At 38.8% G+C, this 60,948-nt stretch overlaps 4 protein-coding genes across 10 annotated transcripts; 2 read left to right on the top strand and 2 right to left on the bottom strand.

The window, feature by feature from the left end:
• The first annotated feature begins 409 nt into the window (after positions 1-409).
• On the top strand, positions 410-5,382 carry C3H6orf120 (chromosome 3 C6orf120 homolog). 2 transcript variants are annotated; one of them, XM_056486597.1, is made up of 3 exons: positions 410-658; positions 1,774-1,897; positions 2,312-5,382. In XM_056486597.1, exon 3 carries the CDS (start codon positions 2,356-2,358, stop codon positions 2,911-2,913), a length of 558 nt encoding a protein of 185 aa, XP_056342572.1. In that variant the 5' UTR covers positions 410-658; positions 1,774-1,897; positions 2,312-2,355; the 3' UTR covers positions 2,914-5,382. The 2 variants fall into 2 exon arrangements, with proteins under 2 accessions (XP_056342572.1, XP_056342571.1); XM_056486596.1 differs by lacking the exon at positions 1,774-1,897.
• On the bottom strand, positions 4,074-22,317 carry PHF10 (PHD finger protein 10). Of its 4 annotated transcripts, none has more exons than XM_056486595.1 (12): positions 21,796-22,317; positions 19,099-19,205; positions 18,417-18,547; positions 17,538-17,615; positions 16,381-16,514; positions 16,120-16,269; positions 14,916-15,025; positions 13,370-13,523; positions 10,772-10,927; positions 5,996-6,104; positions 5,539-5,727; positions 4,074-4,303 (listed from the first exon to the last, which is right to left on the bottom strand). In XM_056486595.1, the coding sequence occupies exons 1-12, from the start codon at positions 22,261-22,263 to the stop codon at positions 4,218-4,220; spliced, it is 1,872 nt and encodes a 623-aa protein (XP_056342570.1). In that variant the 5' UTR covers positions 22,264-22,317; the 3' UTR covers positions 4,074-4,217. The 4 variants fall into 4 exon arrangements, with proteins under 4 accessions (XP_056342570.1, XP_056342569.1, XP_056342567.1 ...); XM_056486594.1 differs by having other exon boundaries at positions 17,538-17,621; positions 21,796-22,303; XM_056486592.1 differs by lacking the exon at positions 10,772-10,927 and having other exon boundaries at positions 17,538-17,621; positions 21,796-22,278.
• Positions 21,433-45,124, top strand: ERMARD (ER membrane associated RNA degradation). The gene is made up of 18 exons (XM_056486591.1): positions 21,433-21,676; positions 30,035-30,203; positions 31,231-31,370; positions 31,861-31,962; positions 33,105-33,194; positions 33,619-33,716; positions 34,259-34,395; positions 35,721-35,835; positions 36,386-36,488; positions 36,918-36,947; positions 37,460-37,530; positions 38,105-38,273; positions 39,159-39,242; positions 40,014-40,084; positions 40,571-40,699; positions 42,175-42,384; positions 43,269-43,382; positions 43,930-45,124. Exons 2-18 carry the CDS (start codon positions 30,035-30,037, stop codon positions 44,087-44,089), a joined length of 1,992 nt encoding a protein of 663 aa, XP_056342566.1. The 5' UTR covers positions 21,433-21,676; the 3' UTR covers positions 44,090-45,124.
• DYNLT2 (dynein light chain Tctex-type 2) lies at positions 23,641-28,890 on the bottom strand. Of its 3 annotated transcripts, none has more exons than XM_056486598.1 (4): positions 28,752-28,890; positions 26,176-26,331; positions 25,192-25,350; positions 23,641-23,834 (listed from the first exon to the last, which is right to left on the bottom strand). In XM_056486598.1, exons 1-4 carry the CDS (start codon positions 28,785-28,787, stop codon positions 23,724-23,726), a joined length of 462 nt encoding a protein of 153 aa, XP_056342573.1. In that variant the 5' UTR covers positions 28,788-28,890; the 3' UTR covers positions 23,641-23,723. The 3 variants fall into 3 exon arrangements, with proteins under 3 accessions (XP_056342573.1, XP_056342574.1, XP_056342575.1); XM_056486599.1 differs by lacking the exon at positions 25,192-25,350 and adding an exon at positions 24,975-25,121 and having other exon boundaries at positions 28,752-28,834; XM_056486600.1 differs by lacking the exon at positions 23,641-23,834 and adding an exon at positions 25,036-25,121 and having other exon boundaries at positions 25,241-25,350; positions 28,752-28,834.
• Positions 45,125-60,948: the final 15,824 nt, after the last annotated feature.

Genomic DNA, 60,948 nt, shown 5'->3' with positions numbered 1-60,948 from the left:
ATTTTGTTTTTCTACTTTCAGCCTTTCACTCTTGCTTACGATTGTAAGCAGCTCAGCCCCCAGGTCAAGGTAATTGTTGAAATCAATAAGTATACAAAAACAGTGTTGGGTCTTTTTGGTCATACTGTTTTTCTGTTCGGTGATCTTGGGGCAGGTTTATGCCGACAGCGGAATAAACAGCGGGGCTGTGGCTGAGGGAACCCATCCTCCAGCGAGCACCTTACACCCAATCTCAGTGCCGCCGCAGCACGGCTGTCCCGGTGCAGCCTTTCCCGCTGAGAAACCTTCCCGGGCGCACCGGCGCGGCCGCTCCGCCCCCGGGCGGCCCCTCAGCCCGCCCGCCGCGCGCTCTCGCGATACCGGGGCGGGGCGGGGCGGGGCGCTACCGGCGGCGCTGGGGGCGGCGCGGCGGCTCCTCCCGCCCCCAGCGACTGCCCGTGCGCCGCGGGCCGGGCCCGGCCGGGCGCACCGAGCGGCTCCCGGGGTGCGTCCCGCCCTGCGCGCCGGCTGCTCGGCGCCGGCCTCCTCCCGGGCCCGCCCCGGGGAGGGGCTTTCCCGCGGCGCCCCGGCCGCGCTGCGCTGCCGCACGTCCGCGGAGTCCCCGCTGCTCTTCCGCGCCGCGGCCTCGCCGGAGCCGGAGCGCCGCGGCAGGTCGGAGGTGAGCCGTGCCCCAGCCCCGGCCCGCGGGGTGACGCCGGGCCCGGCGGGAGCGGCGCGGAGCCGCCCGCGGCCCCCGGAGCCGCCGCAGCCCCGGCGGGGGCGAGCCCCGTGGGCTGAGCTGCTCCTTCCCGGCTCTGTCCAAGGTCTCTTGGAATCGCCTCTCCTCCCGAGCGCTGCGCCGGCGCCAGGACGCTTTCCTTCTTTCCTGTATAACTTTAATTATTTTCTGGTCAGATGTGGAGCTCCTCCTGTGGCTCCGCTCGGCTCTTTCCTCATTACTTGGATGCACAAGTGACAGAGAGTCGGTTCCCTCATACGGGCGAGACAAAAGAGTGTTTTTTCCTGTGGCTGTTGAGGGAGTTCTGTCAGTCTGGCAGGTTCAGCGAATGCTGCTCCTCGTTCTTTTATGCTGTCTTTGCAAAACTGTGGCCTCGCAGTAGAGAGGCCTCTGGGACAGGAAACGTCCAACTACAGAAATATTTGGGCATTATTTTTTTTTCTCCCCTGGATCTGTTCATTTGTAGAACGTAAAACGTTTTAAGTGACATCTCAGTGGAAGTAATGCAGTTTGTATTGGTGCTAGCAGGGTACAAAATGAATTATAGGCAGCTTTCTAGTTTCAGATAATTTAGTGTCCTTATGGAAGGAATGAGGCGATGAGAATCTTCTTTCTTAAACATGAAGGTGTTCAGGCTTGTGGCTCCCATGATTTGCATGTCAAATTCAGTCAGCTGTATACTTTGGAAGCCTTCAGCAAGGTTTGGAAGTTGCTGCTTTGCACGCAAAGAGTGCAGCTGTTCAGAGTGTGGCAGACAGGCTCAGGCTGCCCGACTGGGAGTGTGCAGCAAGGAGGGAATAGGCTGTAAGAGCCTTGGTCTTGCAGCAGTCCTTTCCATCTTCCCCTTGTCCCAGGATTTCAGCCTTACCTTTCGTATGCGAGTTCTGGAAAGAGCTGAGTGTTTATACTGTAACAAAACCTTCTTGAAAATAAATGCATTTTTTTTTCAGGGAAAATGTGCCAAATTTGGTCCTAGAAGCAAGCCACACATCAGGATCATAAATTAATGTATTACCTCATTAGATAATTTGTTTTTATTTCTAACTCCATCCCAGTGCAAGTTGGAATGCCTACTGCTTCAAGTCCACATCCAGATTTACACCTTTACTGTCTTTTGAAGTTGAGATGAAAGGATGAGGATGGGAGAACAAATAGGATGCCCTAAGTACCTCATATAAAGTTAAGAATCTTCAAGCATGAAAATGCCTTCCTTTCCTTAACTGTTTTTTGGGTTTTTTTTTTAAGTGAAGCTGAAGTCATTATTGGGTTTTATCCCTTCTGGGTATCTGTCAAGTTTGGCATGCATGCAGGTAGAATGAGACTAAAGTCTCTATATCAGTTCTGTTGAAAGAACACTGGCTTCATTAATTTCTGTTTATTTTTTGGAAATTTAAGCCATTTTATTCTGACAAAGTTCTGAATCTTAGCACTGATTTCTGTGACTACTAAAAAATACAAGTTAATGAACACAATTGGAGGTAACTTTGTATGGACTAGAGAGGATCCATAATAATTTCCAAATTAAAATAAAACAATAGATTACTTCCAAGAAGGGAATATACTAAAATCTGAATTGTGTTTTGTATTCATAAGGTTGCACACGGGCCACAGGAAGAATCCAAATACAACTGAAGACCATGGCAACACACTGGAGACGAATCCTGACAGTATTTGTGACAGCTCAAGTACTGTTTGTGGTAAATGCCTTTGAGGAAGAGGACATACCGGAGGAATGGATTCTTCTTCACGTTGTCCAAGGTCAGATTGGAGCAGGGAACTACAGCTATTTGAGACTAAACCACGAGGGAAAGATCGTTCTTCAGATGCGGAGTTTGAAAGGTGACGCAGACTTGTACGTGTCCGACGTGACACTGCACCCCAGCTTCGACGAGTACGAGTTACAGTCGGTGACCTGCGGCCAGGACGTGGTCCACGTGCCTGCACACTTCCGCCGCCCCGTGGGAATAGGGATTTATGGCCATCCCTCTCACCTGGAGAGCGAGTTTGAAATGAAGGTGTACTACGATCGAACAGTTGTGCAGTACCCCTTTGGTGAGGCTTCTTATAACCCTGAGGAGATGGAGGCACACCAGAAATATTCACAGTCTACAGAAGATGAATCTCAGGATGAGGAGTCGGTTTTCTGGACAATACTTATTGGAATCTTGAAATTAATACTTGAAATCCTTTTTTAAATTGATACACACTGGACTTAAGTCACACTTCATCCTGTGAAATTGGTATGAATGACTCGCTGTAATATTTAATACTCACTATGTTTCCTGAAGAGATATTCAGGTTACATTTCCTAAACCAGAAAGGAAGTGGGGAGAAAAAGCCATATTTAATTTTATACTGTAAATCCTCCCCAATACATAAAATGAGCAGCCAGCACAGTATTTGCAGTGCTCTTCAGAGATCAGGGCTTAAAAATGAATGTATGGTTGGGATCTTGTTAAATTCACTTAAAATAGGTGCTTAGAAAAATCAATTCCAATTCAGTATTTTCTATTGTTTTTTTATAAAGAAAAATGAATAAACTACTGCACTTCAGCCCCCCTCTCAATTTAGAGTATATTTAAAAATAAAACCTGCTTCTTTTCTGGGCAAACATCTCCAGTAAAACTGATCAGCAACGTGTTTGAGAGTATTAATGAAGCTGAGGAGCTTAGAGTGAAGGAAGGAGAAAACAATCAATCACCTAAGGGAATAGATGGTCTGTATTTTGACTGCGTGTGCCCTACATCACATCAGCCACCTGTCAAATAGAGGGTGGTCCAGTCACTCATCACCACTACAAATCCACGACCTGAACAAGCGCATGTTGCTTCTTTGCTGTTACTGCAGGGAGAGGGAACCTTCAGCTGTTGTTACTTGTCAATATCACCTTTTCATCTCTCATTAAAAACAACACAGCATATAGGTATCTCAGACTTGAGAGGTGCTTTCTTACACTTCCCTTGATAGCTTTTTGAGATTGATATTTTTTTCAAGCACATATTTATGAATGTCATTAGCTTGCAAGGAAAATTTCTGCTGAAAGGGATTTTGTAAGAAGGTCATCTCATGTCCACTTTTCCTTAGAAGTTACTTTTACCAGGAATACTTTTTGCTTTGGTTGGGTTTCAGAATAACAGTTGCTATGCAAATAAAGTACATTTAAATTGCTCTGTAATTTTCTTTTTCAGAGCTTACTGATGAGTGTACTGAAATAAACAAGTATGTTACTATAATTTTATACAATTGCATGTATAATTTAAATTTCATTACTGAAAGACTTCTCTTTATTGATTGGGAATTTGGCTTGCCTCTCTAAACACCTGACAGGACATTAGTGACTTGTATCACAAAAAAATCAATATATAGACAAATTTTATTTAGTAAAAAGGAAAAAAAAAAAGTGGTATTGCTCCTCTTATAAAGTGGTTGATTAAATAGCACCAGAATATCACTTTGATTTGTGCAGTTAAGTTTTGGACAGCGAGTTTTTAGGGCTTTTTTAGCCCTCCTTGCTGTTTTTCCCCCTTCTTCCTCCTCTTCTGGGTACAGGAGGCTCTTTCTGACAACAATCACAAATCCAGGGACCTAAGAAAAGAAAGTTATCAATTATTAGGAAACTAAGTTTGGTACTGTCTCATCTATTTAAGCAGCCCTTCACCATTTTGTTAGGTGCTTATCTATTTGCAGTACTTCCTTTAATGTAAACAACGAATACTTTTAAAATTGAGCATCTTTTCTATAAAGCAGTATACACAATTCCCTTGCAGACTCATTATGTGTACCCACTGGCTACACCAATCTTCATGGACCTCAGGAAGTGCCAGCACTCCAAGGAGGTGGTTATTAGGTAATGGCTTTACAAACAGTGCTTGACTTTGCCAGTTATATTTTCAGGTGAATGACTACAGTTCAAGGTTGTGAAGTTACCCAGAACAGAAATGAATTGCAGTTGGGGAAGCATTTAACTGTTTATATTACAACAGCTGGAATCAAAGGCTGCTTTGGTAATTTTGTAGTTTTGTAGACACATAATATATTTTGATTATATTCTTAGGTCAGCCTCAAAGTGAAATCAGCCACAGAGCCTGTATGAAAGTGACAGCTGGCTCCTGTGCTTCCCAGAATGGGGCATTGTGTTTTAAGTACTGTCCAGGGAATACTGCCACTGAATAGGTATTCATGAACTTACCACGACTCAGAATTACATGTAAAGCAACAGTAGCACCTGTTACTTTCTTTCTACTGCCCTGAGTTGGCCACATGATGTGAGTGACTGGGCAATTTAAAGCTACTGGCTTGCGTACCTACCATGGAGGTATTTCTGTTGCAGTTTTGATGTTTAAGAATAAAAAAGGGAATGAAAGGGTTTAAAGAGGTATTTAAAAATATTAAATTGGGACAATAATTTCATTTAGAAGCTAAAATGGCACAATTAATATGAAAGCTATACTCTAGTAATATGCAGCAATACAGTTTGTTTTACAGGTTTCTTCAATGAAAAGAGGTAATTATTCTCAGTATTCTGTGGATTTGGAAAAAGATAGTTCTGAGTGAGCCTGTTTGGATTATGCTGTAAAAGCCAATTATATTTCCTACACAGGAATTGCCAGGTTTAACTGTGCACAACCAAATATACAGAAATAAAGCTCAGTAAAAAAATTGGATCCTATGGTGTGAATGCTTTCCTACAATGTTTCTTACTCTTACCCTTCACACTTGCTTTGAGCTATTCTTTCAAAAGCAATGCATGTATTAATTCTGAGAGTGAGCCCAGGACTCAGAGGAAGTGGGAAGGGAACAAGTAACTCTTACTTTATTACCTGAAGGGATAGCATCAAGCCCCACACAAAAAGTGTGATAGCCACGGTCACATACATCACAGAACATCATTTCTTCTTCGTGGTGAGGCTGCCCACACATAATGCAGGTTTTACACTCCATACATTGCCAAGGGTAGGTCTTAATCATAGCAACAAGCTCCGGGGTCATATCAAGGCAAGAAGGGTGGCCTAGGTGAAAACCAGTATTATTACTTTTATGCCTGAAATGAAATTTTAAATTAGACTGTTTGCTTTTACCAAATGAAGCTTAGCTCACCTCCTGGCGAGATCCCACAGTGCACTGAGTGTGAGAGCACAGAGAACATGAGAGATGGGGTCATAACAAAGGACAGAAAAGGCAACTGAACTCTTGCTACACATGGAGTGCACCAAATATATCCACAAACAGATCTGTCAAATTCCCTTAGGAATCCACTTAGTGTATGTAGATACTCACCACTGTTGTCACACTGGGAGCAATGTATAAGAGCTTCAGGTTTTCCTTTCTTGTTGGACTCCTTACCCTTCAGACAAATTCCACATATAGCATTTGGAATGACCTTTGGCTGGAAGGGTAGAAGAGGGCTATAAATTCATTCCAGAAGAATTTACAGATTCAACAGGAAATGTAATCTCTCCTTAACCATTAAAATTAATAAACTATCTGTCAGGATGTGTAACCCCTGAAACACGTGACAAGCACTGACAAGCAGCAGCACTGAAAAAAATCATAGATTTAACTACATAAAATTTGCATTTGTCATACATAGTGAGTTATATGTAAATCTAGTTGGGTCAAAAACATGTACTTGCCTATTCCCATTAATTCACCAGCTAACATTCTTCTCATGGTAAACTAAATGTGACATAGGGTGAAAAATTTCAGGAAGATTCTTCCAATATAGAATACTACTTTATGAACTTCTGTGTGGATGTCCTGTTTATGAAGGAAATTATATATATAAACTTGATTTTATCTATCTTCAGTTTCAAATTATCTGGTTAGCTGTGCTGTACAGGGCTGTATTTCTTTTACCATTCCTTCTTGTATCCAGTCATAATCATAAAAGAAACAAGAACCTTGCATTTGACTAGAAATTTACATTTATAATTTCTCTAGGTGCTCATCTGGAATATGTCTGGGTCTGTGAGATCCATTTAAAGGATAAGAGAAATAGCAGGCTACAATGTACAATTGTTACAATGTAGAACATCTGCCTTTGCATTCTGTGTGCCAACTCCATAGATACACCAACAGTTTCAACCTGATGAGGCATGAGGAAGAAGTAAGGCTTTCTGAACTTCAGAAACATGGCAGTAGTTACATTGTTGAGCTTTGACTGCTGCATAATAAAATTAGTGAGAAATGTAGTCTACATTAATGTAGTCATTGATGTTAAACTGACTAGTGCGAGTTTTAAAAAACAATGTTGCTGCAAAGACCCAGTTATCAGAGGAAGCTGAAGGCTTCTAAACAGCTTGTCAGTAAGCAAGAATCTCAGCCAACTACCAACCACACACGGGGAGAAGAATGAGGTTTAATTTTAAAACAAATTTTAAAAGTGAAAACACAAATAAATAAATAAATATAATTACAGAGATCTTTTGCAATACAACTTAAGTGTGTTTATTTCCCAGCCAGTTTTTGATAACACCTAGCAAAGTAATTAGTATTTTGACTCATTTTTAAAGTATCAGGATGCATTGCTTTAAGTTCTTTGACATTTTCAGTGTGCTTTTTATGTCAAAACATGGCTACAGCCTGCTTCAAATTGTTTGGTCTAAGGAGTTTTATTCAAAAAAGCAAAACACCACACCATATGTTTATAGGTAACTTCCTTCAAAAGATGACAGAGGCATTCACAGACACTTTTTTTTGCTTATTTATTTTAAAAAAGCAAAGTCAACCTGTTTTATACATAAATATAATAAAACAGTAAAAGAAGTCTAACACACAAACATCTCTACAAAATAATAAATATAATGGAAGCAAAACCACGCATAAACTCTTTTACTGTTAACTATACTACGTGTCCTACATGTATACCTTTATACCCTGCTCCTCCCAACAAAAGTGGCACATGCTTAAACCCTTGTCAGTGTGGCAGCATTTACCCTTCCATTGTTTAGGCTATTTTTTAAAAAACTGTATTGCAATCTAAGAGACTGAGCCTTTCTAGAATAGCAAGCACACTTTTCTAATCAGACTTTCTGGCTTGCTACAGATTTGTATTTTACTGCCTTTAACATAGAACAGCACACTCCCCAGCACTCCAGACAAAGTGAGATGCTTTTTGGACACATCTAAGTGTTACAGGTGTGTGCAGTTCACATTCTGATACACATAACTCTCAAGGTAGACATTGCTACAGATCCATTTCTTAACAATGCTTCCATCTAGCCTTAGTTCACTAACCTGTATTCATTAGAAACCGTGCATATTATAAAGGGGGGGGGGTAAGAATCACAGCCTTTTAATAACGAAGTTTCAACAGTATGGAAGTATTTTTACAAAAACAAAATTTTTAAAAATCAAGCCTATTCACATTTTAATCCAGTTCCATTCTACCACTATAAATGGCTTTGAGAAATGCTATAAAAATGTCTGTCAATTCCAAATGGGAAATCACAATATCCCATCTCATTAGGAGTAAATTTTGCTTTCTATATCCCCATCTCATTGGGATAAGATAGGAGACAAAATGAATGCAGGGTCAAAATGATGACTCTGTTGTGTAGGTTTTCACTTCCATGCTGCTGTGCTGCAGCTCTCAAAGTAAGCTTTCCAACTACACCATTTTTATAACATCCTATTCTGAATGCAGAGCGTTACATTTTCATATACAGTGACCTGAAACAGAAGTGTTGCAAAATAAAGATACTCAATACATTTCAGTTTTATGTGCAAAAAAACCTCCTGTACTTTTAACAGTACCCTGTGTGTGCAATTGTAGCAGTCAGTCCTGCAGCAAGAGACTCACTACTTGTAACATGACAAAATGTAAAACGCACGCTAATTGTTCTTTGTTAAAGAACTGATAATAAAAAAGACTCCATATAAAATACAATATTTCTTTTACTTGAAAATAACTCAGTGGAAATGTATGGAATCCTGTAATACTCATAACGTTGGTATAACTATACATATATATGCTGATGCCATAGCAATTATCCCTCAATTTTAACTACATGTAACCAAAAGATTAGTGTTCTACAAAAATAGTCCAATATTAGATAACAATATAGAACAAAAGTATTATAAACATTTCACAGGGAAAACATTTTGAATCAGTTAAGCCTTCAGCTAAAAGTGCCTTAACATGTAGGCACATATGGTAGGTATATTGTTATCTGGTGTTTTTATAGACTCACAAACAAGAATCATTCTGTCTTGCCTGTTAAAACAGTTCATGTAATTTGGTTTATTGCAAGATTTCAAATATTCCCACAAAAAAGAAAACCAATCCTCTCACCCTCCTAATATATCATCCCCACCCCTGACTGAACAACAGCTGGATAGCTGATGCAGGTAGGGTATGCTGACATTGCAAAGATGTGGCACTATATAATATATATATAATTTATAAGACGACCTTGTTACTGAGAGAATCAGTGATTTTGAACCAATAAGTAATTGCTACGGGAATCCATTTTCAACATGCAGTGCTCTATACTACTAATGTTTTCCTACAATTTTAAGTTCAAATCTTTGCTGAAAGTTCTGGTCAACCAGTTCTCTCTCAATGCATTCATAAGATCATTAAATAGATTGAACTAATCACACACTTGGGCATCTCACAGCTAAGTGAAGCTTCTGTAAAACCAGTGGCACACAATTTCTAATGTCAAGTTAAACAGAGCTAAAGCAGAATTTCAGCCTTCATATTTGGATTTCATGTTCATGGGAATACTGAAATGCATTCTATGTCTACAACTTCTTGAAAAATTACATATAAAAAAATAGATATATGTGGTAACCACAGTCTAAATCTACACAGTTTATGCTTTTCTTAATAAGTTCCTGAAAACAGAAAATGCAAATGGAGCTTGCTGTCTGTTATGAACTTATACAGACACTGCATGTAGAGGAAATGCATCAAAGCTATCCAATTCTTGCTGGAAATTAGCTTCTTATTGTAAGTTATAGTTTACTTACTATTAACTTGGTAAACACAGACAGTAAATATTTATAAACATAAAATGCAAGCCATCAACAGCTCACTTTTGCTGAGACAGATTCTCAGTATGTACAAACTTGTCACTGACAAGTGTTCCTTGTCCCATAACTGTCAATAAGCACTCCTGACTGGCAAACACTCAACCCTATCTTAACATAGTGTATTCCCTCTTTATGGGTCTATTCCTGCTCCCATTTAAGTCAATGAAAACTCCTAATTCCTCTCAGTAGAACAGGACTGGACAATTATGTGCTTTAAATGTGTTACAGTTTATTTAGATCCTCCCTCAGTATGCAGAATAGTAACACCTAAACGATGCATGTCTATACCTATTTCTTCTCAAAAGTATTTTTCTCATAATTCTCAAAATTATTATACAGGAATACTGAAGATGAGGGTCCTAGGTTTGGCCATCACTGCTTATAGCTGAAATGTCTTAACATCCTCACCAAGTTTCTAGTTCAGATAAAAGAATATTGCCCACAAATGTTACTACATAGTATGAACTACATAAAAAGCTCTTTTCCAAATACTGTTACAAGGGTTACATAGTTGCCTATACAGCTGAAGTAAGCTTTTTGCCTTCCATCCTATACATCATGACATTGCAGGATAAAAGGCTGCATTTAAAATGGATGTCATAACAATATATTCAGCCATACAGCTGCACGTTACAGGACTGATCTCTTGGTATGCTGCCATACGAAATAGAAAAAAGTAACAGATAGTGAATGCTAGGCACATACTTCTGGCTACTATGTTAAAGCAGACAGAAAGATGTTGAGTTCCAGTGATAAATCCACAATGGATTTTTCTACTATTACTGCCTATGAATCTAAGAAGTTAACCCAATAGAAGGCCATTGTACAGCCAGGGTAAAGAAAAGCCCCACACAAAATATAAGCAAAAGGAAATAAGGAAGCAAACAGATGGAGCACACAACAGGAGAACAGCTAGTGAAGTACAGCAAGCAGAAGTTCCACATTATTGAAAAAAACGAATACTTCAGGAAGAAGCTGGTGAGTAAAATTCAGTCAGGGGCTTTTTTCTTCTACCTTGTACCCAGGAACTGATTTGGGTAATACAGAACGTTTGGAACCATCTTTTCTTGGAGTAGCACTTTTGTCTCTTGTTTTTTGTCTTCCCTGAAAAGAATCCTCCTGGTTGTCTGTGGCGCAATCACCTTCAGATACATTGCCAGACGAATTGTCCTATAATAAAAATACCATAGCTATATTTTTTTATTTTTTTGGATAGACAAACAAGTCTTTCCTATGCCCCTTAGAGTCAACTAAGATAAGAGAAGGATATGTCATTCCTTCTGCAAATGCATGGGGTTTATCACAATCTAGAACACCTGTGTTCACAACATTCATTATCTGTTTTTTTCTAGTTTAAGAGACTGGCATCAGCAACAGCAGTCATGTTTTTGCAGTCGGTCTTGGTACCAGTACAGGGAGCACAACAGTGTAATTCTCTGAAGCATTTTCATTAGAAGGCAGCAAGAAATCAACTAAATGCAAGATGCTGTTTACAGCATAAAGGGCCACTAAAAAGTTTAAAGTGCCCTTGCCATTCATTTAAAGTGTACAAGGACTGCCTTGAATTAAACATGTGAAGGTTTTTTCTGCCACCCTCACCTACTGTTTTCACCAGGAGCAATCTAAATATTTAATTTGGACTGCAGCAGAAGAATGCCATCAATGGCAAAACACACTTCCACACTTTATAATACAGAACCAAACAACAGAATTTATTTTGCAGTTATAGCTTTTTTTTTTTTTTTTTTTTTTTTTTTTGAGGAATGAGGAAGCAAGAAAGCGGGGAAGAGGTTCAAAGAGGATGAGAGAATTATGTGGCATAATTAAGAGCAGCAGCACAAGACTTTTCTGAGAAAAATGTTAATAAAGGCTTTCAAAAAGCTCCAGGAGGAAACAGTATGATTACCCACATTTATTACAATAAAACCCAAGAGGCTAAATAACAATGATGCCCTAGAGTAAAACACACTCTGTAAATAGTAATCAGCCTGTGCCCCAGGTCCTGAAATCAAAACAGACAAAACAGACACAGAGCAAATGGCAGAATGTAACACAAAAGCAGATGGAACTATGTGGCAACAAGAAATTGTATGTTTCACCATTATTGTAGGGGAAGGGTTATTTAGGTCAGACCCACTAAAACACTACAGAAAAGAAAACTGCTATCAACTCCAACAATGGAGCAGGGGAGAGGTGTGAAAAAGGAAAAGTTATAAAGCATATTGTGGGGCTCATCAGGGAGATCTGACAAATGGTAGGTAGCCCAAATCTGACAATGTCCCACTTCTGTGTTTTTTCTGAACTATATGCCCCCCTCAATGACTAACTAGCTAAGAACCCCTGCTCTCATAGCCAAAACTACTTCCCAGGAATCTGATTATCAATCTTCCACACTTCTCTACACTTTTTAAATTCAGGGACATTTTTCCTTCTGCATTCTGTCACAAAAAAAAATAAATAATTTTGAGCCTCTGTGAAAAATCAAGAGTAGTCTGCTTGGTTCAGTTACTTTTCTTTACCATTAATGAGAATGGAAGTCAATGGAAAAGAAAACTGGGAAAAAAGGGTTAAAGACCAACTGACCAACTGTAAAAAGCTGGAGTGTGATTAAAGCAAAAATATGAGTTGACATTTAGCATGCTATATTTATATTATTTACTCTCAAAAAAATTCAAGCAGAAACAGTGTATTAAACACCTAGCTCTCCTTTTGTTAACCTACAAGCTGACCTATTCCTTTCTTCAATTATAAGTATCTTACAAATTCAAAGAAGATAATATTTACATGACAAAATTTAGAATTGTACATACCCACCATCAAACATGTTCATCAATCATGCTAGAAATTGCTAAATGCACTGTGACATTCCACTGCTGTTAAAATTAGGGTTAAACTTCTGGAGATTGTCACCAACATAAAAACTGAAGCAACACACCAGTGGTTCAGTTGTACTTAGCTAATTTGAATCTCAGTTGGCTCTTGAGCATTTAAAGCACTATTAAGATATGTCTGTGAAAGTTTAACGGTTAGCTGAAAATTAAGGGTATTTTACATTTGCATTCAGTGGAGAGAAGATAAATATCTTTTAGAAGATGCATTGTAATGCAAAAAAACCACAGTGCTTTTCACCTTTTTTAATTGGAATAAAGTAACTATTTCTATACTGAGTACTTACTGCTTCTACATCACAAAGAAAAACTTAGGAGGTTATTAACATCTTTGCTTTAGGGACAGATTCTGTGGGACTTCAAACAGCAAAATATACTGTATTCATTCTCCTCAGAAATGCCAGCAACTTCCCCTTGGGAAAAAGGGCATAATGAAGAGCTGCACTGGTAAATTTCTTCAAAGTTTCTTTAAACAAAACAAAACAAACAAAAGAAAATTGTAAAAAGGAAGAAAAGGCCTGAAATGTCAAATATTTGTCCCATTTACTCCAAAAATGGACCAAAACAGAAAGCAATAGAGAGCAATGTTATGAAATAAACAGAAGTACTAAAACAGGTGTTTCCTTCATTTTGTGAATGTTGAAAGATTCTAAGAAATTAATTACACTAATGAAAGTGAAGGGAAAGTATTTCTTTGTTGAAGAATACTTTCAATTTGTCTCACCGAATTGCCTTTGGTTTTCCTTTTTTCATCACCCCGCCCTTCCTCTGCATCATCTGAATCTCCATCACTGTCCAATGTAAGCAGTTCTGGATCCAAAGGAGGTTCATAAAGAGCTGTGTTTAATGGCAAGTAACGAAGTTCATCTGGAGAGTATCTGAAGTTAAATAAAATTCATTGAGTCACAGGGTACACAGGGTCTTTAATAAGAAAGAGTCTCTCTTTTTTCAGGAAGGCACATAAAATATGCAGTTCTGAAAACAAAGGAAAAATTAATTTCTCCTCCCAAATGTGATACCATGTATAGTACTTGTCTTCTTTGTAGAGCAGATATTCATGGAAGACAAGTGTAATTGCAAAGTTTTAACCAATCCATGTTACTACGCCCAACACATCATACACTTTGTTTATGAACGTGCAGTGCCCTATAACACATACAATTCTAACCCAGGGCACAAAAACATATCACACTGCAGCTGTATAGCTGATTATTGAGAACAAAAAAATGCATATGAAAATGTTTTTCAGAAGAATATAAAGGTGTAATTACACTGCTTATAGCCAGACACAGTTCAACATGCATAATCTACCCTTTTTCTTTTTAACCTTAAAGACTAAGAAAAAAGTGAAAGTCCTCTTACTGCTGAGGAAAGCATTGCAAGGAACAGGATATATTTTGCTGCATATAATGAAAGATCATGTCCTTCACTGAGATGGAAAAGCCGTTTCACTAGCAGCTTACAAAGTGCAAAATAAACATAATATGAAGTAATTTTAATTCAATTGATTTAATAAAATTGAAGTCCTTCAGGAATATCCTGTAACATGCAAATTTGGGGTGGGCTGTATGAACCCACACTGGAAGGAGTAAGGCACATGCAGACAAAGAGCTTGTTTACAAAAAACCAAGCACATATACCATGAATACCATGTCTATTGTACAACAGTAAGACTTCAGTAAAATCTTCAAATCTGTACGGATCTGTTCAATGGTAGAATGCTGCTAGTAAAATCTTAAATTTATGTCAACCGTCAAGAAACACTTTTTCATGAAATTTAAAGGTCCAGCTTGCAATGTCTTTCTCTCTTACTTACAAGCACAACACCAAATTTAACCAGACCAATTTTTTTAAGAGAGTTTCTAAAAATTCAAAATAGAACAGCAAGACTGTCACACAGAAGACATGAGATCACAAGCCAGCATCACAACACTTCAATACAAAAACATTAATTTTAGCACACATGCAGAGGCAGATGATAAGTAAACAGGAAGGTGGCAGGAGTGAAATTAATATCCCTTTTTACCATGGTAAATAACTGAGCAGGCCAGATCTCAGGCACTGCAATACATCAGCAGAGACAGTGCTCTTGCAGTCAGTACTGTTTTGTTGACACAAGCTGTCACACTAAGCATCTTTGAAGACTATCAATTGTCTCAAACTAAAATTAATTTGAAACCTTACAGCAAAGATACTGAAATATTTTCCACCTGCTAGATGTAGACAAAAGAGATCAGTGCAACAGAACAGTTGGAATGCTTTTACAATACCTTTTGTAGTACTCCTGGAACTGGCCGGGTATGAGAGCCACTGGATAAGGACTAACCTTTGTTCTCTCTGTAGGCAAGATTTTGTATTTTCCTTGAGGCACCTGGATAATCTGCATTGTTTAATATAAAAGAATGACATTTTATTTCATATACAAACAGCAGAGCCTTCCTCACCAAACACTCCTCCAAGCATTTTTTAACTTGCCAGTTTTACTGAATTGGAACAGTTACCTGAGTTCTCCCATGAGAAATTCAATTCATTAAAATGCTAAGAGATCCCACTCACAAAACAATATAATGGATTAAACCCAATTCCTAAGTATCTCATGAACTGAACAAAGATTAGGTAAGAGCCCTTTTAACAGTGTATTACGAAAAAAAATTTTGAAATTAAAATCTAGCAATTGAAACAGTAAATATTAACATTTGTGGCTGGCATCTTTAGCATAATTATCACTATTGGTCCCTAATGCTTTAGAAAGAACACGTCCATCGAATTCCGCAACCAGACTGTACTATTAAAAAAATCCATTAATATAAATATATGGAAAGGAGAAGCTTACACAATAAGCCTTCCTTTTCTTAGAAGGAAATAGAAGTAATAATCCACTACTTTCTCTCTAATATGGTCAATACCAGGAAAATTCCATAATTGTCTGCCATGTAACAATTCGCAGAGAAAACTTTTGCTTCACTGTCTTCATAAAAGCAGAACAGTACTGCTGTTAATAATTTTATTTAATCGAGCATAGAGGCATCTAAAAATGCAATACCAAAAAAATACAACACCTAACAAAAAACAAGGGTATAATATTGACAGGCAGCATACTTTTAGGTATTAAATAGTTTTCCTTTTTACTTCAGGTATTGTCAGGCGAAACTTTGGAAGTATTCAAAAGAAGAATTTGCCATTTATAAGAATAATCTACGTTCTTAGTTTTATGCTACTACTATCTGAATAAAGACAAGATAATAAAATAACACCGAGATTTTTAGAGCTTCCTCAGACAAGTATTTTCAAGTTAAAAAAGTCTGCAGGTTCAATATATTTGAGATTATTATTTTTAGCAGTATAACCCATTTAATGGCAAAACTGTAAGTCTCTATGTGCGGGAAAATAATCAACCCCATTGAAAACAGTTGAAATGGTACTAAAACAAGGAACTGCCTCCTCACAATTGGTAAGAAATTAAAATCTGCCTACATGTGTCTGTAAATCAAAATAGGCTCTTCTTTCTTCCATCCGCTCTCGGTTTAAATTGCTGTTGAATTCTGCAGCTTTCTTGGCAGCTTTCTTAATATATTCCGGAACTTTACTGGCTTCTACTTTCTGTGTGTTCTGCTGCTGCATTTGCTGGAATAAAAACAGTTACATTAATTCACATGTATTTCACTCTCAGTTTGAGAAGAACCTTGTGTCACACTCCCATTGCAGATTTGGTTCACGTAAGTGGTAATTACTTACAGAATACTCTTTGTAATGATCTGTTATTCGCTGCCGCTCTTTCTCTTGCAGTATAACAGAATACTCAGCATGTTTGGCAGGGTATTCTTTAATCATAAGATCAATTACTTCATCACTACGCAAAGCTGTTAGACCTAAAATAAATAAAAGCAATAATGATGCTATCTGGCAAAAGTAACTGTAGGTTATTTATATCCCACAATGACCAAGCGACAATGCAGATCTCCTCCCCTGAAGGTTCCAACACAACTGATCTCAAAACATGGACAATAATAGCACAGAATGATTTATGCCACTACCACTGATGATAACTATAATTTTAAAAACAGGGGTAGTTAACTCAGCACACATCTCTTTTGGCTATATGAGGCAGAATGTAACATTTTAACTCTATATATAAAAATTAAATATGGTTCTATTATGCATAGTTAAGTTAAAAAAAATAAGACAGCTCACAGGTAAGAAATAAAGGTGGTGTACTTATAAAGATTGTTAGTATTTAAAAAGACATTACATTTTCAAAGACCCATGATACAAAGAAAAAAAAAATCTTGGCAGCATCACTTAAACTCTTAACATGTCCAAATCACATATATCAGAAGAGTAAGAAGAAAGTCCTTTCAAAATATCAGCCTCAGAAGTTATATCAATCCATTTAAAGAAATATTCAAGTGCCTTAATATACACTCTTCTAATTTCTAACATAGAAGCTGAACCATTCAATATACACTGGGCTCCAATGCAATGCAGCAAAATAAGACTAATATATATAAAGACATCCTGTAACATACATATGCAATATATATCACGATGTACACATATATACATATATACATATATACATATAATGTATATATATGAGACCACACAACTCTGTTGGCCTCTATTCTAAGAGAAAAAGGTTCTACAGGTTTATTTAGAATATAGCAAAATCTTCTCCAAGTAATTAGAATAGTTCCAAAATATATGTTAATAATAAATCTGGAACACTGATACATGATGGCCAATTTACTAAGCTAATAATAATCCAGCTTTAATTTCAGAATTTATGCTTCCAGTTGAGAAGGATACAATTCTTCTCTACCAAACTGATTCCTTTTTCAGAGTGCTGTACTTTTTATACTGTAATAAGGAGTCTTAACAAATTGTTTTCTTACCTAGTGTGCATTGAGTCTCTGTGATAACATTTAGTTCTCTGAGGTAGAGTTTTTCCTTGTGAGATAAATCTCGCCTTTCTAAATCTCAAAGAAAAACAAAAATGAGAAATAAAAATGTGTGCAGTAACTGAAACTCTCACATAAACACCATCAAAGTATTTCAACAGCCTTGTTTCCAGGCTGCTAGAGCCTGTAGAATACTGCTATTCCAAGAAACTCATGATAACTTAATTTATTAATTTTAAATTTAACAAACAACATAGGGACATGGTAAATTTTCTTGACTTATAGTAGGTCAAGACCCTGCCTATAGCTATGATTTACAGAAAAACTAAAGAAACCTGATGTGTAACTTCAGATGCAGAAAATTTTTCCAAGCACTGATAGTACAGTCTTTTTAATTTTACCATGACTTTTAAAAATAAATTCCCCAACGAAAGACCCAGACTGGACAATTCTGAATAACAGAGCGCAAATACGAGAACTTCCACAAACATGTTCCTTAATACTCTTACACAGTGTAGGAATGTTGCCACAATTCAGGAAACAGAATACAGAGATATAATAAGCAATCATCAACAAATCACTAAAAATAAAACTAACATCAGTTTTCAAACAGTACTTGCTGATCTAACCCTCAAATCAGACTTGTTTGCAAATTTTCAGTGGCAATAACAAAAAGTCTTATACTACTTTGAAAACCAGTGGATACATTATATTTTCAGTAATGAAAATATAAAGTACAAGTATAATCCAAGTCTGCTTTTCCTGGGCCTTTTTTTTAAACAGCTAGCTTATCCCATAACCAAAGAAGCACAGACTACATCCAAACTGTTTAAGGACACAAGCTTTTAGAAGAAAAACTTGAAAAATAAATACCTGGATATTTTCTTTTAAAGGAAGTCACACCCAAATATTCACTGACTTGCTCCTGAAGCATATAGTATTCTCCTGTTTCATCAGGTGGCCATTTGTATTCTATCAAATTTTCAGCAGGAAAATAACTATACCTAAACATAAGAACAATGTTCAACAAATCACAACAAACCTTAAGAATACTACCTACATCTCTAGAAATTCAGTAATTCCTATTTGTATGTCAATGGAAAATAACTACAAAGTTGGACAAGCAATTTAAAGCATTGCATCCTGTTAATCTATTTCAAAAGATAGTTTGTTACACCCAACCTCACATATACTTCTCTAAAACACCATTTAAACATGCTAAGGAACAGGATCTGAAGAAACTGATATCCATCACAATGGAGAGGACACCAGTAAAAGCAACTACTACAGAGTCAAAATTCATTCAAGTATGCAATGTTTTAAAACATGTAAACTGTGCTTCTGATTGTAAATCAGATGCAGCACTTTTTGTGGCACTCTAAAATAAAATGCCTTAAAATGCGCTGGCAGTAATAGACATCTAGTTGTTTATAGGACATCACCTCAATTCAGAAAGATGTATGAAGAATATACAAAAAAGATCTCATACTTAACCATGCTGAACAATAAAGTCAGACCTGCAATAAAAAGTGGGAATTGTGAAAAACAGTACTACCCAAGGTCTTGACTGGAAGTTTCACAGCTCCGAGAACTGTCCCCCGACCCCATTCGCCGTCTTTTGGATGGCTGGCTGCCATCATTGGAATTTTCTTCTGTGTCATCCTGAAATGAAAATAAATATTAAAAAAATTAGACTACTCCAATGATACTGCAAAACACATATAAACATTGCAAGGCAATCCACAATTTAAATCTACTTCAACTGCTATGCCATTTTGTGACAGTCTTAACAAACAACTCGCAGGACAGTCTACATAACCAATTATTCTTTGTTATAAACTACCTGCATGAACGTGGTAGCCCAGGAGGAGAACTGGGTGGCTTCTCACCTGTAGTACAGGTGGAGTTCTGAATAGAGAGAGCTCTAGCTCTGACCACCAAGTCCATAATTCCTGATGTAAACTACCTCTGGCACTTGATCAGAGTAGCAATCCAAACCAAAAGCAGGTGCAAAACAAAAACCACAATTCCTTGCTGAAAGCTGATGCTTACAAAATCAGGGAAAATATTACCAAAAGCAACACAGTTTTCAGGTATACAAGTATATAGGCGTGTATAGGTATACAGTTAAAATAAAAGGAATAGTATACAATTCACAAAAAAATATCATTACAAGCAAGTAGCAAAGACTTGCGTCTTGAGATGAAAAAATATATGGAAGAAAAAAACCCAACTTGGTATTACAACAGATAGAGAACAAAGCTATTACAAGGGAACATTCAGACAGGTGTCACTATTTAGATTTTAAGTGATTAATATAACAAAAGGGAATAAAAAGAAGAGGAAAAAAATACCAAAGCAAAACAAAGATTTCTGTAAAATCTAGCAGACAGCGACTCAGTTGATGTTGCGTTTTCCACTGCTTTGTTGTCCCAGAGTGCTGTGCAACTCCTACCTGCATTATCAACAATCTCAAAGCATTTACTGACCAACACTGTCTGATCATAACTGAGACACAGAAAGCAGAAATCTTTAAGTGAATTGCCTACTGTAACCAGTAGTTGAGTCAAGAACAAAACAGTTCTTTAACTAACTGAATCTCTAAAGTGGAGCAGAGGGAAAGAATCAATTTCCTAACTTCTGTGAAGTTTAAGCAAAAGGAATTAACCTATCAGAAATAAATGGATCAAGCCCAACTATACTTACTTATTTAATAATAACAACAACGACTATTAGGCCTATCTTTGCAAATGTCTTTCATTCTAGTTTGCTTTACTTAACATATTACTTGAAATATCAATTTTAAAATATTCAAGCAAACAACTATACATTACTTTTATTATGCAATATTTCACAATGTTATAACCAAGACAGGCCATAGGCAAAAAGCATTTGTCTCACGGACTTTTTTGGCTTATTTCTTCTTTTCTGCAATTTTTAACAAATATTTTTCTTCCCTTTAAGTAGCAATAAGAATATCCTTCACACAGTAACAAAAATGGAAAAAGCAAAATTTAATGAAACTGTGTTTTCTTAGTGCAGCCATCCTTAAAAAAGCAGTATGCAGCATCTCCACTCACAATACCAATAACACCACTTCCTAGTATCGCTGAGAATACCCTGTATGAACTCAGAAGAACGAATAAGCAGTCCCCAGTCAAAACAACATTGCATTAGAGTATTTTGTGACTGTCTCATCAGTAGTTCATTTCTACTTCCCACAAGAATATTAATGCACTCCACATCTTTTTAACTGCTAGACAAATACCTGAACAGGGCCAAAGCAACCCTCTTTGGCTGTTGTTTTGGTATACCAAAACTTCCAAGAGACTTTAAAAGACAGATCGCAACCTGACAGTTTGGTGGAAGTGCCTGATATCAGTTTCTCCTTTCGCTTTGTAATTTTTCATTTATTAAACCTGGTACTGTTACAAAGAATGAGCATCCGTATCACGGAGAGAGCAGTGTTCTCCATTTCCATTTGTTTCCTTATTTGCTTAAAATTTCACGAAATGCAATCACACAGGTCCAGTACGTTGCAAATGTGAAGTGAAAACATCTGTAATCTAAAGGCAAAATGTTGCTCAACCACCTTTACTATTCAAAGAGGAAAAAAAAAAATAGATAGTTCTGTTCTGTGGCTCTCTTTACGTGGAAAGTTAAACATTGTCCCAAAAAGCCCCTTTCTCCCTGAAAACGGATGTTTCTGTAAAAAGCTTGTTAGTCCGTACGAAACATGGCGACGTTACAAACTTTGGTACGCCTATCCCTGCGAGATCGATGTAACGCTCCCTTATTAAGCGATGGAGAAGCCTGAACTACTCGAGACGTGTTTGACGGAGGACTGCCGATGTGCGCCGGAGTCTCTGGCGCCACAAGTGCCCGCGGTGCCGGGATGCGCGGGAGCAGCCGGCGGGGCCAACGCGGAACTGCCCGCGACCAGACCCAAACTTTCCCGGCTGCGGCGCTGCCGCGGCGAGCACTCAGCTGCCGCGCCGCCCCCGGGAAGACGCCGAGGGACTTTCGGGAAGGAGGACGGCCCCGGGCACGCAGCCCCACAGAGCCGCGCTCAAAGTTCGGCCCGGGGCGCGAGAGGCCGCCCGCCGCCACCCGGCTCCCCCGGCGGGCGTGAGGTGAGCGCGGGGCGGGCGGGAGGCGCGGGTCAGGGCGCCTGGGCGCGGGGGCCGCGCGAGGCCTCCCGCCGAGGCGGCTGTTGCGCCGCAGCTCCGCGGCCGCCGCCACCCGCTCTCACCTTGAGGGACTGCGCGCCGGGCGTGGCCGGGTCGCTGTCGCAGAGGCGCGGGGACAGCACGGCCGCCATGGCCGCCGCCGGCTGGGCCAACAGGAGCGCCGCCGCCGCCGCCGCGCGACCGGGCCTCGCGCCGCGCCCGCCGGCCCCGCCCCCCCGCGCCCTGCGGGGAGCGGCAGCGGCCCCTACCGGCCAGCGCGCGCACGGGCGCGGCGGCTCCTGCTCCGCCCCCCTCCGGGCAGCCCGCGGCGACCCCGGCCCGCGCCGCCGGACCGGCACCCGCACCGACCCGGTGCCGCCCCGCGGGACCGGCGCGGGGGACCCGCCGCTGCCGCCGCCGCCGCCGCCGCCGCCGCGCCCTTCTCCTCCTCCTGCCGCCGCCGCTCGGGCGGCCGCGCGGCCCGGCCGCGAGCGCGGAGCCGAGCCGCCGCGGTAGCGCTTGGGCAGCAGCGCGGGGCGCAGGGGCAGCATCCCCCCGGCGGGGTGGTCAGCGCCGAGCGCGGGAGCTGGCGCCCAGCAGGGCCGGGCTGCTGCGCTCCGCCGGCAGGCTCCCGTCTCCGGGAACGTCAGCCGGGGACGAGCTACGTTTGTGAACCATCAGCCCCCGCAGGAGGGGGGTTCGGGGGGCGGGGGGCGCACTCGGAGGAGCCGCCACGAGCGCGCTCGCCCCTGCGACGGAGGGAGGGCGCGTGCGGCCGCTCCCCGCCGCTGCGCGGTCTCTCCGAGCCGGCTGCGCGCCGCGCCGCCTCCCGGTGCCGGTGCCGCCGGTGCGGGCGGGCGGAGCAGAGGCGCAGCCCACCCTGCCCGCCGCGGGAATGACCCTCGTCCCGGGGAGCGGGGCGGCGCGCGCGCCCGCCCGCAGCCGGGCCCCGTGGGCGCGCACGGCCCCGCGCCGGTGAACAAAGCGCACGGCCGCGCCCCAGCCCCGGCGCCGCCCCCGGCCGGGGCTCCCCCGCCCCGCGTGTGCGCCCACCCGCGATACGGGCTGCTCGCCGCCCCTCGAGTTTTGCCCCGCCGCGGCTCCAAACGCGCTCCGACCCCAGCTGGCCATGGGGCGCTGGGAAGCACCGCCGCCCCGTCCGCGTTTGCTTTCAGCTCCCAACAATAAAAGGGACATGGCAAAGGCACCAGCGCTCCATTTCCACGCACGGCAGATCTAGAAGCGGATGTCTAAACGCTTCGCGAATCTGCCGGAATCTCATTTTACACAATACAATCGGTGCAGCCCTTGCCAGTTATGGACCAATTCTCAATAGCCTCACGATTGACTTCACTGTCCTGCCACTACCCCCAGAAGCCCCTAGACTAAAGTGACCTACCTCGCTTAATTCAGTATTTGTCCACCAACCAGACCCTAGGCGATACTTAGGTTAAGACCCGGGGAACCTAATAACTGAACTTTCACTTCATTCAAGGCAAACGGCTGGAAATTCGAAGTTCCACGACTGCAAAACACAGCTTCCCTCTCAGCCAAGTTTCTAGGCGGACTAGCACTTTATCATAGATGCCAACCAAGAAAATGAAAAATGAACACTGCTTTTTCTTACAAAGAATATGCTTTTAAGAAAACTGATACCTGCAACTGCATGCAAGCATTGGTTAACAGTCCTAGGCACCCAAGTGACAAGCAACATTCAAAATTTTGCAATGTTTGGCCTTACACCAGCTGCTCCCACTTCCACAGCAGAGCTTTACAACAGATGAAGCCCATATGTGCTCAACCATAAACATTTCCAACGCAGTTTTTTGGTTTCTCTTTTTTTTTTTTTTTTTTAACAGAGCAGAACCGAGCAGAATTATCTCAACTGTATGTCAGTTGGAATGTGCCAACAGCAAAAGGACAAAAAAGAATACTAAAATAATGATATTTTGAAAATTTTCAAATATACCATGTACTGTGATGCATGAATGCAGCTGTGACTTTCAGAGTTCTAGTCATAATAACAAGCCATTACCAATGCCAGTGCAATAAATGTATCAGTTTCACATTTAGCTGAAACCCAAGTGTCTCTTTGAACATCCCAGAGGCATCTGCTGGCAACCTAAAGGGATAAAAGAGAAAAACGTACAAGTGAAGCTATATACAGCAGTTTTACTATTTATTTTTAAAGAACATCCAGCATTATCTAAATGCTAATCTAATCATATTAGAAGAGTTATAGCTTTTAACAACAATGCAAAGTTGAATAAAATTAACAATTCCTATTTAATGTTAAATAGATGTTCTTCACAGTAAAGCTCCCGCCCAAATAGCTCCCTCTACCTACACCCAAATAGATCCAAAAATCTCAACACCAAACCCCCAATTCTCTCTTGTGCTCACTTGTTACAAGTTAACATACTGTAAGAACACCCCTTCGAAAGCAACAGAATGTCTGTGTGAATAGATATTAGTTTTGGGAACAACCAAGAAGTCACATCCCCCATTCCTCCACCTCCAGTTTACTCCAGCCTAACTTGTAAAGGCTCTCAGCCTTTTTGGTAAAATTTTGATAGAATTGTTTTCAAAGCTAAACTGTGAATTGATGGCTGAAATAAACATATTCCTTGGGAGAAAAAAAAGTTAACTTGGACCACTTCACTAATCTGTTTCCATCTACAGCTCCTCAGTCAAAGCACCCCTCACAGCATACTGTGAGACAGCACCAGAAAAGCAGGTAGATGCAGGCAACTCACAAACTGGATTTAGTACTGAAACTCAACCCTTCAAATGTTGTTTCATGTAACTCACTAAACACAGGTTGGTTTCAATCACGTTTTAAGAGCTGATGATGAACACTCCAAAGTAGAAGTGTTCTTTGACATTCTACTAGACAGACAGAAGCATTCTGAATGCCAGTGGGAGTTTGCAATGCTAAATTTATATACCAACACAGCAAAATCTAGAATCCTTTTATTTTAGGTGTTCCAAGTTCAGATGACTGGTGTTAACTTGAAGTCTCAGGAGCATGTCTAGTGGCAGCTGCAGTTACCATCCCTTTCTTTGCCACCCTTCTGTTCCGTGTCACCCCACACTACAACTGCACAGCATTTTGTGCTGAATGTGAGAACCAAATGGGAGATCCAGGCACACTGGACAATGAAAAACAAAATTTGCTGAACTCATGCAATTGTATTGGCACAGCATGCAGCAGAAACAAATGGGTGGCAGGGAAGTGCAGTAGGGGCTGTTTACCACTTACTGAACACATGAAGGCAACAACCTTCAGAGAGTTAGGCAGAATCACAGCAGCACCTTGAATTGTCACCTGGGATACTACTACCCATAAAGAACATAAAAGCTTCAGGATCACCACAAACAAGTTAAGCTGCTGAATGTGAAAGAACACCTAGGAGATAACACAGTTAAAAAGTGGTTTTTAATTTTCAAAAGGTGTAACAAATAATATGTTTGCTTACAATCATTGCCTGATTTGCCTTTTCCACAATTAGCACTGATACCACATACTTATAACGGTCATAGTCCAAATCCTTCACAGCCTTTAATATTTCTTCTGAGATTGAAGCACACAAGAAGGGACTAGAAGCTCCATTGTATGTGGCTCCTTGTAGTTTATTCTATCAAAAACAATTTTGAAGGATCTTAGTTTTCATCCTAGTAGTCTTTTGCAAAAAACACCCCTTACAGTCATTTTCATTACAAGAACATGAAAAGAACTAATGAGTTGAATAGTCAGTACAGACAATAGTCTCAAACAGCAAAGAATGCATTACTTTTACTCTGAAACATTTAATCTCTTTTTTTAAAGGTGACACACATGCCCAGCCAATCTCCATTTAACAATCAGGAGTGTATTCGTCTCCCTTATTTGGGCTCAGTTCACTGGAAAACAGTGCTACAAATATCTGTTCCAAATATCCAAGATATGTCTTACAGAAAGCAGAATTATAAAGATCTGGTTATAACTGTTCAAAATACCACTAACAGTTCTGGATTATCACAACAGATTGTTCTCTTTCATTTTTGCTTAATTTGTGTATGTAGCATTCTGATTGTCAAGGATACCAACTAATTTTATGCACATCCTGTGATTTTAGCAGAATGAATACAAATCCACAGATTTGATGTCATGATCTTTTGCTAACTGGATATTTTGTGGATTATGGTACTTTGAACTGTGCTGTAGCTCAATTTGATTTTAAAAAATGCAAGAGTTTATGAAGCTTCAGCTCCACCTAAACAGCACATGCTCAGCAGTGACCTTGCAGAGGCCCTTCTGCACTTTGCTAAACAGAGTACATTTACATTACACTCATGTGCCAAAACTCATGACTGCAGAGATTTATGCATGTTTAAGTTTATGCAATATTCACTGTTCCATAGACTCTTCTGCAAGACAAGCTGTTTTGCAATGAGAAAATTAATTTTAAGTACTACTATACCGTTAATATCGCTTGAGCTTTGTCTCTTATTAAACCATCCTGAACTTTAGTACGTGGCTCCAGTCTATATGTGTTATGGCTGTATTTCAGCTTTTCCTTTTCTTCTTCTGTTGGAGATGGGTCTGAAGCATCTTGATACGCTTTTTTTCCTTTTGACTGTACAAAATAATTTAAAAAATCTACATCACATGTCAATATTTTAGAATTTAAAGACTCTAAATAATACGTTATGGTGTAGAGTTAAGAGAACAAAAACCCCAGCAATTAATCTAGGAATATGTTAACAAAAACCACAGAAAGCTAGAAGCTGATTATCATCTTCTGGCTGTTTTAACACTACTGTTTTGTCTGAAAAGAGAGAAGTGGTTAACTTCTACTCAATTTTAAATTCTTTTCCAGCAAAATCTAACTGTCACCTAACTTTGCATTTAAACTCGTCAGTCAGATACACCACATTAGCACCCTGAATCCACTCCCTTTTCCAAGTAAAACTACACAGATATTAACATACCCATGCAAGACTGTTAGCCACAAGCTCAAGCATTTTATTCAAACAGCCTACACAATATCCAAAATACAGACTTGGTTCTTTTACTACTTTGGTTTACTTGTCCTTATTCCTTGTTACTGAAAGAGTAGCTTGTGTATTGATGACTAAATTTGCTCATTTAAAAAAATAAATTAAAAAAAAAGAGGAAAAAGTAAGCTCCAGTGTGCAAAGCTTTGTAATTTTGCTTGGAACTTAAAAGATCGCATTTTCTCCCCATCCAGCTGTGCACTCTATCTCTTCAACACACATAACAAAACTCCTCCCTCTATGAATGCAAGAATCAAGTCTGATGTTGCAAAAGAAAAGTCACCTCCGGTCCACCAGGGTGGCTTAAAATATAACAGTAAAATAGTAACAAAGACAGAGACAGAAAAGCACCAGGAGCCAATGAGATAGTAGCAAAAGTGCCATGGCAATAGTCTTCCAGACCCGCTACTTCCTAACAAACCATACAAAGTTTCGTTGACTCTTCAGTCTCAGCTCCACTTCCTAACTACTGCTAGAACTTAAGAGAAAATCATCAGTTCCTTTCCAGGAGAGAAGAACTCAAAGGTGAAATAACATCACAGTGCAAGTCTTATGCTAAGAAGTACAGAAAAAATGTCATTTATGGATAATGTAAAAGTCTAATGAGAATTATTTAAAAAGATGTGCTAATCAGGGGCTCATAAATCTTTCTATCTGAGGAGTTTTAAGAATCAGGGAAGAAATGCAGTTTCTTCTCTATGAAATCATTTACACATTAATTCCCTCAACAACTGTGGATGTTACCTAAAAGTGTCCTCTAGTTTCTTAAAAACACTCATGTTGGCAGCCTTAGCAGAAATTGCCAGATGATGTTTGTTGAACTCTGAATACTCTAAAAACACAAGGACCAAACACACTTGCACTTAGCCTGTGGACACTCATTATCCACTAACTGCAAACTCAGATCTCAAATGACTACAGCCCTGACATGCTCATCACACCTCACCTAACAGAAGAAAAAGCACCTCAAGTCTTGCAGCTGAGGTCTTCAAATGGGCATCCCCATCCATGTGAGTAGCAATGAACTTGTGAGGAAGGGCACAAGTCCAAACAGTGATTCTTTGCTGACCTGGTTCATCTTGAGCCACACTACCTTCAACCTCTTTCATTAATGATGGAAGAAAATTCATGTCTATAGCACACAACTTCTAACAATGGTGGTACTTAAAAGTTCACCTGCTATTATTAGTGACAGTTTTCATAATCACTTGCAAGAAGTCATTTCATTTACTAACGAGGCTACCAAAAACCTCGATTTCTCTATAGACATGGCTAGTAAATAAACGCACTTCTGTATATCACTGTTTAAAATACATAGTAAAACCCCAAATTTTAGCACAATGTTGCAATTACATTTCTGTAAAGTATTTGCAACCTCTTTGAAAAAACTCAGAAACGCCTGTTCTTAGGCTTAACTTTGAGCATATGGAAGGAAGTATGCTAGGAGAAAAACAAAAAAAAGCTTTTGCTATTTAAATGAAACGCTGTTTGTTAGCAAGTCCAATTTAACAACCAATAGTTGTTAAAACAAACAAGAAACAGAATTGTTTATTCCTTCAGAAGAGGGCACAGCTCCTAGTTTAGAGCAGCACCCCGGTTTGGAGGGACTGCCCCACCGAAGGGAGGATCCCCCTTCTCGGGACCACCGCAGCAGCTCGGCCTCCCCGTGCCGCAGGGCAGGAGCGAACACTGCACCTGACCGAGCCGAAAGAGCACGACCATCCCAAACCAACAGGGAACAGCACCCCTGACACCAATTTTCACGGCATCACACGCACCTTTTAACCCACATTCTCCACGCCCCATCCTTCCCTCCCAACTGAAGCGCCAGGCCCGGACCGGCACCCCCGCCTCAGCCGGGCATCACATCCCCCGGGCATCACATCCCCCGGGCATCACATCCCCCGGGCATCACACCCCCGCTGTCCCCGCTCCCGGGGGTGCCCCAACCCCGCCAGCTCAGCTCCCCGGAGCCGCCCCTCGCCCTGGTGCCGCTCACCGTGTCTTTCTCGGGGCGCTTTTTCCCTGCCTCCATGGCTGCGGCCCGGGCCCTGCCCGCGGGGCGGCCGTGACGCGGCGCGCGCGGGCGGCGGTAACGGCGGCGGCGGCCATGGCGGGCCCGGGGAAGGGCCGAGCTGCGGCCTGCGGGGAGCGGAGGGGAGGGGACAGCCCTGCCCGGCTGCTGCCGCTGCCAGCCGGCTCGGTGACCTGCTCTGCCTGCCAAGGTCACCGCCCTGCCCCGTGTCTGGCCCGTTCTGCATTGGTAATTGTAGTAAAGGGGGGCAGCGGTCGTGCAGGTTTTGCTGTGGCCTTCCGCCCCTGACAGTGAAACGGCGAAGGGGAAGAAGAGATACAAATTAAGATGGACTGAATGATAGGAATATTGTAGATTTTAAAATTTATTTTTCTTTAAATAGCAGGTAGGTGCTCCAGATGGCAGCTAATAGCGGCTCCCGATGGGAACTGTTACACTGCTCAGTGCTGATAGCTATGTAAATATTTCCTCTCTCCTTGAAGCCACGAATTCAGAAATTGCTTTTGTGAGGGTCAGTTCTGCTACCTAATTAAAGAGGAAAAATGCTTTTAATTTTGTTTCAATAGCATATATTTCATTATTATTATTATTTGTGGTACTTCATTATCAAACAATTCTTGTCTGTCTGATTAATGAACAAGTGTGACTTTTTTTTTTTACTCAATCGGAAGCGTTTTCATCCTTGTTTAACATGGGCAGTTTTATCTGTGGAATTTTACAATTTAAGTGTGTGCTTCTGAATCAGTCCATTTTTCTGCTTAGACTAATGTGAAAATAGCGTGAATGTTTAAATTGCACTAACATTGCTACAAAATTCACGTGTTCTTCCCCTGCTCCCCTCCAAGGATCTTGCTGGTTGTAAGGACTGATGCTCTTGCTTTACTTGAAGTAGCATCAGTTTCTCTGCAAGCTCAGAGATTAGGCAGAACATTTATATATAAACTGGGATATTTTTCTTCAGTCTATCTTGTTGTGGTTTCAGTAGATAGAACCATTCTGAAATACACCCTCCTGACCTTGTGAAAACAGAGCAACACCTTCCCTCAGTTTTACAAAGGTAGTTCTAGTTGAGAATTCCTTTCGTCATGTGCCTGGATGAAACTTGCATTGCAAACCCAAACAACTTTTTTACAGGTGCTGTATTACTGTCTTGTAGTTGTGCTTATAGATATGTTTTAATAATGCTTTTTGTTCTCGTGTGCTTTCTTGATACAAGAATTTTTTCTCTGTCTGTGTGTTTGTCCTAGATGGAATTGCCAGACGCGATCACTACTTGCCTTTCTCAACCTGTGCATTATGTGATTTGCAAACTTGGATTTGAGAAGAAAGACACCTATGATATTAATAATATTTTATCTGGAAACGGGGAAGTATGTTGGCAAGCTGTTACAGAGCATGTGTGTTATTTTGAATCAGGTTGGTGTTTACCTGCTGTAGTAGTGATGCATTTAAGACTGATACAGAATTTCATAACAATCCTAGCTGAATTGTGACAGTTTGTTACAGTATTACATTAGCTCTGCAGATTATAATATGTAGAGTTCATGTATACAAAGAGCTTTGACTTTTTCATCTCTATTTGGTATTTGGCTCTTGCTGGCTCGTAAGGTTTGTGTCATTTTGCTACCTAAGTAGCTCTTTGCCTTCTTCTTGGTTCCCATCTTAATGTGCCTGTAACATAAAGGGTTCAGTTCTGCTTCTCTCCAACCCCATAATTGGCTTGTTCTGTGTTCTTTATATTCCTTTTGCAGTAAATTTAAAAGCCTGTGACCATCAATATTCCTACGGTTTCTTTTGTTTATGTTTCCCAAATTTAGGTTGTACAGAAGTATTGTTTTGTTTCCCTTCTATGTGGAGTAGTTTGTAGTTGTTTTTTAACCAAAACAAAGTATTTATGTCCTGCTGAATTAATTGAATTTTAATTTACCGAACTGCATCATGCAAGCTCTGTTATTAATTTCCAGAGATGGTAAAAGTATCTTTCAGTAAACCCAAATAATTTATTTTCCCATAAAAGGTGTTCCACGAAAAAGAAGCAGTAATACCCCTCTGTAAGGTACCATATCCATATGCTTTATTTAAAGGCTGTAAGTGGTGCAATTTCACTCCCACTGAGCCTGCACTAGCTTCCAGCTTGATATAAGGAACTTCTACAGAAATTCTAGTAGGTTATTCACTTTTCAACAAAAGCAGAACATAACAACCCTATTCACTTCCATATTTTGTTTTTTGTTGGGGTAGAAGTTTAACTTTTGAATACCTTTTCTGTGTGAAGTTTTGGCCAGTAAATTGTATTTAATTGGTTGTGCTAAAATAGTCAGGATAAAATTGTCTGTGCTAAATATGTACACAAACTGTAGCAGGTTTTATCCCTAGTGAGTTTTAAAATATTAGACTTTCAGGAAGGTTGGTACCCTAATCACCTTCTGTTTTTCAATTTAAGATCAAAGCATGGATTATGTCAAAAGCATACGATCGTTAGGACCTGTCTGTGAATCTGTTCATTTGTACTTCAAATCTCTGACCAAGGAGCAATTTGTAATTCAGTATGCATCATGGTTCCACTGGACAAACTGCACAGAGGTATGGAAATTTCTGTCAGCAGTTTGTATTTTGGCACCTGAACCATTTGTGGAAGTTTAATTGAGAGCACAGAAGAGATATCCATGAACCAAAATGCTTAGAATTTGTAACTATTTGTCCTTCTCTGATAGATGGTTGCTTTTCTGACTTTGTAATTAGATTTTGTATTAGACAACATGAAGAGCTTTTGGGCCTGTTCTAATGTTAGTTTGTAGGATTTTGTTTTTCTAATAACCTGTGCCTAATAGCAAGTTTTACCTGGTAAAGTTGTTATGGATAATTTTAAAGATGTAAGGCACTAGATATCAAAAGGTACTTTAGGGAAATTTCTCTCCAGGCATCTACACTTCCATTTCTTTGGCATGGTTTTCTTTCTACATTTGTATAGCAGCTGTCATGAAGGAATGTTTAGGTTTCTCTGTGCTTTTGGCAATGTGATCTTTCCTTTTGAGTATTGAGTACAACATTCTTCCTCTCCCCCATCATGCAGGTATTTCTTGAAGTATTTGATGTTTTACAGTATACACAAGCTACAGAAGTTGCTCTTGGCTTAATGAAACTAACATCGTGCTTGGAGCGAGCCTTGGGTGACGTAAGTGCCAGCATGAGCAGATTTGGCTTCATAAGATGGGAATGAACTCTTGGATTTAATTGTGCATTGAAAAAAGTGATATTACCCCATACTGTAGTAATACACTCATATCCCACATGGATTTTGAGTTGGACAGAGGTTCTTTCCTGGATCCAGTTGTGCTAATGGAAACATATGTGGGGCTCCTTCACCAGTGCTTCTAGAGTTGCTTGTGTGAGTGCTGTTGCTAACAAATTTAATTAGGAAAGAGAAGAGTTTGATTTATCAGTGTACATATAGTAGGTCTTTATTAGTTTGATTTATTTAACTGAAGTGAGGCAGTATAGCTTCCACAGAAGATCTGATGGTGTATTAACTTCTGTGAGAGGTGGCACGCAGATGGAAAAAAAAGCTGCTGGGTAATTTCTTTCTTAGGGAGAAGGGAGAAACAGCTATTTAAACAGCTTTTGCTGCTGGGCTGTTTTACAGCCAGGTAAGTTAAAATGACCAGTTATTCCATATCTATGAGGAGTTCTGGAGAATGAAATGACAGAGAAGGAGCAATGGGCTAACTCACAAGCCAATCTGCCCATGTGGGGCGTGGTAAATTTTGCAGTAAAACAAATCACCAAAGATTGGAAAAAAATGCCAGGGAGAGTACAAATGGAAGGTGTGATAGCAGTTGAAACTTGAGATACTAAGATTGTCCAGGCATAAAGTCTAGTTTAAAGAACAGTCTGAATCAGAAGATGAACCAAAGTCTCCTCCCTTTCACAATTACAGACCCTACACATTTCTATTGTAAGAACAAAATACACTGTTCTTGGTAGAGCTTATTCCCTTAATTACATGTTCTTGTTTTGCCTTATTGGTTTTTGTGGGATTTTTTGGAAGAGAAAAGCAGTATATGTACAGACCCTGTGAAAAGCTTAACTATGTTCACATTAAGTAAAATATCCACTCTTTCCCAATATGTTGTCTAAATTTTAATTTGTCATGAAATTACAGAATTTAAATCCTTTTTAAGGATTTGGTGGGTTTTGTTTGATTAGTGTTTTTACAATAATGAAAATGGTTATTGGGTAAAATAATCAAGATATATGTTTGAAATACAAAGAAGGATGCTAAATTATTTATTAACTGCTTTTTTTTTTTCTTAATAGGTGTATTTACTTAAGGGTAATGATTGTCCTTTCCTTCTAAGAGACTTGCTTGCATCTGAACAGCTTGCAGATGTCTTTGGACAAGCTGTAGTAAGTACATAGTTTTGAAATAAGGAATAACTTCCAAGCTGGTTTTCTTCCTACCAAATTTACCATATGTTAATTTGCATTAAATTACACTGGATTTATACTACACGAAGAGCTAAACTTGATCTCGTTTGTTTGCCTGTCATAATTGTTTGAGATGTCTAATAGCTAGTTTGATTCTTCCCATATTGTATCATATATCCTGTACAAATGAATGGAAAGATTCTCCTCCAGAGAATACTGGGAAATAGTAAATAGTGAATTTGTTGCTATGACAAGTGGTGGCCAGTCAGCTTGACAGCAGGCATGGTAGTTTCTGAATAACTTCTGAACTTTTCTGCCAGGGAAAGGTCATAAAAGTAAGAAGGGTAAGAAGGGCAAAAAGATAAGATTTCTTCATACAGTAATTGCTTTGTTTATTAATTAGATGAATGTACTGAAGGTATTCATTGGATCTCCACATGGTCTGAACCTTCGTAATGTTTTGTGGCATGGGTTTGCATCACCACAAGAAATTCCTGCCAAGTAAGTTACCAGGAAAAAAACACTCCTTTTCTTACCAGTCAGACTTGTGAGTTCTTGGAAAGTGTTTAGTAACTACTTACTTATCTTACGGGGGGAAAAAAAAATAGATTTCCCTTGCTGCTTCTGCTTCTTTTGTAAATGGATTTCCATAGAATGCTTCAGCCATTATAAAGATGGCCAGTATTATGTCCAGTGGGTTTTGTACTATTAGGGAAAACAAGAAAGTTCAAGAAAGTTTAACTATTTTTTCAAAGTCAGGGCAGTGAGGAGTAACTTGGAACAAAAGACAAAGGAATGGGGTAGAAGGAGGAGCAACAGCAGCCAATGTAGGATACAGTGATGCTTTTTTCCTAATTCTGCTTTTTTTTTTAATGCTTATAAATGCAATTAATTATTAAGTTCCCCTACTTAGATGAGGAGTGTACATTCTGAGCATTTTTAAAAAAAAAAAAAAAACCTTTGTTCCTAAATCACACATGTTGGTTATTTGCAAAAGATTTCTTTGTATAAGCTTTTCTAATATATTGTGGTATTCTCCCTAGATACTGTGCTATGCTGCTTTTTTTAACTGCAGGATTGGGTCAGTTGTTACAGACTTATCTTCTGCAAACTAAAGGTGTTTTAATACATCGACCTTATATGATCTTCAATAGCTTAGAGGAACTTGATGCATTTCCAGGCACGTATTTGACCACTAGCAAATATTTTATTATCCTGTATTTGCTATTGTTTCCTTGTCCAAAAGTGCTGTTGAAAATAATGTACTTTGCAGAGTTCTAAGATTAAATCTTAACTAAGATACCTGTGTACACCATCATTAGGTGAACCAATCAGGCTTGTAGGGCAACTTTTTAATATGTAGACGGTTCACTGACTATTGAGTAAAAAGCTACGGTTCACTGACTATTGAGTAAAAAGCTACTGCCTTCTAAAATAACTATAACACATTGACACATGAAATATGGTTGCTTCTGAAAGACTTTAACTATATGTTACATTTTTTTTGATTATGAGAGTTAATTTAATGTAGCAGTCATCTAGTTTGCCTTTATGAAATCTGACTTATTTCAGAATCGATGGTTCCAACTGCAAGGGTCCCAGCAGGAGTGCCCTGAGTCTTACAGGGAAGCTGGTGTTGAAACAGAGTAAAAGATGGTGGCACGTCTTCACTAGACTACTACTTTTCTCAGGGAAGGATTTGAAGTGTCAGGTTAAAATCTTGTCCCTGTCCTCAGACCTTGTTTGGTTTATTCCTACTATTTTAAGGCAATAACAGCATATAGGGAATCTTGGCGTCAGTGGTGATCACAGTCAATTTGTGCTACATTGCCAGTGAAACATCTGTCCAAGAAATTGAGATAGGGCTTTTTGGAACCTGATAACATTTCAATAATTGTGTAGTATAAATCCTATGGCTGTTGATTTGCTTTGTGAAAATACCTAGTACAATCAAGTTAAACTTATCATTTTAAGCTTTCTCTTGGATAATACATTTATAATGTAAATTTATAAGTGTGGGTTTCATTACATGCTAGCATTGAAATATGAAGTGTTAATTTACTATGCTGTATTTTCAGCACAGAAAATTGATAAAATAGGAACAATGTGCTCATGTTCAAATGTTCATACTATTGTACTGATTCTGGTTGAATAGAAATTATTCATATTTTTTAAGTATTTTTAAAGTTTGAAGGAGGTGGAGAACAACTCAACAGAAGCTGGATCCAGTTGCTATGTAGTCTTTCAATAAAAAGCAAACATGATTTTTTAAACTGGTTTTACTCTGTAATTTTATATTATCACCACAAATTCAATCTTACATATTTAAATTCTGATCTTAATTATGGCTACTGTTGTACTTGCATAGTTAAAATAAATTGGATAACTTTTAAATCTCCCATTACAAATGTTGAAATAATGCTATATTTTCAATGAAATACTTAAAATTCATTTGTAAAGTGTAGATTATATGTAATTTTTCAATGTTGGTTTTTTGACTTGCAGATCTTAGTGATGAAATACTTTCCATTGCTGAAGAACTTGTAAAACTGTCCAGTTTTGTATTGAAAACAATGTTACCGTTTTGGATTTCTGCTTTAACAGCTTTCAGGCAAAGCAGGTAAGATATTTTAAAATTATTTTTTAATAGAATCTAAAAAGAATATATTCTGTATTTTTACATCTGCATTTGCAGATTCCGAGACTTCATATTAAATAACTTCACAGCATATAGTTATGCTTTGTTATGGTGATATCTTGGAAAGTTTGTTGAGTTATGGCTTTGTGTTGTGCCAACTAAGATTATAAACTATATTTTGAAGCCCAAAAAGAGCTGTTGGAGATGTAGCAAGAAAGGAGAGGTTTACAAAGCAAGTGGGAATAAATCTTCATATGTTAAATCACGTATATTTTGAATTTTTTTTAGAAAGTATATTGTTTTATTTTCCTCTCCCATTTTCCTGCTTCATATTTTTGTGAGTTATTCTCATCTCTGAGCTTACACTTAGTGGTCAGTTTCTGTTTGGCACAGGTAGTCATTTATTGTTTGTTTACAAAGTGCATTACAAAGGAATTTTTTCAGGATTGTTTGGCCTGAGACTGTAACTCTGAAATGGTTTATATTTATAAGGAAGAAAAACACCCTTTGGATATCTCTGTTACTTTTTCAGGTATGCTGACAGTGTGATTCTCTTACTTCCTCAGCTGGAAGTTGGACTTAGATTGCTCTTCACTACAACTAATAAATGTCCAAATCGATTGCTAACAGCAGAGGTAAACTTTTGTCTAAAGTCAATTATGATTTAGTGCTTACAATATTTGCAAAATAGTTATTCCAGAAGTGTAGTGTCTGTAATCATTTACAGATTTACCCCACAAAATTGCAGTCAAGTTTGGAACGTTATTTACAAATCTCCAGTTGAGAGTGATGAAGGCCGTTAATTTTTTTTAAATGTCTGGCTCTAAAAGGTAGTGGAAGATGAATGTTCAGAAGCAGTTGTTTTGGGTGAAAAGCATTATATATTTGTTTTTAAAATCTCAGCACAAAATCCTGAAGTTCCGCTTTTCATTCATAACGGGACTTTTTTGCTATTCGTGAACCTCTGGTATCTCATGCAAATGAATAAACTAAAGTTTTATATACATGCCTAGTTAATTGATTTTGTTTGAAAACCAAATAATATTATTTGTGTTTTGTTCTAGTCTTCTGCTTTCTACACCACTTTTGATGAGGTACTGTGATTTTTTTTTTTTAATATATATCAGTGTCAGAATTTAAACCATGAATGTTTCCCATTACTAGAGTTAAGAATGCACTTTCTTTAGTTGAATGTGACATTATTTCTAACTTTTTTCCCAAATGAAAGATGGACAGTAAGCCCTTTAAATTTGGAATGCTCCCGAAAATATAAAATTAATACAAATTGTAATAAACAGACTATTTTTTTCCTAAATGTTTTTATCTTGAAATTTATCACTCCACAGAAACAAACATTCTGCTTTTTTTCCTAGATTCAGTTATTCAAAATAAATACCAAAAAAAAAATTGCCAGCATAAATCCTCAGTTTTACAAGTTGATTGGATTATTTCAAGGTGTTTGTCAGTAATAATTAGGCATCTTGATTCTAGAGTGGCAGAAGTAATCCCATCAGATTAAGAAAACTACTTTAGTTGGTGTTTCTTCTTTGATTATATGATCTTCAATAATTTAATAAGTTTCTGTTCAAATTATTTTTTTTCCTAGATGCTAGCAAAGCATTTGGATAATGAAGAAGTCAACCAGCTACCTGTAGTTCTTGAGGAGCCTGCCATGGAAAGTGTTTTGAAAGTGTTCTATGGTTTTGTCATTTTTGACTTTTGTTTGTTTGTTTCACTTTGTAATTATCTTTATGATATGTCTAATAGTCACTTATTTTATATGAGCATGTGTCATACAGAGAAATAACAGACTTATTTCTGAGTGCTTCTGGGACACATCTTGCACTGTCTGGGCAGACGAAACAAAAATGTGTCTCAAACCTACCAGAGCACATTCTGCATCTTACTACCCAAACAGATTGTGAACAGGAAGTGTTTGGGTGCCGAGTTTAGATTTTTTTGAGAGTGTAGGGGAGATCTGAGGTTACGGCCCTGTTGCCAGAGGCAGTGGGGATGTGAAGGGCCTGGGACACAAAGCTGAAGGAAATCTGTTGTTAGTTGTCACAGTATAGAATGTATGTTACAAGTACAGTTTGCACTAGTTTTTTTTCTGAATACCTAAATACCCCTATATCCTACAGACATGATTACATACTTGTCTTTCAGAGATATTTTATACACTGATATATTCAATTCTGTATGGATACACATAGAATAGAATTCTGTATAGTTGGTGTATGTTTCTACAGGACTTCCTTTGGGATTTCTTGAACCACCAGGAGGGCCCACGTATAAGAGATCGTTTAAGCCATGGAGAGATCAATCTAGAAACTTTTCCCAGAAAAGTAGCTAATCAGATAATTGGATTTGCTATTACTATTCTCTGCAGATTCTCAGATGAGGATATGTGTTCTTTTAAGGTAGGGACCAATATTCTGTTCTCTGAAGATTTTTTTTCAGTTATCTTGGATACAATTTTAGAGAGTTTTATGACTGAATCTTTCTTGACAACTGCTTTTTGTGCTAATGAAATAATGTTCCAAGTAAAAAATTGCGAAGGTATGCTTTTATCTAGTTTTGTAGTGAAATAAGTATAGAAAGTTTTCCAAAATGTTACCCTTTCTTGCTGTATCTGAATTTGTTGGCTTAACCAGTCCTAATTCACAAGGTTGATCCATAAATTATAAGGATTCCACTTAATTTTGTCGAATTATATTTATGAACTAGCCTGTTTATCTGCAGAATTATCTGCAAGGTATGTATAACATCTGTAGCTCACCCACGGAGGTTTTTAGTTATCAAGATTTTCTTTTCCTGAGACACTAAATAATACTGCCTTGCTAATGGAAGTGTTATTTGTATCTATACTTACACTATAGATTTGCAAACACTTTTTGCCTTGCGCTGTGTTTCTCAATATTAGCAATTATTGTGTTTTCTCTCCCCAGTTTCCTGTTTATATTTGGGATTACGTTTTTCAATATCACGCAGCAACTTGTGAGATAAATCTTCCATTTATTAGTTGCAGCTCTTTTTTAGTTTCTCCAGATGTATCGTGTGCTGCCACATGAAGAGAATGCTTGGTTGCTTTTCTGTCAGCTGTTGTCAGGCTTCATAGTTAAAATATGTGAAATTAAGCTTTAACCACTCACTGTGCTGATTACTTCTTTCAGCCCTTAGACATTTGGAAGTGTTTACTGTGTGCTATAGGTGGCATGCATAAAATGAAGTATAAGTCTAAGTCTGCATATGATTAGGACAGCTTAAAGAAACTGTTGAGTATTGTCTGTCATCTTGTAAATCAGGAACACATGGTCCTAAAACCACTGATGAACTGTGCAAGTTGCTACCGATCTCGGTTTCATCCAATTTCCCGACTCAAGAAACAGGTATGTACTTCTGTCTGTGAAAGCATTGTGGTCCTTGAAATTGTGAATCCTCAGAATTATGTAATTCTTTTCTGCATGCTTTGATTGTCCTAAAAAAAGTTCAAACCCTACTTTTTTGTTGTTCCTTATTTATCAAAACATGAAGGAAATCACAGCTGCAATTGATGTTAATGCAATTGATACCATTCTAGATCATGAAATAGCTTTATTCTTACCTGAGTGCTTGCTTTTCTGTAGTTTTCCTAATCCATTTATGCATTTTTATGTCAGGAACACTGCTGTCTCCAAGAATCTTGGATTAGGCTGTTATTGAGTTTTTTACTGTAAGAGGGCCAGCTGATTAAGATTCTGTAATGGTAGCAATATCTGCTTTCTAATGTCATGGTAGTTCTCTGCCAATCAGTTAAATGAACTGCTTGAGGATGTTTCTCTATTAATTAGAGATTGCAGTAGGCATACTTAGTCCTTTTGCTTTTCAACAGCATTCAAACATTGTGTTACAAAAGTCATGTTAGCTATTATTTTTTCTATAAAAAAGCCCCATAGAATATTAAATTAGTTCATTCAGATAATATTTTGGCATGGCAGTGTAATCCAGACTTTTTGCTTTAACCTAAAGCTTAACAAATGTAGTTGGCTTGCACAGTTATGACCAGTGAACAAATAACTTACTGCCTCTTGCGGTTTTTTTTCTAAATGGGCCACTAAGAAAAGCATGTCAAAGTCTATACTTTGCAAAACATTTTTAATTTTTTATTTTTTATTTTTGAGGTGCTGGAATGTATGAAGAGCATCCACTTATGGCCTGAATTGCCAATAGTGCCTGAGGAAAAAATTAAAGGGTATGTCTGTATTTCATAAGATCACCAGATACAAGACAGCAAATAATTCCTTATTCTGAAAAGGACTTGGTAACCAGTGGGAAACTTTATATGAGATATTAGTTAGAAAAAATGTAGCATTTTATTGTTATTTGAAGAGGAAGAAATCATTAATAGTATCACTGGAGGATATTCTACTTGTTTTGAGCTGAGAGAAAAAAATTTAATGCATCTATCACATAATTAGTATACTGTAGGCTTTTTATGAATGGAGAATTAAGAAGAAGAATTAAGAAGATTGCTGACACTGAGAAAAGGTTGCTTTAGTGGGAGAAAGAAAATCATGCTTGAAAGGTAGAGGGGAAAGAAATTATATTAGAGTGTAAAAGCGGACACTGAATACACTGCTATCCAAAAAAATCTGCATTTTGATCTATACCATTTAAGAAATAATGAATACTAAGCAATTTTATAATCTCAAATCAATTTTTTTCTTCTGTTTTTAAGGTTGGAAGGAAATGCTGATGCTAATACTGTCATTTTGATGATATCTGAAATTATATCTCAGTTGCAGTATTATATGCCCCAGAATTGCTGCAGTTCAGATGATCCTATCGATAGTGTCCTTACAGAGAGGTGAGTTTGATACCCTCCTGGTTCCTGCTGTCAGCTTCTACCTGCAGACTAATGTAAGAACTCTCATACCTAAGTTACCCTATGTTTGCAGAGAAATGCTTGAAATGTTGTATGTACTTTTCTAATGTTGCTTATTTTTTTATTTAATCTGAAAATTTTGGATTGCAGCTGAACTTATCTTCAAAATAAGGATGAGACATTGTACATTTTGGAATTACAGTAGAGATTTTACTTGGAAACTAGCCTGAAAAAGTAACTTTTTTTTTTTGTGAGATCACAAAAGCAAAATATTTTAAATATTTGTGTACCTTCTATATTAGGTTGTTTGTAGTCTACTTTGTGCTAAAACTTCATCAGAAAGTCGTTTTAATGTGATTGGTGTCACAGCCGTGTGTGGCATTCAAAATGGCAGTGTGTTGCTATGTAATTCTGTTCTTCATGCTTTAATATCAAGATTCAGAAAGTGACAATATCTTGTTATACTTGGTGTCAGACTTGGAGGTATGTTAATTCCAATTATGTCTGACTTAGTATAATGATCAAAATAATTTGACTTTTTATTGCCATTCTTAGAGCAGCCTTAAGAATCCCACGACTGAATGAATATGTTGGAACAAAACACTTCTGATCAAATCCATTAGGCATGGGCAGCATAGAGCAGAGAGAATTCTACCTGTTGCTTTATTTATGTATCATATGGGTCTTCTACTTCCTACCCACCAATCTGTAAATTTATTGTGTGGAAGAAAGAAGCCTAATTACTGATGTGTTAAACCCTATACTTAGAGTTTTCTGCCTTTATCACTTCAAGTTGTTGTTTTGCTATCTCAGGGATAAACTGAGCATGAGGCAGATTAAGAAACACTTCTATAAGAACAGAGTGTTTAAAGTGATGTGTGACCCATTAGTGTAGCAGATATGACAGCTGGAAGATATTTGTGTGCTTTAACAAAGCATGATCTGGTGTGGTGTTGATTAAAAAAATGGCCTCACCACCTGCATTTTACGCAATGTTAAGTCTGCTTCTTGTTCTGCCCAGAAGAAAGACCACACACTAATGGGAGTACTAATTAATAGCATTTGTTTCACTGAGTTTTATTATGGTGAATGTTAATTCATTGTGAGTTGAGCTATGGTGGGAGGCTTCAACCACAGCCCTGCTGTGATTTGATGTGTTCAGTGTATCATTTCAGCCAGGCAGTTTTGTTTATTGTGGTTATGTTTCTTTGATCTGAAATGGGAAACATATTCATCATAATCCATTTTGCATTTATATTCAGTAAAGTGATAGCAAACACAATCACTACTCCTACTACACAGATCCTTGTTTTTTTCAGTCCTGAGGTAAGGGCAGTTTGTTTCCAGATTTTCTGAATTACAACATCGTGAGTCAAACCGCACTTAATATGAAATGTATCCTATGTAAAATCCAGCTAACAAAAGATTGACGTTAAAAATCCCTTCCTGTTTTGGAGGCTGCTGGTGGAACTTTGTGATATCCGCATTTGCACGCTGTATTCCCCACGACCTGTCCTGGAAGTAGTGGTGCTACTCCGCAAAATAAGCGCGCAGTGCCATCAAGTGTCCCGACAGGTTACTGCCGGCGCTGGGCTGAGATACACTCAGTGGGTCAACAAGGCTCTGCGTTCTCGCCAGAGGCACAACTACCGGCGCATGCTGAACAGGTTGGCTGCTGGTTTGCTTCACTCTGTGGTTGGGTTTATGAGAAAACGGCTGCACGCTGCTGTTGCTGCCTTTTAGTGGCTTCACTTGGAAGTTTAAAGTCAATACCAGGCGTTCTTGTTAACCATTTCAGAGTCAAGCATCAATCAGATTTCTATTAAATAATAATATTGAAATAACAAGAAAATCTCAAATTGGAGAATAATTTAAAGGGCATTGCCAGATTATGGAACTGTAAATTACAAGCTTTCAAATTAAGTGTTGCTTGAATGTTAGTTTGTATTTTTTTAGTTTCTGGCTTTTCCTATTAAGTATATAAACACCATTCAAATTTTATCTGACTGCAGTAGGTTTAACTGATTTGAAGATTTTATCTACTTTAGTTTACAGTTTTTTGTCATTATACCTGACTCAATCTCTTTATAGATAGAAGAGATTTTAATATTCCATTAGTTTTTTTCCTAATCATAGGGGCTTTCCAGAATTTTATAAATACTTTGTTAGTGGCAAGGTTATGTTCATAAAAATGTTAAACATATTTAAGAAGCATAGCTTAAAGTGACAACTGATGATACACATTTATAATTCAGTTGAACTATAGTTTATTATCTATGGATTAATGGGAACTTGCAAGTTTTTCTTTGGAATCTCAGATATTTGCCTTCTTTTCTCCCCCTCATTTTGAGTTTATAGTCTCTGTTTACTTTTCTGGGATTTGTACTGCTTTTTACTGAAGGACATTTTGTAGCCTTTTTTTCTTCCAACTTAGCAATAGCCAGCAATTTAGATTGGGTGCAGAAGTCTAAATTTTTTTTTTTAATATTAATGAATTCTTTTAAAATATGGTTTTAATTTATTTAAATAAGTATTTTTATTTTATTTCTAGCATTAAATTTTTGTCGCCAGTGTTGCGGCTCATCTTACTGTTCATTACTCTGGAACTAGTCAATGTTCATTCAGTTTGTAAGAAGAATCCTTTTGATTATCAGCAGTATCTAAAGTGAGTATATAAATTTACGTTATGAAAATAGGAATTGCCCCAAAATTCCTTTTTGATCTGTACTGTAGAGATTTTTTATCATTATAGTAATAATTTTACCTTGGAGTATGTTCACTCAGGAGCTAAATTAACTTTTTTGAAGCATAGGTAGGGAATATTAATACATGAAAGTTGCATTTATTATGTTACTGATTTTACTCCTTGTGTGTTAATTAGCTGGTTGGATATCACATACATTGTGAAACATTTGACCAAGAAAGCAAAGGAAGCCATTTGGTCATTGTATTCTTTCTACGGTGGTGTTAATTGCAGTTGTGAAGATCTTCCCATCTTACTGTGAGAGGGAGGGAGTGGTTCTCCAAAAGTAGAGCAAACCTTAATGTACCGTTCATCCAATACTCCTGAGGGAGATTTGGAAACTTGAAGAAGTTTTCAGCTTTAAGTCAGTCATTGCAATATTCTTCTCGTCTATCTCTCACTTTTTTTTTTTTTTAATTTTTCTTTTTAAATGCTTAAAAGAGTTTTTCTCTAATGTTGTTTCTCCTAGGTTTTTGAAGTCAGTCTTGCAGTACACTGAGAACTTGGTGACATACACAAGCCCTGACAAAAACAAGTGGGATGAGACCATGCAACTTACGAAGACGACTTTGATAAAAATAAAGAAAACCAGTGACAGAAAGCTAATGTTAATGAATCTAGCTACGTGAACTAAATGGGCTTATGATTGGACATAGTTATGTCTAAACAGTTACAGAGAACTCATATTTGATAAATCTAATTCAAAGACAAACTTCATAAATCATTATCAAATTTTGGATGCAAAATGTAGTCCTTTTATCAGAAGGTAGCTGCTGATACAGAAGATGAAAGATCAAGCTTCTAGAGAATGGGTTGTTTGCCAAATCCAGTGAAAAAGATTTACTGTGAACTAAATCAAGATGATACAAGTTCTACTGTAAATATATCTTGTGTTTTGTACATTGATCTTTTTTTTTTTTTAATTTCCTACTGTACTGAAAATATCTAAAAAAAAATGAGAATAAAAGCTCCGGAGTTTTTTAAATCCGAAAAGTAATTTTTTACTTTGGAATACATCAGCTGTTGTGTCAGAGACTGTGATCAACTGGTTAAGAAATGATGAATTTTATGAAATTTCATAAAATAGTGCTCATTGGCATCCGTGGTTGTTAGTTGTAAACAGTCTAATCTTGCTCTGAACTCTGAGGCAGAGCTGGTAACCCAGTAACCAGTTGTTTATAGATGAGAATTTAAAGGACACAGGATAGCTACTTCTGCAGAAGGATGCTTCTGCCCAGTATGTGTTTGTTTTGTTTAATTTCATCTGCTCATTCAATAATATTTCATTAAATTCATGCAGAATGAATATCGACATGCATGTGCATGTGCTCACAGATGTGTATTCACTGTGGTTTAGAAAGTTATCCTCTTATTGCACACAATATTAATTTGAATATTTTAGTTTTTCAAAATAAATTCTTCCCTTTTTCATCACCAAATAGTACAATGTCAAAGGAATGCATAGGTTGAAGAAGCGATTTACAGAATACTATCAGTGTCTCTGCCTTTGCTTTCTCCTATGGGGAGTAAAACCAGAGGGTAATGTTTGGAGAATGTTTGGCTCTACAAAGGATTAAAGATTCAAGTTACATTTTAATAAGCTTCTTTGCAATGTTTGCTGACTGGAAATCACAGCTAGAGAATTACTAGTTTGGTTTATTCAGTGTGGGGGATGGATATAAACTAAGATCATATTGCTTCCTTTGTGCTACTCTTGAAATATATTGTGTGTGTTTGAAATTTAGCTTTGTCACTTCCCAAAGATTCTTTTGTTGTCATGGAACTTAATTATGTGAAGAAGTTTGAACTAGATAAAATAGATTAAATCTAGAAATAGAAAATAATTAGTCCAATATAGTGTATAAGCCATAGTCTAAACTTTCAGCTTTTTAAAACTGGAGTCAGCAGATCCTAATTATAATTTTAGAGGCTAATTTTATACCCATTGACTTTGCTCAGATATATTAACTTCTGCTAAGTGTGTCTTGGTAGTCACATTCATGATGACACTTGCTTTGATGGTGATAAGTATTCTAAGACAAAAATCATTGAAGTTTTATATATTCATTGTAAGAAAAAGATGAAGAAATTACCACGCAGCCATGTTTTGAAAGTACATAAATGGCTGGCACACTTTCTGCTTTTGGAAGTGCATTCATGTGCTGAAAAGCACCTTGCAGACTACAGAAGTGTATTTTCAACAACATAAGTTCTCCTTCGGTTGCTGTATTTTAACTTTGGTAAAATGATCTTGAGTTCTGTTCACTTCATTTGCTTTTACCTAAGATGGAGCACACTGACAGTTTCTTCTTTCCTAATTAGTGCCACAGATGTGATTTTCTGCTCTAAGTTTGTGGTAAGAAGCATGAAGGATTTCTGGCAATTCTGTCAAAGATGGTTTTTCAGTTTGTTTTCCTACCTCTGAAGCTCTCTGATGGGAACACTGCTACCATCTATTGTTAAACAAATCTGGAACAGGCTGGGACAATCCAGTTATTTATTCTGACTTAATGCTGTCATTTACCAGAAGGGCTTATGCATGCAGGGCTTATGGCTTATGACAGCCCTGCATGTCATTTGCATGCAGGGCTTACGGATTTTTCCTGCTGTTAAAAGACTTGTGGAATAGAGCTGTAGAATAAGTTTGTATCCTACAATGCACATTGAAAAACAAATGGCAAGAGATGTGGTAGAGGTCATTTGGTTTGTCCTTTATCAGTTACTTACTTTTCCACTTCCATCTCTTTAGAATCACTTTTAAGACATGAGAAAGAGTCTAAACTCTGAGCATTCAGCATTTCTGAGAGCAAAAGAAGCTTGGAATAACTATGCATCTAGATATATCTAGAATTGTACCAAAAAATTTTTCTTCCAAGTGTGGTATTTCATCCAAGGATTACTTGGATCTGATTGCTCCCCAAGGTCTGTGTTTTCCTTGAGGTATTCACACAGTAAATCCATATAGACACAGATTTGGAAGCTGCAACACCCCGTGAGGAAGTGTTGACTTATTTTATTTACCTGGATAATGCTAATGAGGGAGTGATGATTCTTAAGTGAGTTAGTCCAAGTTCAATTAGTCAATTTATCACAGAATCACAGAATAGGCCAAGTTGGAAGGGACCCACGAGGATGACTGAGTCTGAATGCTGGCCCTGCACAGCACCATCCCCAAGAGCCACACCATGTGCCCAAGAGCATTGTTCAAACACTTCAACTCTGTCTGGCTGGTGCTGTGACCACTTCCCTGGGGAGCCTGTTCCAGTGCCCAAAACCTCCTGGATGGAGAACATTTTTCTAATATCCAGCCTAAACCTCTCCTGACATAACTTCAAGCCATTTCAACATTTGTGATTTTTGGTACCTTCTAAGGAGCATCAGGATCAACTACAAGCTCGCTGAGGTGGGCGTTGCACAAGTACAATGAAATATCTTTTATGGTTAAGCATCTGTGTGTGAAAATAAAGCTTGTTCTTTATGTTCTTTGAGTCTTTCTCTAGTTTGTGCTCTCCTCAATGGCAATATGATGGGTTAGAAATAGAACCATGTGTTCTTATTCAAATGTAACACCAGCAACTAAAAGTAATTAAAACCTTTTTGGAGTTGTCATCACAACTGCATTATACAGAAACATTTACGTAAGAGATAGAGCAACGGAGTTGATTTACTTTATCTCCTAATACATCCCATCTAGTGGTTTTCAAGCAGCCTGAATGGCCTTTGAAGTGAACACATGGTGGCAGTGTTTGGTAATTCAAAATAGCACTCCATGCTGACATTCAATTTCTTATCTCTTTCCATAAGATATATATAAAAAAAATAAATTTTCTTCTGATTTCATCAGTTTTGTTTATATGTGTCTCTAATTGTGTCATCTGTAGAAACTTTTTTTTTTCAGTTTTTTCTTATTTGTTTCAGATCACTTTTGAAGAAATTGAACACATCTGAAAAAAATTTTTTTGCAAACATTTTAATAGTTAAGTAGAGGTTCATCACATTTTCTATGCTATTTGCTGAGGACTTTTGGGATTTGTCAGAAGTCCATCAGCTGTCCCTCTCTTTACATAGTTAAAGAGAATGAGTTCTTTGAATTTAATAAATAATTTAACAAAAACTTGTTTTTTACAAAACATAAGTATTGCTATTCCGAAAAGAAAAAATTTCAGATTGTCATTTATTAATTGCTATGAGAGCACTAAAAAAAGTTTTTCTCAAAACCATAAATATCTTTTGAACAAAAATCATAACTACCAAGAAATATGTTTATTGAGAAAATTTCACTAAGGTCTCAGCCTTATTACTGTGATAATGATTTTTCAGTCTGTTGAAACTGAAATGTGCTATTCATATGCTGCCTTGTGAAGTTGAGCATTGCTTACTAGGTGGCTTTTGAAAACCTTGTCCACAGTAGCAATTTCAAACCATGCAGAGAGGTTGCAGTTAGAAAAGATTTTTTATACACATGAAGTGATTTTTGTACACTGTGAAATCTTGTGTAGAAATGTTGAAACACCCCCAGCAGAGCTTGTTTTTGCCTTACACTACATGAGTGCATCTGGTCCATGTGTGGTGTATGGCCTTTTTTTCATAAATTGGTCTACAGATGCAGAGCAGATTCCTGGCTGGTGTAAACTATCCCTTTTCCATCTTCTCTGGGGCAGATCCTTTACTCTGGGAAGGATCCTCCCCACGCTGTTTCAGTTTCCCTTGAAGGGGGTTGATTTCTAGCTGTACATCTTTTTCAGGCTTGTGTATTTTCTGGGGACTGAAAGAAAGAGCCATGTAGTTCAGATAAAATTGCTGTATAGCAAAACCTCATTAATGTAGAGGCTTACATTGCAGGGAAGTGAGGATCATGTGTGGGACTTCACAGCTACAAACTATAGATATATAGATATATAGATATATAGATATATAGATATATAGATTTATACTAGATTCTTTGATATCTTTGTGTTTCTGGAAGAACTTTGCTTAGAGTAGAAATGAGTTTTCTTCTTGAGGCATTTTTGGGGCAGCACTATAAGTTAGAACACCCAATATTTGCTTTTTAAAAAAATTCAAGGATCAATGGAATCTCTTATTTAAGAAGTCTTTTAAGCCATATAGATTTTCAGATAGAAATTGAAAGGAAAATGCCTGTTGTTTGTCTTCCCTGGGCCTCAGGCAATAGGATGTAAATATGGGTAGTGAATACTGTGTGAGATCAAACTGGCGTTTTTTCTGAAGGTGAGAATCCAAGACAATACACACAATTAAAGCCAACAGCCTTGCCTACCAAAAGGAGTCCATGCCTTCTGGCATTCTCCACTGAATACCTCCTCTGTTCCTCTCCCTTGTATATGCATCTCACAGTTTCTCCAAAAAAAAAAAAAAAAAAAAAAAAAAAGAAGACTGTAGTAGAACCAGCCAGCGCCAGTTTGTTTTCCATGTTTTCTTTTCTTTGTAAGGGATTAGTTGTAGTAACAGATTTCATGTGCCAGAAAGTGGGTGAACATTAACTATTTTGTCATGCACTGATCCTTCCCACAGCCCTGCAAAATTTGAAATGCAGGAATGGTTATTCATTAACATTTCTTTGTGTCTACAGGAAGTACATTTACTATGTAAACATGTTTTATATAGAACATACAGCTGTTTTGAACGAGCACTCAATGAAACATAAGAGTACAGTGCCTACACTGCCACTTCAGAAACTCAGATACCACAGGATTGTGTTTTGGAAGAGTGAACACACAAAGACTTGGTGGAAGTTTCTTTAAAAAACCAAAAATCTTTGATTTACTTGATTGTTTTGTATCTAAAATATATATGCACACTGAATTATTGAGGTGCAATTTTTAGAAGGGGAGGGGGAATGTATTTCTTTGTGCTGATTTTAGTAGAGATTCCATTAAAGAAAGAATAGTCAAGCACCATTGATAGTCCATTTTTCATAGACTATGAAGTATATTGCCACCAGGAAAAAAAACTTATAGCATGCAGAAAATGTGCCTAGAATATCTAGAAGAATCACAGGCTGCTTGTTCTGAGAATGTCAGTCTCAAATCTGTGAGGAACTTTACCAGTAAAACTACATCCGTGGGTAATAGATGGAATTGTGCCAGATATACCTCTCTGCAAGCAAGTCCACTGGCTGAATTTCACTTTTAGAGCATTTTATGGAATTGGGATGTTTTCTGAAACGGTGAGGAATGATTTTGTTCTCCAGAAGCAGCAGAGTGTTTTGGCTGTGCTGTTGCCTCTAGGTGACCGAAGCTGTTTTGCCCCTTCAGAGCTGCAGGATGGTGCATTTACCAAGGTATACTCAAAGTGCACATTGTAAACATGGGCTGTACACACTGACCCTCCCACGCCAAGGCTGCAGTTCCTAAAGGGCTCTAGGGCCAAGAAGCAAGGTGTGCTGAGGAGAGGGGCTGTGTGCAGCAGACCAAGCCCTTGGACAGCTCTCCACTGCAGAGGGCAGGTGCTGAGGTGCCAAGTTAGCCAATATTCAGACCGTGGGCTGCTATGCTGTGGGTTTATGTTTTACCTTTAGGTGGGAGAATCACAGAATCACTGAGGCTGGAAAAGACCTCTGTGATCATTGAGTCCAGTCACTGGACTAACACCACCTTGCTCAACACTAAACCATACCACACATTATTTTTTAACAATTCCAGGGATGGTGATTCTGTCACTTCCCTTGACAGCCTGCTACAATGCCTGACCACCATTTTGGTGAACAAATTTTTCATAATATCCAGCCTAAATCTTCCCTGGTGCATCTTCAGGCCAATTTCTTCTTGTCTAATCGCTTGTTACTTGGGAGAGAAGACCAAATCCCGTCTGGCAACAATCTCCTTTCAGGTAGTTGCAGAGAGCAAGAAGGCTCCTGCTAATAATCCTTGCTCAGAAAAACCCAAGATGGAAGAATGGAGTCCTGGTTGTCTAGCCAGTCCTACGTGCACCTTTTATTAAATGTTAAGGAAGGGGAGGGTTTCTGGTAGTATTTATGGGAAAATAATATTGCCCTTAAACTGGCAGGATAGTATGTGATAGGAGATGACAATTAGATGAGCTCATAAATTTTGAACTAATGGCATCAGTGCAAAAGCAGAAGCTTAATTCTATACAGTTGATTTAAAAAAAAAAAAAAAGAAAAAGAAAAAAAAGCTGCAGTTGACCCTTCAGGATATAATACACTTGTGTCAACATGGACTCTGCCCAAACATTGTTCTGCTGTGGAAGCAGCTGGATGCCCTGCCCTCTGGTTTATATAGCTCCAAAGGGAAGGGAAAGAGAGAGATGATGTGATGTGAGGAAGAGGGAGAAGAAAACGAGACAGGAGGGAAGATAAAGCAAACCCAGCTCACATCTTCAACACCACGCTCTGACTTGAAAATATTCTCCAGCTGACCCTCCCAGTGCTCATTTCTTGATATTTAGGAACCTGAATCAGCAGAGAAAGAGTGTCTACCTCAAAGTCACAGGCATTGTGACAAGCAAGTCATTTTTCTGCTTCCTTTACAAATTTTTTTTCTCTGGGAGGGTAGGCAATGATAGAGAAAGGGGCAGGGGAGAGAGTAATGGCTATTTCTGTCTGGCCTCTAATATTCAAGGTCTAATTTATAGCATTCCATGTAGCATGATCGTGTCATTTTAATGGTGTATTAACACTGAAGTCTGGAATATTTATTTGGCTGAAAATGCATCTGATACTAAATACACCTCTGGGGACATGGCTGAGGGATGATTACGGAACTGATGGCCATCAAATTGATAGAATTTCTCTGTCCTCCTGGGTCTTCTGCTGTAAAAGTGGGACAGGGTGTTTTCTGGTTAAGAATAATGGTCTCTGTGCTACCCTTGGGGGCAGATGTGTCCCAACACCTGCGCTCTGGATCCAGGATGCAGAGCTTCTACACAATTATCTTCCAGTTTGCTGTTTATTTCTATTCAGTAGTTACTCAACGTAAGGAATCACGCTATGAGCTTAAAGCTTTATCACACACCATTGTTGTTTATGTATTTATTTGCAGTATTTCATGCCAGAAATGCTGAACAATTTAACCTCATTTGTAATTTATTTTTTTTTTACTTCAGCTTTAGCTTTAGTCTCCCATGTGATTTGCATATGTATAATGAAGCAGGATGGGGAGGACAAGGGAGGATACTGTGGGACTGGATTTTTTTTTTATTCATTATCTATACCAGCTAATATGAGATAGTGCCCATCAGAATTTCTTAGCACCCCTTACTTTTAAGCAGGTGAACATACTGAAACAAGACAGACACTGACCTCAGGAAAAAGCAACCACATGTGCAAATACATGTACTTGATTCAGGGAGTTTAATTTAACATGAGCTGTGTCAAACCTATGCTGTGGATATTTTGAGTTTGTTTTCATTGACATTCAAGCAAGGTGCTGTCCTGTCTGTGGGAAAGACAGGATGTGTGATGGAGGGAGCCCTGCAGCCCAGCATCTGCAGTGTGGTGATCTGTGGCTGTGGCTTCTGCAGGCTCAGGGCAACAAGGGTGTGAGTGTGAGTGGACAGACCATGTACCTCGGTGGGCTGGTGACAGTGGGGATTCTCTTGCCAAAAGCCTTGCTGCATGGCAGGGATTGCAGCTGTTAACAATCAGGAGGAAGCTTTCATTTCCTTTTGTCTTTTACAAACTAGCTTAAGTTTGTAAGTTCTATTTATTCAGGTGTTTTTATACAAATTTTCCAAAGATAACGGGCGTGACCTTTGTGTACAGTTTCCCCTCCAATTAGTGAAAACCATTTAGAAATGTCAAGGATGGGACTAGAAGGGACCTCCTAGGTGCTGTCTGCTGCTGGTTCAGTCAACCAGATTGCACACCATCTTTTTCAGCCCTGTCAAATACCAGAAATAATCTCTCTCCTGCTCATCTGTTTGCTGTACTGCTGTACCAGAACCTTGTTCATGTTGCTTAGAAACCCTCTTCTAGTATCCAAGTTTCTTTTCACAGCCCATTCATATTAATTTGTTCTTGTGCCAATATTGTCCCGTAGTTGGGCGGCTCTGCTCTCTATCTAATGTTTGCATATCACTTCAATGTATTTATAATAAGGAACCATATCCTTTGTCAGACTTCATTTCTTTTTTGTGTTAAACAAGAACAGCTTTTTTAGTGTCCACTCATAAAATAGGTTTGTTATATCATGGATATGTCCAGTAACATTTCCCTGCACCTGTTCTTGTTTTAGTTCCTCATCTGTAGGGCCAGTCCTGCCTAAGATTGAGGTCAGATTAACTGAAATAATTTCCACTTTGGTGGCACATGCTCTCATCTCTAACATGACATTTTCAGATCCTAATCCCAATTTCTAATATTTATGTGATCTTGGCTTAACTCAATACGCTTTTTGAGGGGATCATTCATCCACATGGCTTTGATGCCACCATCTTAGCCAGAGTTTTGACATTTCACATCTATTTTATCTTGAAAGACATTACAAGTTTCATCTGAAATCCCAGTCAATGAGATATTGAGCACAGTTCACTAGACCCAACGAAACTCTCAGATTTCAGCAGATTCCCAAATTTAATTCCTATCGCTTTATTCCATCAGCAGAAGCACAAAATGAGGAGTTTGTGTTGTTTCTGTAAATGCCTGCAGAGTGTTTTTGATCTCAGCCTGGCACCCTTGTCGTGGGTGATGTGAATGGGCAATGTATCCTGTGTGCTGCTGCCGTGGGCCAGTGCCCTGGGACGGGCAGGTGTTCCCACCTGAGACAGGATGCGCAGATACAGAGACGAGAGCTTGCTCCAGGAGAGATGGACACCCACCCTGGGCTCCATCCCTCTCCTGCAGCGGCGTGTTTGAACAAGAAGAAAGAACGCGGTTGGTGATGGAATGAGTAAAGTTTTACAAGGAGAGCAGGTGTGCCTGCTTGAAAGATAAACTCTTCCCCATGCGACGATAAGATAAATGATCCGAACTTGTGATTTAGTTAATGTTTCTGTCTTTAGCCTGCTGTGTACACAGCACCCTGCTGGATAAGCTGCCCAGAACTGCATGCCTCTGTATGCACAGAGCTATAATAGTCAGCAATATCATTCTCTCACCCTCTGTCCTTAACTAAACAGCCTTTAATCATTATACATCGTTATTATATGTTCCTTATTATACAATGCAGCAGCTACCTTGCATTAAAAAAGACCAGTGCATATATTAAATATCATCATTGACTGTGTCCTGAGGATCTTGTTTCACTGCTATTCCAGGCTGTCACGGTTCTCTGAAGCAGTATTTAAACTATGTCTGAATTTAGGCAAATGTTTTTTGTTCTTGTGCCTTGAGAATTAGAGTTAATCCATCTTTCTCACCAAGGGAAAATTCCTCCAGAGGCATCTTGCTCTTGTTTCACTGCTTATTGATTATCACTCCCAGTTTGCACGTTACTGGCTGTGGTGTTCCAGCTGCATTTGAATGAGCAAAAGAAAAGCCAGCTGGTGCTCTGTTGTTCTGATTTTTATATCAGCATTTTGTTTTCAAAGACATTTATCTAATCTTATTAACTGGCTTTACCAAGAGGATTTCCTCACAGACTTAACTGGGAGAAAACAAATAGGCAGTGAGGAGGGGGTGGTGGAGGATATCTTCTGTTATTCAGCACAGAAACACATTCTTACCTACTGGGAGAAAAAATAAATCAGTTTTGCCATTGACTCAAATGCTGACACGTTCTGACTAAGGCAAAGCTCTTTATTTTCCCTTATGTGCATGCTTGTAAGAAGACAAGGTGATGGGCATTTTCTTTCCACGCAAATGCAGAAGGCACTACCTGCTCCAGAAAAAGAGGCAGGGAAGTGAGACCATGCTCCCACTTAGAGGAATGAGGCCAGGGGGCTGGGGACTATGTTCATGTCCCCAGCACCTCTGGTCTCCCTTTTGGGTGAGAGATCACTTGTTTTGTATGGAGCTTTCTTGCATGAAAAGCGTGGCTAAGAGCCATGCATGCAGAGTGCAAAAATGGAAGAGATTTGGGGAAATTAGTTCTATTGGTACCTACACATTTGGAATCTCTAAGGTTGAGGGTAGCAAGCATGTAGCCTAAGGTCCAAATTTCCAATGAAAGAAATGGACAAGTCATGGTATTCATAAATTCAGAGTCATATTTGACATAAGGTAAAATATGGTGGATGTACAAGCATTACAAGAGCGTGTAGTGACAGGACAAGGGAGGATGGCTACCAGGTGAAACAGAGTAGATTTAGAAGATAAAAAAAATATGTGAGGGAGAGAGAGCTTCACTCTCTCATGAATAAAATGTGAACAATTGAACCTGTGCTTATGTTTTATGATCAGTATAGTCAAGACTCCTGGTGTTGGGCATGGGCTTGCTTGCTTTCCTTTCTTTCTTCTTTTCCTCATCTCTTTCTCTCTTTTGTTGTATACAGATCCCATGTTTACATGAAAAACCTATTTTGATTCCTAAGGAATCTTTTTAGGTTTACATGTGTTAGCAATGAAGGGCTTTTAACTTAAAAGCTCTGTTGGGATTAGCACTGGTGGGGAATAGAGGATGGTCCTGGGCTGAGTCAAGGGAGCGGTAGATGGCTTCTCCTGGGAACAAAAGGGAGTTTCCAGGGAGTTAAAGCCTTGAAGTCCCATGCAGAGCAAGACTGGCAAGAACTACTAGCTTTTCCTAGATCTCTCCACATGCTGGGAATTGTCCACAAAGGGGACTGTATTATCCTGTATAGAGGATACCAAGGACGTGGTAAAGTCCATGTCAAATTTTTCCTTCACCACCGAGTAAGAAGCAATGTTTGCCACGTGTGAGAAATGTTTTTGTGTTTTTTCAGTGTCAGTCCAAAGTGAGACAAGATTGTTTTTAACCAGAATTTTCATCATGGGATATCTCACAGCCCAATGTGGGGTCTCAGGAAAGGGTCTTGCCTTTGAGCTGTGAGCTGTGGACTCCCACTGCTGCACATCCAGCCATTTCCAAAGCTGAGTCCCTAGGGGTTCTCTGGGGCTGCAGACCCAGTACAAGCATACAAAGGCACAGACAGCCTTTGTGCCAGACTCTAACATAGTGTTACAAACTGCTTAGAAGAACATGAGAGAAAGATCTACAGAAATAATAAGCATGTGTACACACATACACACACACACACATAAATGTCTTCATTTTATTTCTTACCCTTCAGAAGAGTTGGGAAGGGATGAGGCTCTCTAAGTTTTTCAATTTATTTTTCATTTGGTAGTCTTTGTTCAGGATCATGGCTAGATAGATTTGTTCTTTCTATCCCTAGAGGGTTCCCTGATTCAACTGAAAGTCCTACCAAAATGTATCCTTCCTATTTCATCTTTTTCATACAAAGCTTATTATTTAGTCCCTCTTAAAGCAGTTTTGCATCCTCCTTCTTACTGACAGTAGCACTACTGCTGTTAATTTGCCTCCATATCGCTGTTGAACTATCTCCTTGCCTAAGCAATCTCTAAATAATCCCACTTTTGGATCAGTGCACAGCTAGTAACTGACTAATGACAGCAAAGAAATGCTTCAGTTTCCACAGAAAAAGAGGAATTTCATTCCTTCACAATATTTTATGGCTTAAGAACGCCATCTGAACTGCCTAACTCCTACCATAATTCTTGAATTGCACATAGATAAATAGAAGTGTTACCTTGTGCCACCTGCAATGTTAAAACTTTTTTCTCCCCACTGATAAAAATAGATCTAAATATATGCTACATATATAAAAGTCACACTCTCTTAGTAGAGGTTGGAATCCATAATAAAGATTTCCCACTTCAAATAGAACTTTGAGAAATATCAGTTAATTTTTAATAAATTTAATCTAAGATCTTATATCTTGTAGTGTCCTAGTTTCTTAATTGAATGCCATATGGTACCAGGTGAAATGCTTTGTGGAAGAAATCTAAGTCTCCTGTGTCATTATTTTGCCCTTATTAATCAAATGTACGGCCCAACAGCTGTTGAGCATCCTGTGTGCAATACTTCTTCTATATTTCATCATGGCAAAGTACCCACCTCCAGGCTTGAAACAACTACAGGAGTCAAAGCTTAGGAGGCATTTTCTAGGTTTGCACACTAGACATATTTCTGTTCTGGCTTTTTGTGCATATTTAATAAATCTTGTGCAAGTATCCAAGCAAGGTGAGTGGAAAATATTTGTAAGGAATTCATTCAAAGTTTGGCATTCACTTAGGAAACAGTGACAAGATGACTTTGCTATCGAATTTTACAGGGATCTGTCTGTGTAGTAGTTTGGAAGAAGCACAAGGTCATGACTCCTCCTTTTTTGCAGTGAAATATTGTGCAGGATGATGACTTGGTGTAGATGAATGCTTATGCTCCACAGCTGGGATGTGACTGATTTAATGAAGTGTTTTAATTAGTTCAGGTTCTGTGGACTTGATTATATATCTAGACTACATATTTCATCTCATTTAGCAAAGAAGTAATACCAGAATTCAGGTCCACCTTCACTTATGGATAAATCTACCTTTGGTTCCAACTTAAATATAAAGTGTTGACTCCCTTCTGAGGTTGGCTATTTCTATGAGCTTCTTTCTAGGCTGTGGATATTTATAGTGCATTTCCTTTTCTGGAATATTTTTATGTTAGAGAGACCCAAAGCCACCCTGGTTTCCCCGGTGTGTATTCCCTCCCTTTTTCTTCCCGTGGTTGCCTATTCCATCCCTCCTGCCAAGCAGATACCCGGGAGCATGGGCTGTGGTCTCCACCGGAGGGAGCTGGAGGATGAGCCGGCACCCACTGTGCATCACCATCATCCTTCCCCTGGGGCTGGACTGTGGAACAAGCCCTTCACCCTACCACCCGTGCTTCCATTGGTGATTGAACTCGTGAGGAAGAAAAAACCTGAAAAACAACTGGCCAAACAGCAAGCATTGCTGGATCAAATATTAATGAATAAGATCAGTAAATCTTGCCAGAATTTTTCTTGGCTGTATCTCTCAATGCTGCCCTTCTCTGTATATTTCTAGAGATTTTCTTCATGCTTTAACCTATTTTTTGATGCCAAGTAAATCATTGTCCCATCTCCTTTGGTTACTCCTTTGAAATGCCATCATCCTGTGAGAGTCTGAGGATAGTCCTTTGCCGTAAGGTGAGACAAGAGCCATCACATATGGCTGAGTTAAGAGAAGCTCGATCAAAACCTACCCTTGAGATTGTACCAGCCTTCTCAGGTTTTAACATCTTTCACCTGTATTGCAGAAGCTGCAGTTTTAAGGTGTTTGTTGGAGCCAGTTTACCCAGCTGCCCATGGGTGATGTTTTATACTAAAAGAGAAGTGGCCCTTGCTTCTGTAGGCAGCTCTTGTCCATCATCACTATCCAGGCATGGCTACCATCTTGCAGGAGCATTGAGAAATGTGAGGTTATTTTAGTGAACTATTTGTCTCCTGCTCTATATTTCCCAGCAGGTAGAAAACTACAGATGCTGCTTTCTTGAAGAAAACATCAGGAGCAAGCAGCTGTTTTGCATAATAAGGACCCATCATTTCTGCAAATGGCTGGTCACCTGAACTTGGCTTTACAGGTCACTAAAAGATGATACAAGGTTTATGTGCAAGGACACACCTGGAACACAAGTGATTTTGAGTATGTTGGTGGATTTATGGCCTTCTGTGAAGAAAAAAATTAAACTGCATCTATTTACACATGTGCACTGATAATTTGTATAACCCCAGATGTTAAAACACTTGCATATCCCTGAATACATAAATAGCAAATAAGGACAAGATTTCTGAATTTAGGATGCCTTTTTAGTGCATGTTCTTGAAGGATTTTTCTTTTCTGAGTATAAAGAGCAATTTCCTTTGAAAAAAGAAAATCAACATGCACCATAAATGACAACTTGTTATGGATGTAAATATTAATTATACATTGAAATTCTGGAACTGTTTTTACTAGAAGCTTGTTAGCTTGTTAATTATCATAATTATCATACAAGGGGAAAGGAAAGAGAGAGAGAGAGAGAGACTGATTAGTGTTGGTAATTTGCCTCATCCTTTCGGAGCTGTTGCCTTTTTTTTTTTTTTTTTTTCATTTTGGGAAAATGAATTCTGTGAAATTATCACTAGGGTGCTGTGTGCTCCAGGACACGTCTGTATGATGCAGCGTTGTTCTGGCAGAATGCAGACTTAATCCCTGCTTGGCACCTTTCCTGTCCCTCTCTTCCACGCCACATTGGAGCCTGCCAGTCTTGGGCAAAGCCATATCATGCACTGCTCTACCCTCCAAATGAAACTGAAATAAAAATAGGGACAGATATGCAGTGCTCCTGAAACCTCACACAAATATGGGCTGACACAGAAATAAAGGAAAATGGTGGTGGTTTAATTACAATGTAATAGAGGAACATTACTGCTAATAGGCACATAGTGGATATCAGTGTACCAAAACCATCCTCAGTGTTTTGGAGTGATCTCAAAGATTTCTCCTCTTGCTGACTTTTAATGGACTCTTTGTTTTTTCTGCTTGAGCCTATATGGGTGGGACAGCCCTGGATACTGAGAGAAAAAAAGGAGAGAAAAAAAAATCCTATATAATGTTTGCTCATGTGAGAGCTCTATTTAAATCTGAGGCAGGAAAAAAAAGAAAGCAAGTTTAAATATATGTTTCATCATAGCAAAAATTTGCCTTTTATGTTATTTAAGGATCCATATGGCCTCCTGGGTTGCCCAGGATACTCAGGAAAGATCTGGAAAAAAGTACTTGTGAATCCACCAAATCTGCAAGGAATACAGAATTAGTCAAATTCTGAAAAGTCTGTGAGCAACTTCAGAGGGACCTTATCTGACTGGATGAATGGGTGACACGGTGTCATACAAGGTTCAGCTCTGTTCAGACAAAGTGCTGCACACTGAAGGGGAGAAAAAAAATGGATGTGCTCATATGCCTCACAGGGCTCTCAATTACCTGCAGTGGCTTGGGAAAGGCAGCTGAGTGTCACGGTGGATGTCTCAGTGATCATTTGGATGCAGAGCACAGCTCTAATTTATTGGTCAGGCAAGATGTTAGACTGCAAAAGGAACAGGATAGAGAATAATGTGTAAAATGCAAGCAATTAATTATGTAAGTCGATGATGCATTCACATTTGGAATAACATATGCAGGACTGGACACCCAATACTCCCAAGTTTCACAAGAAGCCTGTGCCAGAGCAAGACAGAGTTCAGAGAAAGGTGACAGGAATGGAAAAGAGCGTGTGAAATTTCCCATCTGAGAAAAGGCTGAAAAGACTGGATAGTGAAAAAAGGTGAAAAAGTGCTGATGCTGTATAAATACCATAAAAATAGGTTGTGATATACTGCTAGCAAACAGAAAACCTATTTGACCTGTGTCACAATTCAGAAACAAGAGATGAGTGAGCAATTTGGAAAAATAGTCATTTCAGAGCTAATTAAGAACAGAAATTGTTTAGCACACATATCATTGGCCTCAATGCCACCAGACATCAGTTGCTGAGCCTGTAACAGCGAGTGATTTGTCATGGTAGGAGTGGGCTTGTGGAGTGAACGGCAGGTGCTGGGGACCCACCACCCATGCTTTGTACCCTTGGGATTTTACATGGGGCTACATCTGCTCTGATCCCACAGAGCAGACATTCAGTGGCAGCAGCCCATCCATTGCACTCCTGGCACGTGCACTGTGGTTTATATTCATCCACTGGAAAAGCATTATAGATTGAAAGGATCACTCCACCCTGTGAAGCAAAGTGTGGTGGTACATGAGCACCACAGGGAGAAACTGTTCAAAATCACATCTCAGATTCGAATTCAAATGTTAATGCAGATGCATCTTCTGAGCCCAAGATCATGATGAGACTCAAAGTAAGGCTTGACATTTGTACTATAAAGAGAATCTCAGAATTATACTAAAGAAACTTGGAAGCTGATAGTATTTTATTTTGTTTTAATGCTTTTATTTTTCTTCTCACTGAGTGACAATGAAGATGAAACATTTTGGGTTGAGGACCTAGGAAAACACCTGTGACAGAAGTCTGTTCTTCATGGTGAGGCAATTATGGCATGAAGTTAATTATTCAAGTGGGTTTAATAGAAATTGTTATAAACTTGTGCATGCTTGACATGCATGTCCTTAGATAAATGTTTAGGGTGCTTTTTGTGCCACTGTTTCTTTCTTGCTCTTGCTCACCGTGCAGACTCTGAAATACCCTTTGAAGTGAAAGCAGTCACATACTACACCAAATCCAATGGATTAATTTTTAAGAAAATATTTGCTGTTTTCAGGTTGTCAGACATATTCACAAGTTTCGGAGAACAGCTAGATCCAGGCTGAGGAGACTGTACAGAAGCTGCAGGCAATATGAACACATGGGGTTTGAGATGACTGCTGTCACCTGATCTAGTCCATCAGAACACACACATAAGCTTCACTCTTGAGATGTGGGTTGACCCTGGCTCAGTGCCAGGTGTCCACCAAAGCCACTCCTCCCTACTAAGCTGGGCAAGG

Source organism: Oenanthe melanoleuca, chromosome 3 (genome assembly GCF_029582105.1).
Source record: "Oenanthe melanoleuca isolate GR-GAL-2019-014 chromosome 3, OMel1.0, whole genome shotgun sequence".
Classification (NCBI taxonomy): Eukaryota; Metazoa; Chordata; class Aves; order Passeriformes; family Muscicapidae; genus Oenanthe; species Oenanthe melanoleuca.
This window is presented reverse-complemented; position numbering and strand designations above follow the sequence as displayed.

Bases quoted from the DNA above. Each gene is read 5' to 3' on its own strand.
- C3H6orf120 (XM_056486596.1), top strand. From the start codon at position 2,356: ATGGCAACACACTGGAGACGAATCCTGACAGTATTTGTGACAGCTCAA.
- PHF10 (XM_056486594.1), bottom strand. From the start codon at position 22,263: ATGCTGCCCCTGCGCCCCGCGCTGCTGCCCAAGCGCTACCGCGGCGGC. The intron at 18,548-19,098 runs GTAGTACTGTTT...TCTTATGTTTAG, and splicing joins ACTTCCAGTCAAGACCTTGG to GTATAGTTATTTTCCTGCTG. The intron at 15,026-16,119 runs GTAGGCAGATTT...TAAACAATGCAG, and splicing joins ATTTTGATTTACAGACACAT to ATTATCCAGGTGCCTCAAGG.
- DYNLT2 (XM_056486598.1), bottom strand. From the start codon at position 28,787: ATGGAGGCAGGGAAAAAGCGCCCCGAGAAAGACACG. The intron at 26,332-28,751 runs GTGAGCGGCACC...TATTTTGTACAG, and splicing joins AGCGCCCCGAGAAAGACACG to TCAAAAGGAAAAAAAGCGTA. The intron at 23,835-25,191 runs GTAAGCAAACAT...TTATCCCTTTAG, and splicing joins AGGCAAATCAGGCAATGATT to GTTGCCAGCAGATGCCTCTG.
- ERMARD (XM_056486591.1), top strand. From the start codon at position 30,035: ATGGAATTGCCAGACGCGATCACTACTTGCCTTTCTCAACCTGTGCAT. The intron at 33,195-33,618 runs GTAAGTACATAG...TTTATTAATTAG, and splicing joins ATGTCTTTGGACAAGCTGTA to ATGAATGTACTGAAGGTATT. The intron at 42,385-43,268 runs GTTGGCTGCTGG...TTTTATTTCTAG, and splicing joins TACCGGCGCATGCTGAACAG to CATTAAATTTTTGTCGCCAG.